This window comes from Hibiscus syriacus, unplaced genomic scaffold (genome assembly GCF_006381635.1).
Source record: "Hibiscus syriacus cultivar Baekdansim isolate YM2019G1 unplaced genomic scaffold, ASM638163v2 tig00112319_pilon, whole genome shotgun sequence".
In the NCBI taxonomy this organism is placed as follows: domain Eukaryota; kingdom Viridiplantae; phylum Streptophyta; class Magnoliopsida; order Malvales; family Malvaceae; genus Hibiscus; species Hibiscus syriacus.
Genome location: NW_024063301.1, coordinates 1,944,021 through 2,016,109, shown reverse-complemented (window position 1 = coordinate 2,016,109; position 72,089 = coordinate 1,944,021). Strand labels below are relative to the sequence as shown.

The following is a 72,089-nucleotide window of genomic DNA, read 5'->3' as shown; positions in this document are numbered from 1 at the left end:
ATGGTCAAACATGTACCAACACCGGTCCACCAAGTGACCATTCTTGCCGCAAAGCTGGCACTGCACCCGAGGCCTCGTACGACCTCGTCCACCAACCCGTCCATCAGAATAAGAAACCGAGCGAGCACCTCTATGATCATTAGAGGTATAACCATCACGCACATAAGAGGATTTGCTTCGAAACTCACATTGAACAAGACTTGCACTCATGGGTAACAACTCATTACCTGCTTCAAATCCAGCAAGCTACGTCTCCCCATCAATCAACATGGAGGAAATTTTATCAAGAGACAGAGAGTCCCCTATGGTGGTTATAACCGCCTCAAAGGATTGATATTCTCGGGGCAAGCATTTCAAAATACTAATAATGTGATCATCCTGAGAGACATTACTGCTACATGATGCTAACGCATCACAATTCTTTGACACGAGTGAGATATGTTTGCATAGAATCGTTACCTTTCTTAAGATACTGCAGTTTATAATGCAAACTCATCACCACGGTGGTAGAGCGATTAGCAAAGAATTGAAGGACGGTGCTCCACACAACCGTCGCTGTCTCTGCGCCAACAAACTGAGGTAGGAGATGAGGAGTGATCGTCGACAGGAGCCACGATGAAAGCGTACTATCTTGAGCGATGAATTCCTCATACAAATCATTCGACACAATGTCACCAGCATCATTGACAGCGGTTTTCAGTGGAGAGAGCATAGATCCGGTCAAAAACTGCTCCAACCAATGACTCCGAACTGTAAGCAAAACTTGTTGCTTCCAAAGCAAGAAGTTCATCTCGCCAAGGATGACATTAACCTTCTTGTTCGTGAAGGTCTTGGTGTTGGTCGCAGAATACTCCATGAAAACCTTCTGACACTAGTGCAACAAAAGATCCAAAGAAAAAAATGAAGAAACCTCAGGTCCTTATGGCAAATGATACCATAATGAATTTACTCAAATATGAAACTTGGAGGAAGAAAGTAGAATAAAGTATTTGTTATTGAATGTAAAAGTGCTCTGCAAGTACAAGGCTATATAGACTATATAAAGCATGCACAACTCGGTCAAACATACTCTTAACAGGCTCAACAACCAATCAACACACAACACATGTAACTTCACTAAAAAAACATATTATCAATTGAAAATACAAAGAAAATATCTAAATTATATATTAATTTAAAATTTTCAGGGGCTACTGACCTCACCCGCCTCCTTCGATCCATCACTGATTATAAAATAAATATACAATTAGTTAGAAATTGGGTTTCTTCTACTTGATTAGAGAATTGTGAAGTATAGAAATACCAGCCAATGACAATGAATATGCTTCAATTAGCAAGAATAAATAGCTTCACGGGGTTGTCAATAACCGCACAAAGGCTTCTATTATGAATGATTATGGTTTGAAGCTTATACCATGCTATTTGCACTTTCTAAAACAGGATCAACAATTATGAATGGATCAATTTTAACATGTACTAAGATTCACAAGAAACAATTCAATATGAACGGATTAAATAGGACGAAATGTCTATTTTAGATGTTTAGGATTATTACAAAATATGTAAAGTAGTAATGAATTATGTAATTGCTTTGTATTTTGTGAGTTTATTTGTGGCATATTCTGTTTTTTGTATTTAAATTATTTTGTTCTACCAAATTTCTTATCAACATGATTTATTTAGGTATATTTGATTGGTTGGTTAAGATGCATCTTTGTTATCTCATATTTTCTTAGGTCGTGGATTCTATACTCACTAGGAGTACTCTCATTCTTTCCCCTAGAGTCCATCTTTCTCCTCCCCTCTAAGTAGGATTAGGATTAGATTTAGAATTTATAAAAAAAACATAATTTTACGAATAAAAAAGAGAGATATTTATTAAGAATAAATTTAAGTCTTAGTGAATAAATCAACCCTCTTATTCCTAAAATTAGGGTTTGTTTGTTTTCAATGTAATTGGTTTTCTGGGGGAAAATTCCTCATTTTCCAGTGTTTGGTTGATGGAAAAATAGATGGTTAATGTAATTCATTTTCCTTGTTAACTAAATTTCCTTTGCATTTTCTAGAAAATGACTTACGATCTGATTTTTCATAAGTCATTTTATGAATTTTTCACTTCGAATCATAAACACTCAAAACATTATTTTTCATATATTTAATATTAATATATTATTTTAGTATCATTTTAATAAAAATATTAGTTATTAAATTCTATTTATTGATAATTTTAATATTATAATATAATATTTTTTATAGTTATAATTATATTATATATAATATTATAAATTTAATTTAATAATATATAATAATTTATTAATAAAATTAATATTATTTATTAATTTCATAAAAATTATATTATTGAATTATTAAACATTTAAAATATAATCCTGAAAATATAATATAATATTATCATTTAAATATTATTATTTTTAATACTTTAATGGTATTATTATTTTAATAAGTAATTAATATAATTAATAATATATGATTCTTATTTTAATAAATAATTAATATAATTTTTAATAATTTTATTTTAATCAAATATAATAATCTTAATATTTTTATTTATACAATTTTAGATATAATATTTTAATAATAATATTGACATAAATAATATTGAAAAATTATTCTAATATTTTAAAAAGTATTATTATTTTGTTAATAAATAATATTATTTATTATATTTTATATTTATAATAAATAATTTCTAAAAAATTACTAAATAGTGAAAATGAATTACACAACATCATTTGAATATCATAAAATAGTTTTTAGAAAATATTGAGGAAACGTAATTCATTTTGTGGAATTCGTGACAAAAGGAGAAGAGTTTGAGAGAAGATGGCAGGTTAATGCACGGCAACTTTAGATTTTTAGTTTTAGGTTAAAATATTAGTTTTAATATTTTATTTATTTTAATTTTTTATATACTTAATTTAAAAAAAATTAAGATCACTGCCACGTGTTAGAATATAAATGAATGGCATTTTTAAGTATTGTTATAGTAAGAAGACTTAAAATAGTAAAGTTAGTAAGATCAGACATTTAGATTGACTGAAAAATAATTTAAACACCTAAATGGAAAAGACGGTATAATTTGAGTAGTTGTTTTTATATTAAGCCTATATATATATATAAAGTATTTGGCTTAATGTAAAAATAAGCACCCAAACTATACCAAAAGTTAACTTTAGGTGCTTAAAAAGTTTTCGTTAAAAATAGGTGTCTAACGATTTTGATGTTACTTTTTTAGACGATTGTCTTCAAATTCGATTGTTAAGTAACACGTGTCAAGCTTATAAAAATTTTAAAAAATTATTTTAAAATATAAAAATAAAAAATATAATTTATTTATTAAAACCCTAAATTTTATTAAAACTCTAAAAATCCCAAAACTCTAAAAATCCTAATTCCATACCCCCTTTATCCAATCGATCACGTCGATGTTGCCTTGGTCATCTCCTTTTGTCATCGGTCACTTCATCTAACAAGATTCCAACGCACGACGGGAGGAATCGTCGCTTGAATCATTGGAGTCATTACTCTTAATCGAAATCAATAAGTATTTGAAATTTCTCATTTTACGCTACAATCGTCGCTTGAAGCATAGGGGTTTGACCAATGGTTATTCATGCAATCGTGCACCGTGGAGATTTTGGTCAATTGACGGCGTTACTGGTAGCCGGTGGTGATAAGGGGATTGAAATTAGGGTTTTTCAAGATTTAAGGATTTTTCATAATTTCAAAAAAAAAGGTTTTTTAAATGACTTTAAGTGTTTTTTAATATATGTTTTTTAAATTTTATATGCTTGACACGTGTCAAGTAACGATCAAATTTAATGATGGTTACGATCTAAGCACCTTAATATGTAGCATTGAAAACGGTAGACAACTATTTTAACGAAAAATTGTTTAGACAACTAAAGTTAAATTTTAGGTATACTTTAGACACTTAAATTATTTTTAGTATTTTAAAAATTTTAATATATTTTTAGACACCTAATTTTAATCTCTATGATAAATTTTAATAAATTTAATAGAACCTTAATACTTATATAGTTTTTTTAAAACTTTAATTTTAATATATGCAGTAGTTAATTGATATAATTAATCACTAATACTACTATTTTCATTTATCACATGTATTTGATGTATGTTTCATTCATGTTATTTAATAATTCTTCTTGTATTGTATATTGTAGATTTAATTAGAAACATTAAGGTTACGTTCTATTATTAGAGAATTAATAAGATATTCCTATAAATAACTGGAGTGTGATCTTTGCTAATTTTTTTGAAATGAAATAACATAATTTTAAAAAAGGCAACGGAACTACGTCGTTTAATTTCGAAGGGATTTAATCAATAATTTATATTTTTCAAATTAATTTCACACCATTTAAATAAATTCATATTTATAAAAGATTATAATTTAAATTAAATTTGAACTCGTAAAATTCATTATTAGAGTAACATATAATCAATTATACACCAAATTTGAGCGTTAAAGGTTGTTAACCATTATTAACCATTCCTGACAGATTTATTTTTGTTTTCGTTCTCTGGTTTCTATAACCCAAACTCGAATATTTTAAAATGAGATTTTCTAAAATTTTCTTTTGAAAAAAAAATGGTTTCATAGGTGTTTGATCCTGTCTAATTTATTTTTAAACTCCTGAGAAGTGAGAAAGAAGATCCATGAAATACACTCCCAACTAAATAAATAAACAAAAGAGAAACTGTTTCATGTGAATTACTGAATTTTATGGCCTAAAAAAAAGTGTCTTTAGAAGCATATAATCATTTACCTAGACAACACAATTTACATTTGCCAAATCCCCCCTCCTTTTCCCAGGACTCTTTGATTCTCAGCAATGTAGCTGCAACACCCTGTAATGCAACTCAACAAAATATTCGAATTGTTTCCAAAAGGAAGATCAATTCGCAAAATAATACACTACACGTTGAAGGTAATTCGCCTACGGAATGATTTTGAACTATAATAGGGAAGTTAGCTTTCCTCGCCATCCAACGTATAAACAGGAATTTGCCACAACTTGGTATTCTTCTTTGGGTCATCGGTTAGGCTGAGATCTGTATCATCTTCCTTGAAAGTCTTGATGAATGTTTTGGCTCCCATCAATACAAGCCTCTCAATTATGAATAACTGGTAATTGTTCTCTATCAAAGGATTCAAAATATGGCTATAATTTGATGAATAAGCTAGTTTGTACCTGAAAGCAGCCAATTAAACCAAAGTAAGCGCAAATGTTCTAAACCAACAAAATCAAGGTAACTTCCAGAGACCAGCACTTAGTTCATTTCCTTAGCTGATTTCACTAAACATTTTGTTGGTTACAGACCAATAGCACCACAATTAAACAGACAACTTGCAGACAATTGAATTAAATCCTACCCCCCAAAATTTCAACCAACAGCAACAAAAATACCTTTTATTAATAGCACTTAAGATGTCCTTGGTAGATTAGGAAAGTGAAAGGATGGAAAAAGGACAGCGGAAAAGTAGAAAAAAATTAAATTTAGTATGCTTGGTAGGAAAATATAGCACAAATTATCATTTTCTATCCTAACGCATAAAATCAAATAATTCCAAATTGGAATAATAAGGAGAGAAGATGAATAGATAATAAACGTTATAAGTGTTCTTTTTTAAGTTTTCATTTTATTTCATTTTATTTTTCTATTCTACCAAGTAACCTTTAAAACCTTGCCCATCAGCCATCAATGGAAATGTGTATATATATATATATACGGATTAGGATCCACTTGTACAAGGTAAAACTATTTTAGTTTTACACAGATTTAGGACCGATGGATGAGTGAAAATGGACAACTGGGATTAACTTCTTGTTTCTTTTTTAAGTGAATATCATCACAATTTTTACCGTTAATCTCAACCATATATTTTCACTCATCAAACGGTCCTAAATATTTTTACATTGTGTAATTGGATCATATCACTATATATATATATATCTTTCCACTTTTCTCCTCGTCCAATTTTCCATCTCTCCCAATTTTTCTTTCCACTAAAAAGTAAGGTGATAAGGTTACTTTTGCCTAAAGAAATAAAGTACTGGCTATTATTTGCAAAAATAGGAAATAACATAGGGTGCAATTATACAAACCATAAAAGTATGAGGCGTTAAACAATAATATCAGAAAAACTTTTGCCACAATGTAATACAGGTCTATCATCCTCCCAGCACTATACCTTGTGATTCATTCAAATGTTAACAAAAGATAAAAAGAAAAAGAAGCCATGTGAACATGCATAAGAAAACATCATTTGACACAAAGTAGGAATTCTTAAAGGAAAAATTTGGCATAATAGATATTCATTTCATAGCTGAACTGAAAATATTAAAGGAGAAATTGAATCTACATCAAAGATGGAGAATGTCATAATGGGTTCTAAATCTTAAACATACCATAGGACAAGAAATGATTTTACCTGACAGAAAGGGGCAAAAAAAATCCAGGTGATCTCTCATTTGAAGCAATAAAAAGTGTTCGACCAGATGGTACCCACTTCTGAATCCTGCGAAGGATAAATTCTGGGCGGGTGTCCCTATCCAAATGAGGATGTAAGCTCCTTTTAACACCATACCTATCCTTCCTTGTTTTTATTTTATCACCTCGGCGAACATGGATAGCATCATAGTCACCGAGGAGACTTTTAATCTGTGGACAGGGAAAAAGTAATTAGCTGTCGGGTTCTTCATATTAAATAGATATTTCCAAAAAGATAAGCAGAACCTATTAAAACAGTTTTGCAGAAATTACTTGTAAAGAGCAATTTCTCTTAAAATGGAGATTTAATCAGATTAGTTATTCAATTTGCTAATCCTAGCTCATTAACAATTCATTTGAAAATTAATAATGCAACTGAAGTTCCTTAGTTCTTTAGGGATTTATTGAACAGGACTTTTTGTAAGAGAAAATACACATCTAAATTCATGATGCTACAAAAAAAAAAAAAAACTAAACCACGTACATTCTCTACCTCAAGCAACCCACAACCTTTCTAAAAAATCCATTAAAAAGGAAACCAAAAGCAAAAGATATATTCAGTAGTATGTGTGAATTTGTTTTAAAGAGTTCAAGGCTCAAAGAGAGAAATAAGAGTTTATCATAGAAATAAGGTGATAGTCGACTGTGGATTTTGGATGAGGATGTGTGAGTTTAAGGTGTTTGTTGTAATGGTGTATATCACCATAGGAGGATATTCCGTGGAGTCTTATGTATTGGGTATTATTATTAATAAACTATGAGGTACTCTTTTCTTCCTTCCAATGTTCGCTAACATACTTCTTAGTATGTGAACGAATACGAAGGGAGTTTTTAATGAGACCTTCAACTTCTACCAAAAAAAAAAAGAGTTCAAGGCTCAAAGAGAGAAATAAGAGTTTATCATAGAGAAAGTAAATGTGAAATGAGAATGAGAGTTGCTAGACAGAATAAGGGAACACAGAATAGACTAAAAACACAAGTCAGCCTTTTAGCGACTGCAGAAGTAGAATATAAAAGAGAAGGAAATTTGTTGGATACCAGCAGCAACTATTAAATGGCTCACTTGGTAAAGATGTAATCCTTAACATTTAGACAAACTGAATGAACAAAGTTTTTATACAAAACCATAAGCTCTAGTAGAAACAGAAATACAAATATAATCCTTAAGCCAAGGTACTTACTAAGAACATAAGTAAAATATTAATCAATATAGAATAATCAAAATATTCATATATCTTATAATATAGATCAAATTCACAATTACACCCCTAAAATAAAATAAAGAAACATGAAAGAATCCTCGATAATTAAATCTTCCACTAGTTTCTTTCTGTCCCTCATCACCAAACTAAATAGGCTACGCGACAAGATACAATTACAAGAAAAGATCAAGCAGAAAAAAGAGATGTAAACTAATTTCTGCAACAACAAATTATTTGACAATATTTTGCATTGAAGATGCTGAAGAATATAGAGAGAGACATCTTGCATAGACAATCATGTGTATACCCTGTATCCACCAGAAATTAATGATGTTTGTATATGAGATATTCATGCATTTGATTAACAAACTCGTTTACAGTTTTCTCTCCATTAAAAAGACAAAAGCACATTCCATTTCCACTAGCCGGTAAATGCTACATGGGTAAGAGATACTTGACTGGTTAATCAATTATTGTTAAATGCCATCTAGAAGATTCTAAAGATAACATGAAAAAGAGGATTAAAGAAAACCTTGTCAGCCGCAATTCTTAACTTTTTTGCTGCCATTGAAGGAAGAAATGAATATGGCAATATAATAGCACTGCGGTTCGTTCGATCCTTGCACTCAGCAAACCTGAGTAATTATGACAGATTAGTGTCACAGAGAACTTTTAACAAATACGATATCTTAATTTATTTGTATAAAACTACTCAAAGTTTGTTTAATGAATACTGATGGATACATATAAGATAATTTTACTTAATCTACACCCGGTTTGCCTCCCCTCCGAGTCACTATGGTGTTGTAGACATAACGAAAAGCGAATTAGGCAATCAATTACATAATATGAAATCAATTTCCATGATGTACCATGACAAAGGGCTTGCAGTTCGGTTAATGAGTAAGAGGTTTGAGTAACGACTATCCTTCTTGAGATCAACCCGTGTGAGTCCTTCAACATGGGCAACCCCTCTAGCTCCCAATTTCATACTTGTTGAAAGAATCAGATGCCATGCATCTGTATTGTCTAAGATTACAGGTACAGTTTCAGATATCATGTCAATATCATATAAAGAATCCATGGCACAAAAGGCTGTAGCCCACCTGCCCAATGAGAAAGGCAAGTTTAGATTGTCCAGTTCTCTACATCATTGTTGAATTTACTAAGGAAAATTGATACTTCACCTTAAAATTTATCTTGTATTAGGATTAAAATCAAAGTAAAACAAAACTTGAAAAAAATAAACACATAAATAACTTCTAAAACAGTTCACGGAAAAGAAAAAACTTCATAAAAGTAACCTTTCCTCTGCAGTTACGTTGTCAACCTTATTGAGGATTCCCTTGTCATTGTGAATTGGATTGATACACATTCTAGAAGGCATGACGAAAGTTCTGCAAAAGGAAACACAACACCAGATGAAATCATAAGAAAGTTGCATCTTTTACATGATGTACTGCTGCATATTATATATGTATATATCATAAAGCAACACAAAAAAATGCAAAGTTTTTGTAAATCAAAACTGAATCCTCATTTTTCTTCATGGTGAAATCAAAATCGACTCTTCAGTCCAATGAACCATAACTTATAGGAGAAAGATTATACTATTGCTTTGCATTAACATAGTCATCTACATCTCAAAGTTGTAAAATCTTGGGAGTGATTTCTAGTTCTTTGAGCCTTGGTCTCAGGTAAAGAAGCTCTATTATTAAAAACCACAAATCCCAAACTTCACAATTACATTACGCGCTATTTAAAATGGATAAGATCTATTTTCTCAAGTAGATGGCATTGCTCCAATTTCTAATTCAACATCCTAAAACGTAAAAATAAAAATAAAAGTGTCTCCATAATTTTCCTCGTTCATTTTACAAGGGGTAGAAGGAAAGATTCTAGCCTAGTGAAATACAGGTAAATTAAGTCAGCGGATAAAACGAAGACGCAAACAAAGCCAACCGATTACCTGTTTAAGAAGATGGCTTCTTCAAGAGCACACCTAAGGCTAGATTCTTGATGACCCAAACCTTCGCATGAATCACAATGCTTGCCGGGGCAATCGATTCGGTTACCCCAGTACAAATACTTGTCATGGAGAGAGTGCTCCCTCGGTTTCCCTTTCAAATGGGTTCTGGAAGAGATGAAGGAGAACGGAGCCGTGGAATTCAAGGAGGACAACAGGAACAGCAATGCAGTGGCGGTAATGAACCCCAAAATTAGGAGACGAAATGGGGATCTCGTTCTGTGTTTAGACTTTAGGGATTTGGGAGTTGCCATGGTCGTAAAAGATGGGAATTTGAGAGTCGGAGAATCTCAATCTCGAAGCTCAGTCTCACTTCCTTAAGCATGAGGCCATCCTTCTGTTTCAGATCTCAGTTTTATGTACGGAGATGCCTTCTTACGCGTTATTAGTGAATTGGCTTAACTAAAAAAACTAAAAAATCTAAACTATATCACTCAAAGCTATACTTCGCTTAAGGGTGCTTAATGACTTAAATAATTCATTAGTTTTCGAATCTACTTCAGTTAAAATTTGATTAATGATTAACTTATGTTGATTTGATTTAAGTTTTAATTTAACTACTAATTTTCTAATAGATAATAATAAATGTATTAAATCACTAACAAATAATTACTACTAATTTATTAAAGTTGTGCCACACAATAAATTTTTTTAATGAATACGGAAAATTGCAGTTAGGCTAGGAAATACTTATGGACTGATTTAGTAATTTTTCCTTTTTTATTCGAATGTATATTTTAGGCTAGGAAAATGGAATGTTTAGGAAATAGCTCTTGTAGTTTACGTATGTTTGTATTTCAAACCAGAATCTATCTTTTTATTTATTTTAATTTGGCCATGCAATTTTAGTTTATTTTAATTTAGTTCCCATGTTTTATTTATTTTTATTCTTTGTAATTGTAGCCCCCTGTAACACCCCAATTTAGGGGCTAAATTTTAGAAATTATAAAGTATTGGATTTAATTGGTATTTTGAAAGAAACGATGGATTAAATTGTAAAATTTTAAAGCTGGCAGACCGTTTTAAGAAGTACAAGAAGTTTAGTGACTAAGCTCATAATTTAGCCATTTTCCTTTATGAGAGAATTATAAGTTCTCTTCCGAGTGTTTTCTGCAGGAAATGCTCCATTTTCCTCCTCCGGTCAACCCACTTTCAACTCCGATCTACTCACCGTCCGACGTCCGATCGACGAACCGAAACCACCATCGTGTTCGTTGTCGACTAAGGAACAAAACCCCTCAAACCTTTCGTCGTGAATCGTCGCCGTTCGTCGTTAATTTCAGTCGGAAGTATCGTCGGTAATAACTCAATTTCAGTTGGTTTTTCATCGATTCACAACGATCTGATGATCCGTTTACGACACCTCCCGCACCATCGTGTTCCTTGCATCGTTCCGAGTCTGCTGGTGTCATCCTTGGTCTCCATCGACGGCGGCGCGTGAGAAGGTGAAGCGATCGAAGTTTTCGATTCGTTGAAATTGAGCACTCCACCGTTCAAAATTGTGAACCGAGCTTTGTAAGTGCCTCGAAATCGCTTAAAATAATTTTTAGGAATTTTTCCATGATTTATAGGCTGCCGAAAGAGGTCCCACGCGTCCCCACGTGCCGCCACTACGCGTGGGGAAGGAAAAAATGACCGGTTTGATCGGTTTTCGAACTGTTTTGACTGGTTCCAACCCGACACGACCCGTTGGCCCGACCCGTTGACCGTTGACCGTTGACCGTAGTTGACCAAAACTTTGACCGGCTTTGACCGGGCATTAAACGACCTTTGACTTTGACCGAGTATACCTATCCAGACGTTTTTCGACGTTCCAAATCCGATTTCTCAGTCCGTTTTTTGAAATTCAGACCGCAAGGCCTCGAAATTTCCAGTCAAACCCGTTGACTTTGTTTTTGACCGAAAATTCTAAATTTTCAAAACATCATATTTTATGCTTTCGGCGTCCTGAATCCGAATCCGAGGTCAGTTTTGCCAAATTCAAACCCGGTAAGCTGTTTTTATCTGATTTATCATCCGATTCGATCCGTTTTTCAGAATTAAGTTCCCTTTTTGATGTAATTTCTGTTGATATGGATCCGAGGAAATATTGGAAGATGATTTCAAGATCGAGGGTGTTCGAATGGAATTTAATGGTCGATCAGTATTGCACGAAAATCAAGATAATACTTTACTACCTCTTTATGCTTTATGGAATATGTTGATATCGATAAATGCATGAATAAGATAATGTTGGTCACTTTTGTGGAGTCGAATAATTTATACACTCGATATGGATGTGGTAGAAATTCTGTAACTGAATACGGATCGAATGACTAATATAAGAGATTGAGGAATTGTTAGAATTAAATTACAAGTTTGTGATTAGTGAATAAGAAATAAACCCTGGATTTGTAACTTATATTTTATATCATCAAAGGTAAAATGTTAAAGGTACTTGGACGGGAAATTATGAGAATACTTCGATAGGATAAAATTACGAAAATACCCTTATATTGTAAGATGATAAGAATTATCCCTGAAAGTTGGTTAATAACTCTGAAAAGACATATTGATTCGGTAAAATTTCATATGTGTATAAGAAATGCTAGTTTTGCTTAGGAAATACGGATAACCCGTTTTTAAACCCAAGAGGGTTTGTACAACATACTAGAAGTAGGTTAAAGAATCATTTCAAGATCAAAGAATGTTCGGGAAAGCAATTAATCATAGGATCTCTAAATTATATTATTTGGTTAAGATTTAATACCGAAATTATCTGGTTAAGAAATTACAAAAATACCCTTGAGAGGTATAATAATCTGAGTTGACCCTGAATGAGAAAGTACTTTGAGGATTCGTACTTAACTCGATTAAGTATGGATTTAATTGTTAAGATCATGTCTGTGTACAGAAAAATTCATGATATTCCGTTTGTTAAATCTAAGAAGGCACTTGACCCGAAAATATCTGAGTTATGAGTAAATACCTGAAGAACAATTTATCGGAGGGTGCTCTTTTATCAGAATTGTTCGAAGGGACTGAAATAGATGATAAATTGGAATTAAATAATAAGACCGGATGGAAGGAAAAGATTGAAATACCGTAGATTTGTAAAATGACCAGAATACCCCTGTAATGGAAATGACCCAAGAATATTACCAAGCTCATGAATAATGGGATATCCTCGAGCTCTGTAATGATTGGAATAAAACTGAACACAAAAATAACCAGAATACCCTTATGACCTAGACTAAGTAGATGTTGGAGTAATTAAGGAATCCAAATAAACATGGGTGTGGTACTGATCTTAAAAGTTATGGATCACATATTAAGCCGAGCAACCAATGCTAGTGTTATATCAGTACCTGAACGACATAGATGTCACTTGAATGTGTGTTTGTATTTTCAAGTTTGGCACGATGATAGTTTGGAAGTATCAGCTCAGCTCAACTCAACTCTAGAACGCATTCAGTAGTAAGGATTTGATATTTGTTAGACAAATCGACCACGAAGACCGAATTTAATTGAAAGGAAGTACAATATGTATCCAAAATTCAGAAACGTCTGAATTACCCTGAAAAACCTCGAAATAATGAGAATGGACATGACTGCTAAATGAATTAGGTAACCTCAATGAATGAGGATTTAGTAAGTGATTTGGATAAGTCTGGAAACTCTGATGAGTTTACATAGTGTACAATTACGATGGTTTATGATTAAAATAATCAAGTACGTCAGCATTACATGATATTGTGGAAACGTTGAAATGAAATAAAGACATTGGAAGATCTATTCAATGATGATTCCGAAAATGATCTCTGGACAATAATTTGTGGTATTAAAAAGTAAATACACTGGAAGAACAATGAATTGATCAATCGACAAGCATTAGTTTTGGGAGCTATTCATCTAAGAGTTGTTTGATAATCTGATCAATCGACATAGACTGTAAATGTCCTGAACCTTCATTTCTTCCTTATCAGCTCAATTCACATTCTGAATAACTGATGATTCTGTTAGTTAATGAACTCTTCCAATAGTGATTCTAAATTCTAACATTCTATCGACATACTGAAGAACTGTATTTCTCTACCTGATACAATACCTCTAAATAATACATGTAAACTCTGGTGTGTTCCCTAATTACATGAATATTTTATTTGAATTCTGTTATGATACTTGACCTGGATTCTGATATGATATTGACATGGATTCTGATCTGATACATGACTTGGATTTTGATATGATACTTGACTTGAATTATGTTTTGATTTTTGATATATCCGTTTACGGACGAAACATGTTTTATTGGGGGTATCGTTGGAGGAAGATTACTTGGAGGCTCCTCGACTTTGTGCTCAGGGCCTTACTTGCAGGCTCCTCGGCTTTGTGCTCAAGGCCATACTATTCGTGATGGGGTTGTATGGTTCTAGGGAACCTACACATTTTGTTCGTGACGGATGGGGGTATATATATATATATGTTTTAAAAAGATCTGAAAAGTTACATGGTTTTTGGGAACACACTAGAAAACCTATTCTAATCTCCTGAACATAAACATCCAAAATATTTCTCTGAACTGAAAGCTCATTGTCCGTTACCACCTGAAATATCAGTAGGATCTCCGCTCAATATAAAGGTCTGTAAATGTATGAATCGTTAAGAAAATATATGTTTATATGTATATGCACGTTCATCAACATCATCTGGTAGTTCTGTATTATTGAGCTTTCCAAAGCTCACTCTGTTACTCATCTTTTCAGGCTAAAAGAATTGTACCAGTGCAGCTATCGACTTCAGTAAGTGAGTTATTCCGGTGCTATTTGTAGAGTACGGTACATGTGATTAGGGGGCATGTAATTGTATTTTGTTTTATATAGAAGTCTGAAAATCTATTTTATTTCTGAATACTGATAAATGATTTTATAAGTTTACGTTTTGATAAAAAGTTTTAAATTTTTCGCTATTTTTACAGTGGGTCGCTCCGATGGCCCTAATGTGATTTCCCGGATCGAATCGGGTTACCCGCATCGGTCTAGGGGTTACACCCCCACTATTAAGCATGCTCATTTTAGTCACTTATATACTTTACTTTATTTTAATTTTGATATGATGGTTTGATTGTTTATGTTTTAGTCCTATTTTTATTTTATTTTAATTTTTGAATGTTGATTGCATGTTAGTTCATTTTAGTCCTTAATTAATTTTGTATGATACCCTCATATGCATCTCTTGACTCGAATCGAAATAAATTGACTAAGGGTAATATTCGTTCATTTTAATAGTAATTTAAAGTGATTGTCTTAACGTATAAGAAAGTTACTTTCGATAATTTTAAAACGAAAGTATATCCCATTTAGTGACACGAATTAAATTGAATTCATTTTAAAATTCGGGGATTGAGAAAAAGACCATGTTCTTTTAATTAAATTCTTCGAGAAAAGACTGTTAGATTGAATCTATGGTATCGTCTCGAGATATTTAATAATTGACCATCCTTATTCTCATTAAATATTGGTAAAATAAATAATTAATTATAATTGTTTGATATATGTTTTTAGTTTGCTTTATTTTTGCATGTGTATTTTCCGGTGGGTTTTAAAAAAAAATAACATTTGAATCGATATTGAGAATAATAATATTTTTTCATTTCGGTTTGAGTAAGAAATGACTACTTTACGGCATAAGAGGTCATTTATTCTCGGTTGGAAATAATTCGATATTACCATTTTCTCTCGAATTAATATTGATTTTTAAGGCAAAATAGTGATATCTCTTCATTTCGATTGGAGTAATAAATGACTATTTTAAGGTATAAGAGGTCATTTATTCTCGATTGAAAATAGTTAGATATTATCGTTTTCTCTTGAAAAATCATTTTGGGTGTTGCTATTTTGAATGAACTTTAGAATGAAATTTTAATATTTCTTTATTTCGATCGGAGTAAGAATCAACTTTAAGGTATGAGAGACCGATACTTCTCAATATGAAATAATTAAATATTATCATGTTTCGTCCAAAATATTTAGAGAATATTATTTTTAGGGGATCTTAAATTAAATTAGACTCAAACTCGTAAATTTCATTGCAAAGACAACTAATTAATCAACTAGGTACCGATTTAGGGCGTTGTGGGGGTGCTAATCCTTCCCCACACGTAATCGACTCCCGAACTCAAATTTTGATAACACATACCACAAGTTTGTTGTTTTAACTAAAATTAATATTTTATTAAAATGACAAATATGATTTTGGATGCCCAATCACACCCTAGTCAAAGATTGGTAGCAACTTCTCGAACCACGTTTTATCATCAACAAGTCATCAAAAATTATTTCAAAACGAGACTCCTTTTTCCCTTTTGGAAAACCATTTCGACAATGACTATTTTGTATTAGCTTAATTAATTCAATGATCATTTTATAATTTTTAAAAGTTTTCTAGTCAAAACGATTATGTGAGTATAGATAAATGACTTTTAATGTACATCCAAAACATTATAGTTGGGTAAAAATAATTCAATGGCAAGTTTCCAAAATCATCAATCGAAAAAAATAATTAAAGAGAGATTTAATGAAGTAAAAGGAATTGATGTAACCTCAATCTGATCGCCTATATGAATAATGAGGGAGCCGGGGATGTATTTGGCGTTGATCCAAAGGCCATCTTTGAAGACTTGCAATCCAGGGACGTCATTGGGCTCTAAAACAGTGATGGCTGAAAGATCAGTGTGGAAAGACACCCCAAGTGTAAGATCAGGGCGAAGACATGGAGGATAATAGTTTATCTTCATCATATACTCAATCTCCTCCCCTCCTGCTCCCTCTTTCAGAACATCTGCTTCAAGCCCTAGCCCCATCGATAGCCATCTGAACAGCTTTTCCACTACCTTCCTCACCTCCTGCGAATACTCCTTGTTCACCTCTCTGAAACCAAATCAAAATTTAAACCAAAAAGAAATCTTGCCTTGAAGTCTGGGTCCGAGCACCACGTGTGTGGAGGATCCATTTTTTTAAAAAACAAGCACACATATATTAAATATAAAAACTTTTATATGGAATGAATATAAATAAAATTTCAAGGTAAACACATTCAATAAAATAAACAGTTAATATAAAGAAAATCATATTTCAAGGTGGATTCGTGTCCATCCTATAGAACAATCCTTGCATCTGTGCAACTGGATATACCTTGCATTCGTCTGCATTTATCAATATAATAAAAACAAAACAAAATGAAATCATGCATAAACGAGTTAATTGCATAACGTGCACCAAACTATGACCATCGTTTTTAAGTGGCCCTTAAACTTTTGAATATGTCAATTTCATCTCTAAACTATGACTCTCATTTTAAATTAGTCCTATAATTTTTTAACATTCTTATTTTATCCTTGAATTATGACTCATTTTAAATTGGTCCTCGAGCTTTTGAATCTTCCAATTTCATCTCAAATTTATTCAAATATGTATTTAGTTTCAATTATAGTTTAATCTAAATTTTATTTCTTTTTAAACATATAATAATATAACTTGGCATAACGATTTTATTAACAAGGGTTGTGATTAGTATATATGTATAGTTTGGAATGAAATTGAAATGTATAAAAATTTTGGGGACTAATTTAGAATGAAAGTCATAATTTGGGGAGGCAATTAAAATATTCAAAAGTATAAAGACTAATTTAGAATGACAATCATAATTTAAGGATGAAATTAAAATATTCAAAATATTCAAAAATCTCCTTCTCTTCCTGTGGTAGATCGAAGAACTCCCTATTGCGGAAGACGATTATCAGATAGAGCAAAATCGCAACTGATAATTTGAGAAAATAAAAATAAAGATAAAAGAGACACAAAATTTACATGAAAAACCCCTAAATAATATAGGGTAAAAACCACGGGCAACGGTAGAAGAATTTCACTATGAGAAAATAGGAATTACAACTTCTCTCGATCTACCTAGGAGAAAACAATGATAATTCTCTCTTGATAAAAAGGAGAAAACAACTCTTAAGAAACTCTCTAAATTCTCTAGTATTGGAAGAAAGCTAGAATGCTTTGGGATGGTTTTGAAGCTAAATGAGCTAGGGTATTTATAGTTGAAGTTTAAGGACTAATCTTGTAAATACCCTAAAAGTACAATGACTAAATGTGTAGTTTTACCATCCATGAATTTAACATTTTCAAGCTTAATAATTTTGACAAAAAATCAGCCGCCTATTATTCAAAGCAGCCGGCTGCTTTTGATTTTTTTAATAATCTCCCACTTGAAGATTTGATTGGAACAATCATATCTTCACACCATTCTTTCTACCTTGTACCATCATGCTGCTTACGTTTTTGACAGGCCATAAGAGGATCGACACCAAGTAAATTTATCAACATTGATCACATTTGTCATGAAATCTGCTATGTTGTCTTTGGTATGGATCTTCTGCATATCTATCATCCCTTCTTCCACCTTTTCACGAATGAAATGGTATTGAACTCGTATGCGCTTTGTCCTTGAATGAAATGTTGGATTCCTTGCTAAATGCAAGGCGCTTTGACTGTCACAAAACAAAGAGACATACTCTTGATTGTGCCCAAGCTCCAATAGCATTTTCAACCAGATTACTTCTTTACTGGCTTGTGTAGCTGCTACATATTCTGCCTCTATTGTGGATGTAGGCACAACTGACTGCAATTTTGAAACCCAGCTTACAGCTCTACCAACAATTTTGAACACATATCATGTAGTAGATTTGCTTTTATCCAAATCCTCTGCATAGTCAGAATCTACATACCCATTGATTAGTAAGTTTGATCCTCCATAATATAATGCAATATTTGAGGTCCCTTTGATATATCTCAGGATCCTCTTTACTATATTCAAATGCTCTTTGACTGGATTCGCCATATACCGACTAACCACTTCCACTGCTTGTGCAATGTCTGGTCTTGTGCATATCATAGCGAACATTAAACTTCCCACTGCTGATGCATACGGTACTCGAGATATCTCCATCCTCTCTTCTTCACAGCTAGGACTCATACTGGAGGATAATTTGAAGTTAATAGGAAGAGGGTTAGAAATTGGCTTACAATCTTGTATGTTGAATCGTGACAAGATCTTCTTCAAGTAATTCTTTTGTGAAAGCCAAATATTCCTATTACTTCTGTCTCGGTGAATTTGCATCCCTAGAATCTTGTTTGTTGATCCCAAGTCCTTCATTTCAAATTCCTTAGCCAGTTGTGTCTTTAATTCTTCAATATGATCTTTGTTGGGTCTTGCAACCAACATATCATCCACATAAAACAGTAATATAACAAAATCGTTATCACCAGACCTCTTGAAATAAGCACAAGGGTATGCGTTAAGTCTGTTGTATCCAAGGCACATAATGAAGGAATCAAATCTCTTATACCAACACCTCGGCGCCTGCTTTAGACCGTACAGAGATTTGTTCAACCTGCAAACCAAGTTTTTCTTTTCTTTTTCTTTAAATCCTTCAGGCTAGAGCATGTAAATCTCTTCTTCAAGATTTCCATGAAGAAAAGCTATTTTAACATATAGCTTCTCTAGATGTAAGTTCAATATAGTACACATTGCCAAAACTACTCGAACTGTTGTTAGTCGAACCACATGAGAAAATATTTAATTGAAATCAATACATTCGTTTTGAGCATATCTTTTGACCACCAGTCTTGCACGATACCTCTCCACTTGATCGTCACCATTTCGCTTGATTTTGAAGACCCATTTGTTACCAATTGGCTTCCTTTCTTGTGGTAGTGGCACAAGGTCCCATGTATTATTTTTATGAAGGGCTTTGATTTCTTCTTGCATCGTCATCATCCATAGTGAAGCATCTGAGCTGTTTATTGTCTCCTGGTATGTTAATGGCTCACCGTCCTCTGTTAAAAGGCAGTATGCAATCTTACCTTCTATAACATAATCTGAGTGCCAATTGGGACGTCTTTTCACACAATCTGATTGACGAGTTATTGGGGCTTCAGAACTCTCTGGTTCTTGTTCATCATGTGCTGATTTTGCTTTAGAAGAATCTCTTTGTTCAACCTCCTTTTCCACATGTATATGTGTAGTCTCTGACTTTTCAGTGCTATCATCTTCTTCTTTTCTTTTTAGTTTATCTTCTACAAAGATAACATCCCTACTGATGATCACTTTGCGGGTAGTGGGATCCCATAAGCGATACCCCTTTACACCATCAACATACCCCAAGAATTTGTATTTCCTGGATTTTGGATCTAACTTTGAAATTTCTTGGGAGTTGTACAACACGTACACAATACTTCCAAATACATGGAGGTTTGAATAATCAACTGGTTTACCAGTCCACATCTCCATTGGTGTCTTCAGCTCTATTGCAGTTGATGGAGCTCGATTCACCAAATAACAGGCGGTATTGACTGCTTCTGCCCAGAATGATTTTTCTAGGCCTGCATCCCTCAACATTGCTCTTGTTCTTTCTAACAAGGTTCTGTTCATTCGCTATGCCACTCCATTTTGTTGAGGAGTGTTCGCCACTGTGAACTGTCTTTTTATGTCTTATTTCCTTCAAAAGTCATCAAATTCTTTGCTTGTGTATTCTCCTCCATTATCTGTTCTGAAACACTTGATCTTATTTCCAGAATCAAGTTCCACCCGTGCTTTGAAGTTTTTGAAAGTTGAAAACACGTCTGACTTCCTTTTAATAGGGTACACCCAACATCTCCTAGAGTAGTCATCAATAAATGAGACAAAGTATTTTGCTCCGCCAAGGGATGTAACTGGTGCTTGCCATGCGTCAGAGTGAACCAATTCTAGAACATTTTTGCCTCTAGAATTTGATGTGTTGAATTTTAACCGGTGCTGCTTACGTGTTATGCAATGCTCACACAAAGGAAGTGTTACCTTTGTTAAGCCTGGAAGTAGCTTTTGCTCCACAAGGACTTTCATTCCTTTTTCTGACATATGTCCAAGTTTCTGATGCCATAGCATTATAGAATCTGAACTATATGAGACAGTAGAAGCTTCTTCTTCTATCAAAGTCTCTCTCTTCAGCATGTACAAGTTTGTTGCTATCTTTTCGCCTTTCAACACCACAAGCGCTCCATGGAACACCTTCATGATTCCTTTCCATGTTTCAATCTTGCTTGCATTATTATCCAACAATCCGTATGATAATAAATTTTTCGTCAGGCCTTTCACGTGCCGCACATCTCGAACAATTTTAATTATTCCATCATGCATCTTCAATTTGATGGTTCCCACACCAATGATCTCTAAGGTATGATCATTGCAACTATACACAGATCCTCTTGAGACAGTTTCATAATGATGGAATCATTTTCTTCTTGAGGTCATGTGATATGTTGCTCGTGAATCAATGAGCCATATATCTGTATATTTCTTTCTACCTTCTACTGTGGTTGACGCTTCACAACATAGAGCATCTCCATCATCTGAAGTGTTTGCGGTATTGCCTTATGGATTGGAGTTTTTATTTAGACTCCAACAATCTTTCTTCAAGTGACCCTCCTTTCCACAATTGTAACACTTTAAATTATTCTTGCTCCTTGACTTCGATCTACCATGTTTGTGACTGCTACTTTGGCCATGTTTTGTTGATCTCCCTCTCATCGTTGTCAATGCTTCTGCTTGTTGCAGATTTACTTATCTGTCTTCCTTGTTCTTGTGCCGATTTTTTTCTTGTAGAACAGCACCTATAACGTCATCAAAGACTAGACTAGTGACATTACTGTTTTTCAAGTTGATGATGAGTTGATCATACGAATCAGGTAGACTTTGAAGTAGAAGTTCAACACGTTATTGTTCTCTTATTGTACACCTTAAAGATGTAAGCTGAGAAAATAACGTGTTCAATGAGTTTAAGTGGTCCGTTACTGAAGTAGATTCTGACATACAGAGAGTGTATAATTTTCTCTTAAGAAAAATTTTATTGTGCAACGATGTGGATTCGTACAGTTTGGTGAGATGATCTCATATCACCTTAGCTGTCTTCTTCTCCTCGATGCTTGACAATACTTCATCTGCTAATGCCAGATGAAAGTTTTCCATAGCATTCCCGTCCATTTCGATCCATTTGTTGTTATCTGTAAAATCTATCGGCCTTTCACTGATAGCTGCTAGACATCCGTCTTTCCTCAGGATAGCCTTCATCTTCAATTTCCGCAATGAGAAATTTCTCCCATTGAATTTTTTAATATCAAATTTCATTTTCATAGCTTCTTTTACGAATAGCTCCCACTATTTCACTATCATGAATAGTTCTCTGGAACCTTCAAAGAATGGGTAATAACTTCTTACTTTCTTATGTTGGAGGATCCACCTTTTTGGTGGCAACCACAAAGACAATAAGCAGATATTACACAATCAAATCTGGCTATGATACCAATTGATGCAGAAGACGGCTATCGGATAGAGCAAAATCGCAACTGATAATTTGAGAAAATAAAAATAAAGATAAATGAGACATAAAATTTACGTGGAAAACCCCTAAATAATATAGGGTAACAACCATAGGCAACGGTAGAAGAATTTCACTATGAGAAAATAGGAATTACAACTTCTCTCGATCTATCAAGGAGAAAACAATGATAATTCTCTCTTGATAAAAAGGAGAAAACAACTCTTAAGAAACTCTCTAAATTCTCTAATATTGGAAGAAAGCTAGAATGCTTTGGGATGGTTTTGAAGCTAAATGAGTTAGGGTATTTATAGTTGAAGCTTAAGGACTAATCTTGTAAATACCCTAAAAGAACAATGACTAAATGTATAGTTTTACCATCCATGAATTCAACATTTTCAAGCTTAATAATTTTGACAAAAAATCAGCCGCCTATTATTCAAAGCAGCCGGCTGCTTTTGATTTTTTTAATATTCTCTGTCGACTAGCTGAAATCTTTGATTTAGATCCAAGGGTATCCCGTGGTTCACCACCTGAAATATTCCCCACTCCCTGCAAGCCTCGGCCATCGAACGGATGATATTTTCTTGGTTCGGTTCGTCGAAATTAATGACCGGGATATCGGGGATCGAACCTTGAAACGTTGTGATCGCAGTCTATTCATCTTTCAGTCGAATAAACTCTACAGGGATGCTATCTTTGGTTGGAGATGATAAAACCAGGGTTTGCACTCGTTCTACTACCTCCATCTTCCTCCCTTTACGAATTGCCTTGGATTAATTGCTCCCCCACGTGTAGCGTATGACTGTTTTTATAGCATACGTCCAAGTAACATCAAAATAATTAAAGTAAAACAGATATACTGACTATGAACTATTAGACGTTACGAAACTCAAGATCAAGTTAAGATATTGCTTCTGGGAAGCCGAAAGTGAGTGGTAATCATGTTTATGCCTAATTCTTATTATAATTATGTGAAGATTCCTCTATTTTTTTAAGCACATTGTTCACCCTTAGAACTACACAATTCGATTAAATCATATGTTATGGTAAATTAAAATTTACAAAAGTTTGTATGAATGAGATTGAATCACATGTTATGATAAACTAGAAGTTTACACGTCTAAAATTTTAATTAGTTGGCATGATTAGTTAGACCATCACAATCAATAATGATGCAAAATTATTGAGATTTACATAAATTTAAAGAACATGAAGTTCTTGTGTTATTTGTTCTCGAAAGAAATTTAGAACATCACTAGTTTAAGTTGAGATTGAATGTCTCACATATTTGATCGAAATATGGACCTATTTATCCATAAAGTGGAAAAAATTAAATGATTTCAATAGATGCATCTACGAGATTAATCACATATATGTTATCAACTCATAACTTATAGTTTGTGAGATTGTTTACTCGATTTGAAAATAAATTAAAAAAATAGATTTTGCAATCAAGGCTACTCAATTAGAAAAGAAAGAAAGAAAAACCATTTAATTTTTCTCATCTAGACTCTTATACATTGTAAAAATGAGCTAAATTTTCGCTCTTAATATCAAACTTAATTATTTATGCCTGAGTTGAGATTTTTATTGGCGATTAAAAGTAATAAAACATTATGTTAAGAACAAAAATTTTGTTAGGCTTACGAAGCACTCAGGTTGGGCATTAAGATGCTTGAACATGGCCCTCAAGCTCGGATATGCACCAAATAGGTTTTAGCGGCGTTTTGTTAGTAAACGCCGCTAAATTTTTAAATATCGCAGCGTTTATAGTAAAAACATCATAAAATGGTAACTTTAGCGGTGTTTTTAAATAAACTCCGCAAAAGCGTTTTTTAAACAAACACCGTAATTTTTCAGTAATTTAGTGGCATTTACTGTTAAAACGCCACAGTAGCATTAGTGGCGTTTTTTTAGAAAAACCTCTACTAACGTAAGTGGCATTTTTAATCAAACACCGCAAAAAGAATTCATATATAGTGGTGTTTTTAATTAAACGCCACAAAATTTCAGTACATTAACGCTACAAGTTTTGAGTCCCATGCCATTTAACCTTTTTTCATCATTTTTTTAGTGCGCTCCTACTTTAACTACATTGCTCCACCCTCGAAAACCCTCCAAACTCCACCACCCTTCATCCATCGTTATCTTCTCTGCCAGTAAATAGGTCGAGCATCTCCTTCTCCCTGCCACTGTTAATTCTTCCTTCTCAACCTCCACTATTTCTCCCCTTTTCCCTCCCATTTTCTCCTCGTACCCTCCCGAAAGCCACATTTCTATTCCCTTCGATTTCTACAAGGTCAGTTAGACACTAACTTATAGTTCTTTTTAAATTTTGTTGATTTTGGAAATTACAATTATCTAAAAGCTATAATTTTCATATGTAGGTTTTAGGAGACGAGACTCATTTTCTAGAAGATGGAATTAAAAGAGCATATGAAGCAAGTGTTTCCAAACCGCCTCAATATGGTTTCAGTCAAGACACCTTAATTAGCCAAAGACAGATTCTTCATATCTTAGGTTCATCAAAGATTTCTCAAAGATAGCACAACCGATATGCAATTTACAATAACGGGATCAAGTATTTTATTTTAATCCGGACTATAAGGAGTCATTCAACATCTTGAAAGAAAAGCTTATATCCGGCCCGATGTGTTGGGACCGTCGGTGCACCCCACGGCGCAGCGAAAATAAAACTCGACGGTCTCACCAGCGATCCAAGTACGTATAACCGAAATCGGGAGGAAAGAATGTGAATACTTACAATGGGTTCCTTGAAAAATAGCAAAGACGGCAACGAGAAGTGGTGATCACGAACGGTTCGAATCGTAAGCCTCTACGAAAACACATCTCGACCTCTACTTAGTTCACCTGATTGAGAGAACAATTTTTCTTTTCCTAAAATCGGTTTTGAGAAAAACGGCTGAAGTAAAACGGCTGCTAGACCTTACCTCCTTAAATATATCAATTACCCTAACATCCTAGGGTTTTTAAAGTTATTCGAATTAATAAATAAAATATTATTTAATTAATTCAAATTAAATATACATTAAGACTTATAATCTGAATTACAATCTTTAATGTTTATTTAAAAACTTATTTAATTATTCTAAATTATATATCAATTAAAAGAGTTGTAATCTAAATTACATTTTTTTAACTCTTACTTACTATATTCAGGATAATTAAAATCATATGTATATCAAATATACATATCTTAACTCTAGATATATTTTAGTAACATACAACATATTGTACATCTTTTCTCATTTCAATCCTAGGGTGTGATCCTGTAGGTTCTTGTAATGTTAGTAGTAATTATTAGAACAATTCTAATATTACATACAATGAGTGACATCTAGCAATATATCATTGTCACCTAAGTTACAAGAAATTATGATTCGACATATCATCTTCGTGATTAACTCTTTTATGTATTACATCCTTTTGTCCTTTATATCTAGAATAGGCACAAGTCTTAGAATAGTCACACTTGTATAGCACATCTATTGTTTCTTGATATCTAGAGTAGACTATAATTAACGAATAATTTGTGATATCACATATCAACTTATTCGAGCATGGCCATGCATTTCTAGTCTCACTCAATCAGGTGGCATGTGATATATTTCCTATTATGTAGGAAGGACAAATCCTATCTTAACCATATACACCCCACTACATATATCGAGATATATTAAATAACAGTATTTATAGTGCAACCAGTTACGGAGCATGTTTAACTGTATCAAAACATACAACAATATATGTTGGGAGGACATTGATCTCAAGTATGAGGATCATACATATAGTCATCACCATGAGCAATGTTATGATCGTTACATAATAATACAAGACATATGCTCATGATGGTTTAATCCAGTACATTGTTCTCTAACAATATATTAATGTATCAATTTTGACATCTCTATGTCAATGACAACTCCTTGTCATCAATCAATAACATGTTAGTCTTAAGTGTATTATTATTGTCCATGCCCATAATAATAGTTGACTATGGATCCATTAATAATGTTATTATATGGACTTTATTATCTTTCAGTTTATGTTAAACACGTACATGTAACTGAAAATAATATTGACAATGCCTTTATTCAATAAAATCAATAAATAAATGTATTATTACAATCATCATATGATTGGTCTTTGTGCATACTCTAACATGATGTACAACTAGCAAATTGGTACTATCATTTTGAGTTTATATGTGAAGCATCGAATACAATAGCTGGCATTGTTCTCGTCAAAAAATTGGCAAAGAGCCTCATGTCATAACCTATGTGTCTCGAGCTTTGGATTCAGCTCAGAGAAATTATTCTATGACTGAAAAAGAATTGTTTGCTATAATTTTTGCTTTAGAAAATTTTAGATCTTATTTGCTTGTCAATAAATTATTGTTTTCTCTGATCATGTGGCCTTGTGATATCTGATGAGAAAAAAGGAGGCGAAGCCCAGACTTATGTGATGTATTTTACTTCTCCAAGAATTTAATTTGGAGATCAATGATAAAAAAGGATGCAATAATTTGGCAGCTGATCACCTGAGTCATATTCCTCTCTCCACATCCAATCCGCCGATTCAAGAAGAATTTCTCGAAGAAAAATTTAATGTTGCCAAAAAAATTTACCCTTTGGTTTGCAGATATGGTCAATTATTTGGCCAAAGGTAAATTACTGTTAGATTTCCCGAGAGTAAAAATTAATTGAATAAAGCGAGAGTCCTGATTTTACATTTAAGATAATCTTTACCTTTGGAAGCACTGTTCGAATCAGGTAATTCGGTGATGCATCGTTGAAGATGAGGTAAATTCGATTTTAAATTTCTGTCATTTTTACTCTTGTAGCGGTCATTTCAAACCAAAGTGGACTGCCCATAGAATTTTAGAGTGTGATTTCTTTTGGCCTAATATCTTTCGTGATGCTTATTTATTCTATAAAACTTGTGAAAGATGTCTACGTGCAAGTAAGCTAGATTGAAAGAACAAAATACCTTTTAATCCAATCTATATCTGTGAAATTTTCAATGTGTGGGGAATCGACTATATGGATCCCTTTACTTCTACATTTGGAAATACTTACATTATCCTTCAGTCAATTATGTTTTCAAATGAGTAGAAGCTAAGGCTACCCGAAATAATGATGCCAGAACCGTAATTAACTTTTGAAGAAATTTTATTTTTTCCACGTTTGACACACCGCGGGCAATAGAATCGATAAAAAAACTCACTTCATCAACTGGATAATTGAATCACTCATGAAAAATTTAGAGTAACTTAAAGAATTTCCATGACCTACCATCCGTAAAAAATGGGCAAGCATAAGTGTCAAATCTTGAAACCAAGGCAGTTCTTAAGAAGATTGTCAAACCGGACTTTAAGGATTGGAGTCTTAAACTAGTCGATATATTATGAGAATACCGAACTGCTTACAAAAGGTCCCATTAGAATGTCTCTATATTGTATTGTCTTCGATGTTTAATTGAAGCATCGAGCATATTGGGTGGTCAAACAATTCAACATGGAGATGGAAACAATCGACGAAGCATGAAAGTTGCATATACAAGAGCTTAAAGAAATCCGTATAAACACATACGAAAGTGCTCGAATATTCAAAGAAAAACCACAATCGTAGAATTTCTTTTAAATCATTTTCTTTCGGACAAAAGGCTTTGTTATTTAACTCTAAGCTTAAACTTTTTGCAAGAAAGCTAAGATTGAAGTGGCTCGAACCTTTCATGATAATTCAAATATTCCCTCATGGTGAGATTGAAATTGAAGACGAATCAGGAGCTCGATTTAAAGTTAACAGTTAAAGACTAAAGCCTTATTAATAAAACGCTCCGGTTGGTTTAATCGAAGAAATTGAATTAGAAGAACCTATAATTTGAAATCAGGTCATCGAGCTAATGACGTTAAAAATAACGTTTTATGGGAGGCACCCCATATTTAATAAAATTTGTTTAAGTTTGTTTTCTATTTTCTATTTTTATTTGTTATTTTCATTTAAAGTTTTTCTTATTTTAAATTTTAAATTTTGTAGATACCCATCATTCCTTATTAAGTTTAGATGAAGCCGAGCATAATTTTTGGCTCGAACAAAGCTTAAATTACCCCTAGGAAGGAAGGGAATCGCACGGCTGTAGCAAGCCACCATCCCACCTCTCGTGTGCACCATTTTACTAATTATATTCCCTTATTTTTCTTTGTGGAGCCCATATGCCCTTATCCCATGACATGTTTCAAAATCTGAAACCCTTATTCACGGGCTTAAAGTCAAATTCTTTTCCCATTCCTTTAATATTTAACGTGCAAACAAACCAAAACCCTTATTCATCTTTTCCACTTTCTCCCAGCCGCTCGACTCCATCTTTTCCCCTTCTTTGTTTTCTTTGCACATCTCACGGCCATAAAACCACCAAACCGTTCAACCTTTGCTTATCGATCGTCAGTCCCAAGTACCACTCGACGTCGTTCAATCGTAGTTCGTCTCTTCTCTCCATCATGGTTCGCACAAGAAACCAATCTAATGCGCCTTCCCAACAGTTGATCACTCTCGGATGCGGACACTGCCGCTTTGCGGCACCGACATTCGTTCAACTATTGAGCGACTCTGATTCTTTGTCGCAACCACCCGTTCCTCCACCTCGTCATGGTGGCTGATGCATGCAACAATTGTGCGCACCGTCACCTGAATTGATTCATGTGACTCCCTTCTTTTGTCACCCTTTTTCAGGAGAAAGGTAAATTGTTCCAAAGAAAAAACATTGTTCGAACAATTTGCGAACAACGATAGAAAACAATAGGAAAATATCTGTTATGCTTTGAACAATGCAGAAAAAGAAAAAATAGATTTGAAAAAAGGTGATAAATAAAGTGTTGATTTCTTGTTTACTTTCTTTTACTTCCTTTGTATAAATCTATGGAATGAACTTACCTTTGTCTTGAATTTTAACCCAATTTTTGACCTTTTTCCTTATCTGAACCTTAACCCCATTACAACCCTTATCAAAGATCCCTTGACTTTTACATCATGTTCATTTTTAATAGTGGAGATTAGATTTAGTTACAAATCTATGGTAATGTTTTAATTAGTTTCGACTTGAACGATTCTTTTACCTGAAAAAACTTTAAGCGCCATTGCGAGGTATTGAGTTTTGCTTCATTTAAGTTAATGGATAATTGGAATGTCATGCTTTGCTTACACTTTATTTTATGTATTTTTCTTAATTGTTCCTTGATTTCGTTATTTGCTATGGTCTTGAATCATTTGGATGACTTCGAAATAATGTGAAATAAAAGTTGGCAAATTGAGATTTTGATATATTGATTGAGAAATGCTTAAGGAGAATCATTGAATAAGTGAGGTGGAATTTGATGAGTATCTTACGGTCTGTTTGGAACGGGGAAAACATTTTACGGAAAATGTTTTCCCCGTTTTCAGGTGTTTGGTTCGCTTAAAACTCTCAGTCAACGTAAAATATTTTACGGTCAAGGGAAAACTCAGGCAAATCCACTGTATTTCATCTTACCGTTTCTAAAAGGGTAAGTTGTTTTCCAAGCTTCTCTTGCTCCACACAGATAAGACCAAGATTGATTTCTCCCGTCGCTTGCTCCACACTGGCGACCGTTTGAAGTCCTTCACACCGGCGAGGCGCGCAGATTTCATTTCTCAAGTATGTATCATTTCTTCATCTCCCTTTTCTTTTTCCTTATTTCACTTCTGCGATTTCTGATTTCGTTTATAGTTTCTGTGAAATTTCAATCTGGGTTTGTTTATAGTTTCTTCGATTTCTGATTTTGTTTATAGTTTCTGTGAAATTTCAATCTGGGTTTGTTTAATCTCAACTGAGAAATCATCATTTACCTTTACTTTTTGGTTCTCAATCTACTTATCAGAAGCTATGAAACTTTAATTTATAGTGTTTTTTTTTTGTTGTTGGTCGGTTGGGTGGATGCCATCAACTCAACCCATCTACTATTGTGTCTACAATGGACACAAGAATTGTTCTGTTTTGTTCCGTGGTGTTTTAAGCCTTTGTGATGTTTGTATTCTCTCTATACAAAGCCCTTCATGAATAAAGTTATTGTGAAATGAGAAGACTACCCCTCCCCAAACAATTGTATCATATCAACCTTCTAGGACCAGTGAATCTAAATTGAATATTTTCTATTTCTCTAAAACTTTTCAAACTAAATAACAGACTGAACAAGCTATCTAGAAATGGAACTTTAAGATCATTACTTGTTTTCCCAAAAACAATGTCAAGGATAAAACAATGAAAAGTATATTTATGGTAATCTCAACCTCAAGTGGAAACTCTAGTTTTTTAGTGCAACAAACATTGTAGAATTTTCATTTGGATATGTCAAAACTATGCATAAGAAACGTTCCATATCCAGATTACAAAAGAGCTTATTTCATTGGTTTATCCTAAACATCTTAAAATATGCAACAATCAATCTTGTATATAAAGGGTGCACTAACTTGGTATAACGCTTCATCTGCAATCCAGTTGCCAATTCCTGAGATTTAACTTTGTAAATGTTAACAAGATAATTAAAAGCTTTTACTTTTAGTTGGAAAAATAGATAGAAACAACAGTAGCGCATCAAAGTAGATACTAACATTAGTGACTCTTGTAGATAATTTTAAAACTTTCCAATCACCATTATCAACTACCTCAAGAATAATGTGAGATAATCTTTCCATAACTACCTCAAGTATTTATTTTACAGTTCAAGTATTCATAAATTATTACGATCATTTCTTTGTAGATGGAACATAATTCTATTCATAAAACCATAGTGGGAGTTGCTGCTTCAGCATTGGTTTTTGGGGCTCTTTGGATTCACAGAATAAAATCTAGAAAGCAAATAAGTCGTCAATGTCAGGTGAATCGAGATGATGAAAGAGAAAATTACATCAATAGTATTTTATATACAGGTGATCAGAATTGTATCGACATAATACGAATGCAACCACTTTCGTTCTTTAATTTGTGTGACATCCTTACTAGGAACAATTTTTTACAGTCGACAAGATCGATGAATGTTAAGGAGCAAGTTATCATATTTTTACATATAATTGGTCATAATGTAAGATTTCGAGTGATTGGATCAAGATATTATAGATCAATTGAGACAATTCACCGTTACTTTAGGATTGTGTTGAGGGCTATTATGAAGTTATATAAATTAGCTATTAGGTTACCCGATGAGTCAACTCCTCCTGAAATAATAAACAATTCAAGGTTTTACCCATACTTTAAAGATTGTGTGGGAGCATTAGATGGAACTCATATTCGTGCATCTGTTCCACCTAACATTCAAGGAAGGTTTCGTAGTCGTAAAGGGGGAACGACACAGAATGTATTAGCTGCCATTAAGTTTGACCTGAAATTTTTGTATGTTCTAGCTGGTTGGGAAGGCAGTGCACATGATTCTCGTATTTTAACTGATGCACTTACACGCCCAAGAGGATTTAGTATTCCAGAAGGTAATAATTAGCTTTAATAATAAAAATTAATTAATTTCAACGCATAATATATTAAGTAATAATAACAGTTTGTTAAATTGTAGGTAAATATTATCTTGCTGATGCTGGATATGGCATCCGAAATGGAATTATCTCTCCATATCGTGGTGTTCGATATCATTTAAAAGAGTTCAGTAATCATCGTCCAGAAAATGCGAAGGAACTTTTTAATCTTCGTCATTCATCATTGCGAACAACTGTTGAGCGAGTGTTTGGAATTTTAAAGAAACGTTTTCGTGTGTTAGATGCTGAACCATTTTGGGATTTTCAAACACAGATAGACATAGTCTTGGCTTGTACTATCATTCATAACCATATAATGGGAGTTGATCCTAATGATATAATTAATGAAGGAATGTATGAGGAACCTGAGCCTTATTCGATAACATCAATGCTTACACAACGAGAAGAGAGAGAAGAAGCTAGAGAATGGGCTAGTAAAAGAGATGAAATTGCAGAAGCTATGTGGATTGATTATATAAATATAAATATGTAATTAGTTGATATTTATTCCAAGTATTTGTATGTTACATATGATGGATATTGTTGTTTTTAGTTTGTTGGAAATTGAACTTGCTACTGTTTTATTGAAGTTAAATTTTATGGGCGTTGACAATTTTATTTTTAGGTTGTTGGTTTAAGTTTGTTAGACTATGAAATAAATAATGTTATGTTCCAGTTATGTTTGAAATTTATATATTATTGTAAGTTTTAAAATTTGCGTTCCATCATTTATTGTTACCTTAGTATATTTTGGGATGGCATCATTACGTAGGAACTGAAAATATATGCATGTATGCGACTTCTGGTTAACATTTAGCGTATTTAATTGTATCTATTGGGTTAGATTTTGTACTTGTCAATCCTTGCTCTCATAGTCGACACTTTTGGGCAAAGACATAACATTGAAGTTAAATTTTATGGATGTTGACAATTTTATTTTTAGGTTGTTGGTTTAAGTTTGTTATACTATGAAATAGATAATGTTATGTTTTCAGTTATGTTTGAAATTTAATCATTATTATTGTAAGTTTTAAAATTTTGTGTTCCATTGTCTAATTGCTTTCAATTTATATGATTATTAGCAATGAGCACATCAAAAAATTTTAGGTGGACAAAACCAATGGAACGTCATTTCCTGGAAATACTTGCAGAGGAGGCACAAAAAGGTAATAAGCCATCTAATACCTTCAAATCAGTTTCTATAAAGCGAGTTGCAACATCTATTTCTGAAAAATTTGGAGTCCAATGTGACGCTAAACACGTGGAAAATCATTTGAGGACTGTCAAAAACACATGGAAAACTATATGTACAATTCGTGAAAACAGTGGATTAGGATGGGACGACAACATGAAAATGATAACCTGTGACGGAGTGACATATGACGCTATAGTGACGGTAATTTCTATATACTATTTTTACTTGAGAGTTAAATTATACTTGTTATTCTAATTGTGTATAATATTTAACAGGCACACCCGAAATATGGTCAATTTTTGAACAAAAAAATTGATTCTTATGATGAGATGGCTCTTGTTGTCGGTCAAGATATGGCAACAGGGAGTTTTGCTAGAACTTTTGCCAATATAGACTTGGATGATATTAATGAAGGATCAATACCATTAAATTTCGACACTCAACATGTCGATGAGGAAATAGCAAACATATCTTCATCTGGTACATCAAAACGTAAAAGGAAGAATGTCCAAGAAAACGTCGAGCATGATCATATTCAGTTTGTAGGTGAGAAACTTGGTGAGATTGCTGAAACACTCAAAAAATTTACCGAGGATAGGACACCATATCTTTACGAAGAAGTTATGTCAATGGAGAAAGAAGGATTTGGTGACGACTTTCTTTGTGAGGTCTTCGATTTTCTAGCCAAGAATGAGCTTGAGGCCAAAGCTTTCTTGGCTAAAAAAACAAAGCATAGGAAAATTTGGCTTCAGAAGTTTACCCAAGATTAAGATGTAAACTTTAAATGTGGTGTATAATAATTTATGACTTGGACAACATTTTAACTCTAATGTATTGTAGTATAGACTTCAGTATTTGTATTGTTGGATTGATGTGTTGTAGCACTAATTATGAATTAGACTATGTATTATTACGGTTGTATATTATTGTTGTTTTAATTTGATAATATTATTATTAGTACAATGTTATGTATTATTGTTGTTTTAATTTGGTGTACTATTAATTAAACATTCTTAGGATTTATAAACTTTTATAATATATTTTTAATCAATTATTAATATTTTTTAAAATACATATTTTTATAAAATATAATTATATATAAAAAAGCAACTTTTAAAAAATAATAAATAATAAAACATATTCAATATGTATAGTTTCTTCATTAAAAACAAATTCTGAAAACAGTTTTCAGGAAAATTAACCAAACAGTGTAAAACATTTTACAATGAACCATCCAAACACTGGAAAATGTTTTCTGGAAAATGTTTTATATTTCTGTAAAACATTTTCCAGATTTCATTTTCCGTACAATGTTTTCAGTGAAACAAACAGACCCTTAATTAATTACAATTTTATCATTAATTGCTCCTTGTTGATTGATTTATGTTTCTAATTTGGGTATTTGTATTCATTTTTTTGTGCAAGATGTTGGATTCCAGAAAAAATGTTAAAAGGATAAATTTATGTAATTTTTATTTTCTAGAGTCAAGGTTGGATTAGTGGGAATGACTTGGGGCATGACAACATATGGTGTGGCATCAACGTGGCACTCAGTCAGTAACGTTTAAAAGGTCCAATCAACATTCTAGAAGGCGGAAGGGCGGATCAACGAAAATTTGAATCTAAATTGGGATTATCTTTTAGGAATTATCTTTTTGTTTTTAGTATTTAGTTTAAAACAATTTCAAGAATTATCTTCTATCATTTTCTATGTCATTTTTAGGGTTTAGGAGACTATAAATACCCCATTGGGGTATGCCTGAGAACATATCTCGAATTAGTTTGTTCTTTATTTTCTTTAGTTATATCAAAGTTTTTCTTTTATTTCATTTAGTTTCTTTTACTTTTCTAGCTTTCTTTATTTTATTTTAAAAATGGTAAGTATAATTTCTATAATGCTTAACTAAGATTTCAATAAGCCAAATGTTGAAGCAATGACTCAATTTCGATCGTGAGAATTAAAAATCACTTAATATTATTCGAGTTACATTCTCAATTTTCTACTAAATTGGATTGGTTATCGGTTTTTCCTTTAAAATCAAAATGCTTTCATTTCAAAAAGAGCTCGTTGACTTTATTGTTGTTCCAATTTATAGTTGGGAGGAAGGATCAACTTGTAGCACGTTCAACTTTTTGTGAACACACTTAGCGAGAGTATGCTAAGGAAAATTGAGATCATATTCGATTTTCATTGAGACAACATAGTTTGAGTCAGGTTTTTCCAAATCTTTAAACTAAGTTAGCACTGACGACAATAGTCGTAGTTAGTCTATAAAAGGACTGAAAATCAAAGATAGATTTTGAATTGTCAATTTACTAGAGAGAAAAATAAGTTACAGGGGTTGGGCCCTATAAACTATAACAGGCATGAATCCGAAGTGAAAATCTTATTCAATGATCAATGGGAATTGAGGCAAAGTGAAAGCTTGAGGCTGCTTTTACCGTATAATTTTCATCTTAATTATTTTCTTTAGATTAAATCTTTTCTTTCTTTACAATCATTCAAACAAATCCCCCATTTACTTTCTTTAATTTTTGCCCAAAACCATAATCAAAGGCCTCTTATATCAGCAATTTCTTTAGTCCCTACGGATCGATTCTTACTCCCCCTACTACTATTTCTATTTCTTTTATTGAGATTAAGGAATTATTTGACAATAAAATGATGATTGTCATCTACCAATTCCACCAAGGAAGGGGGACCAGGCTCTGTTGGTTCCGAAAAAGACCCATGAACGATGTTGTAATTATCATGCAAAATACCTCCAACGCCACCCGCTTTCCAATCTCTATTTACTGCTCCATCAACGTTGATTTTAAAAAACCCCTCAGGGGAGGAGTCCATGAGGATGAAGGAGATAACTAATTCCTTGAGATTGTATAGGTATCCACTAAGGATGGATCACTAATAAGAGAGTTCATCATAATAGAAACTTTAGGATTCTTTACCATAAACCATGCCGCTAATTTAAATGTTGCTAGAAAGAACATATGTGTTGTATCGAGCACCCTATTTTCAAAAAAAATAGCATCCCTACACTTCCAAATCATCCATAAAATGACCCTAGGGATAAAACTCCAAATAAATGAATGGGGAACCAGATCTCCCCATGCTACTAAAAAAGCTAATACGTCCATGTGTAGGAACGAGGACACTTTTAAAATCTGCATAAAATTATTCCATAAATTCCAAGCAACTCTACATGAAATGAATAAGTGAGATGTATTTCCAATTCAAGACTACACAGAGGACACAAAGGGTCTGTATCCCCATGAACACCTTTCTTAATAAGCTATCCTTGCAGCCAACTTACTGTGAATTACTTGCCACATAAAGGTCTCCACCCTAGGTGGAACGAACCCCTGCCAAAGATATTTTTCCAGAATTGATCCACTTCCCGTGAGATTGAAAACAGACTAATACATGACTTCACCAAGTAGGATCCCTCCCTATTCCCTTTCCAAATTATGTAATCGCTCATATTTTCACCATATCTGAAATTTGTACACTTATTTTCGTCCATATTTTGTTATTTTATATATATATATATATTATAGTTTGCAAATGGTCTTTAAAAATACATATATAATATATAGTTTTTAAAATCATTTTGAAAACTTATATAATATATAGTTTTTGAAATCATTTTTTAAAAACTCATATAATATATAGTTTTGAAAACATTTATATATCATATAATTTTTTAAAAAACATGTTGAAAATATATAATATATTTCTAAAACATTTTTGAAAACTATATAATATATAATTTTGAAAACATTTTTTAAAATATATAATATATAGATTTTAAAATATTTTTGAAAAAATATATATATTATATAGTTCTTTAGAAATAGTTTTTTTATATATAATATAATATATTATTTTTATTTTTATTATTTCTTTTTTTGTTTTTTTGTTTTATTATTATTAACGTTTTTTATTTTGTTTGTAGGTTCAACAAGGGTCCAATGAAACGGTCCAGTAGGTGCCCAATTGGGTTTGGGCCTGACCCAGCCCGGTATAGCTTAGGGTTTGCAAAACCCTAGTCATGCAAGTCAACATAGCACAATCAAAGATATAAAGAGTCAGGTGCGAGTCGGCCAGCTGGGAAAATCGAGACTGCACCATCCCGAGAATCCCGGCCACGTGAACGTCGAGGGGAACCGACCTCGTTATCATCGGAAACAACCTTCACCGAGGGGGTTATAAATACCCCGGTGAGGCCATGCAAGAGGGGACATCGACCAACAAACACACAGAACCCACAGTAAACCAAGGCATCGAGAGACGAAACCACTAAAACTACATAGGAACATAGCCAAAAAGCAGTACCAGAACCTCACGAACGAACAGTAAACCGAGAACAACCATCAAACACAACAGAGAGATACCAAACGAGCCATAACCAAATACAACCAAAGGTCGAAGCCCCACAGCAAAATAAGTAAAAAAAATCAATGCAAAAACGAGGATATCGTCGAAGGAAGAGGCGTCAGGAAGCCGAGAAGACTCATCGGTAAAGGTAAGGGCTGAAGCTTTCTCCCTTAGATCTACGACAACTCGGCTCGATTCAAGATAATCTGGCCACTGATTCGTGTTTATGGGATCGAGGGGGCATTTAGAGGTGTTTTGGTTCTTCCCAGCCGTCGGAGGTGGCATCTGCACGGCAGGGTTAAGCCACCGGATGGTGGCCGGATATCGCCCATGGGAGAGAGTTGAGAGGATGAGGGGTATTATTTTGAGGAAATGGGTATAATGAGATGGAATAAGTCATTTTTTGGGCGACCCGACCTGCATTTCGACCTGACCCGGTCATGGGATCCGCGTGTTTTTAATGGTAAAAGGGGTAATCTCACTTTTGGTCCCCTTATTTTTGAAAGGCTTAATTTACCCCAGAATTTCAATTTCGGCCCGAAATGTTTTAGAATTTGTCACTCGATTTTCCTTTTATTTACAATTTAGTCCTTTTCTAAGGTTAAATTGACATTTTATTTATTTAATGTTATATTATCTCATTTTATATTATTCTTTAATATATATACATATATTCTTTTTTTATTTTTTATTAGTTTTGTTTTTTCAGTTTTTTATGTTAGTTTTTAAAAATATTTAATTATATATATATATATTCCTATTATCATCATATATACATATATTTTTTTATTATTTATTTATTTATTTATTTATATTTTTTAGATATTATACTTTATTATATATATATATTGCAATTTGTTTTTTTTAGTTGTACCATTTTGTTTATTTAGGTTTAGTCGTTTATTTTTATTTATTTTGTTTTTTCCCTTTGTTTTCTTTTTCATTTTGTTTAATATTTTCATATTTATGCATTTTCTATCTTAATTCGATCACGCATTTCACTACAAATCTAACAGTTCTATCTTTTTATGGTTCAATTTCAAACCAATCAAAGGTAAACAATTCGAATCGGATTTTTAAATTTCAATTTAATTTTTTTCAATTTTCTTAATTAAAGACAACCGACGAATTAATTGGTACCGAAAGGGCAGTTCAAGGGTGCTAATCATTTCTTAACCGTAACCGACTCCCGAACCCGACACGTTTCTGGTAAAACATATATCGGGTAAGATGGTGTCCGATCCACCTAAATGTTTTTAAAGTGATCAGTGGTGACTCTAACCCAAATCATTTCAAGTTGAATCCCAATTATGGGCTCACCCGAAAGGCGGTCGCGACAGCTTGGCGACTCTACTGGGGACTAGGTAAGTGAGTTAGGCCAGAATTAATTTTCAGTTGTATTTTTATGCGAAAGTAGTAAATTTAAATTTTAATTTATTCATTCGATTCCAATTATTTACCTTTGATTATTTTTCAAATAAATAGTTGTGCTGCCATTTTTTTTTCAATGATTTCAGATTTTTGAAAAAGTTTCTATCTCTGGCTCTATACCCGAGCTCCAAACCCTTTTTAAGTGGGGGGTGAAAGTGACGCCTTCGTGGGAATTTATTCTCCGTATGGGCCTAGCAAGTAACCTTCGGGATTCATATACCTTATGCTTTCATGTGAATTTATTCTCCGTATGGGCATAAGGGAATGTTTCCTCTCGAGTTTAACTTAGTCCACATAAGCTTGTAATGAGCTTAGGACTAAGGGTCTGGTAAGCCCAAGGGGGAACCATCAAGGAGAACTCGAGTACCTTTTTAGAACCTAAACCGGAAGATTACAGGGAATTAAAGCCCACCCCAAAACCTTATTTCAAACCCTAAGCTAATTTGAGTTCATTTCCTGCCTTATTTTATGTCCAAAGCATGTGAACTAGAAATATATGTGGTTAGGACTTGTTCAAAATAAACTTGTGGGATAGAGATCATGTTCAGGTAGGAATTAAAGCATGTGGGGTAAATATCTTGTGGGGTAGAATTTTTATTTTCATGATTATTGTTTACCTCACTAACTCTTTTCATTTTTGTTCTCTTTTATTTTATTTTACATCTTTTGCATCATTCATTCGAAAGGGGTGTTGATCCACCAAAAACGTGTGACAGGGTATTCAATCGGTGACAGAAAAAAGATGGAAGACGAATCAACTTGTCAGAGGCTGTTCAAGAACTATACCATCAAAATGTTTTTTGTCTCTTAAAGACGTAAGACTTTTGTCCCCAATAAGAATTATTTATAACAACAGACACATTTTTTGGATCAATGCCTCAGACATTTCATGCATCATGCATTTAGACATATTTTGCATTTTGTTATTTTCTGTGCATTCACATTAACTAATGGAAGAATGTCTCATCAAAATGAGCAAATATTGGACACTCCGCCTCAAGCGTTGGACACACCCTATCCGCATAACACCCGTTTGAAAAAGAAGAAAATGGAAGCCAAATTACTCAGATCGAGGAGAACATGTTGAAGCTCTAGAGAGAGTTGGAAGACAAGATAAACCGGAGCAGTCGAAATACTCTGGATACAATAACAAATAACCAAGAGTTATTGGTTGATCAGATTGTTGCCAAGTTTGTTGGCCTACAACATACCAGTACGCCTAGGACAGGTTCACAGGAAGGGGTAACTATACTACCTACCCCGCAAGTGGTTGTCACACCTGGAATCTTACCCAAACTTCAAGGGGACTTATATGCCGTAAAAGCAAAGACTCCATCTACTATAAAGATACAAACCGTTGTATTTAACCCTAAGAACAATCCAGGTTATTACCATGTACCGAATTTGGACGAAGAGGACAAAGAAAAGAAGATGGAGGAAAAAATCAAACAATTGGAGGACCAGATGAAGGCAGTCAAAGGAGACCATGATTACCATGGAGTCGATGCCGTGGAACTCAGTCTAGTCCCAGACTTAGTTCTTCCTCCGAAATTCAAGTCCCCGGAATTCGAGAAGTTTGACGGGAATAGTTGCCCATCCGCTCACATCACCATGTTCTGCCAAAAAATGACAGGATATGGAGGAAACGACCAACTCCTGATCCATTACTTCCAGGAGAGTCTATCAGGCTCAACCATCCGATGGTACAACTAGCTAAGCCGATCATATATCAAGACCTGGAAGGACCTGGCCAAGTCATTTTTAGAACAATACAAGCACGTCAATGACATGAGGCCAGATCGAGTTATGCTACAAAGCATGGAAAAGAAGCATAACAAGAGTTTCAGGCAATACAAACAAAAATGGAGGGATTTGGCTATATAAGTTCATCCGCCCTTAGATGAAAAGGAAACCCAGAAGCTTTTTGTACGGACCCTGAAGGCTCCATACATCAGACACCTGGTTGCAATCACAACAGGAAGCTTCTCGGACTTAGTTATGGCCGGAGAAATGATCAAGTTGGCCATAAATCAAGGCAAGATAAAGGATGGAGAGGCCGGTAAGAAACCTCCTATAAAGGAAAGAGATGGGGAGATTAACAACGTTAACACCTACCACCCTAATAAAGGTATTACAACTCCAAACCAAAATTAAATGCAGTTGTACCGTCAGGTACTTCTAAACAATATTCCAGAGAACCTAGGAGGGAAAAGGAACATTTCGACCATATTCTCATGACCTACAAAGAGCTTTATCAGCAACTTCTTGATACCCACATAGTGTCACCATATCCGATAGAATCCATGAGCCCCCATACCCCAAGTGGTATGATGAGAATGCTCATTGTGAATATTACGGTGGTGTCCCAAGGCACATTATTGAGAACTGTTACATAATCAAGAGAGTCATACAGAAGATGCGTAACCAGAACTGGATCAACTTCAACAACTTGGGGGCATCCAAGTGAGGAAAACCATTTCATCATTTGAGGTATTCTGTTTGAATTTGTTTTTTAAGTTTTTCTCAAGTTTTTGTAAGGACTTTTAAATAAATTTATGTTACTTTAAAGATGTTAAGCAATGAATCACAATTGCAAACTTGCAATTCTTTGAATATCAACTGAATTAAAAAAACTCTGTAAATGATTATGAGTTATATATCTTTGACAAGTTAACATGATCAAAAACTGATAAAACAATGACTTTTGACCTTACCCAGAAAATGCGCTCAAACACCGTACCCTTCTCTTGCAAATAACCAATGTAGCCTTCTCCCTTCATAAGGCTTGGTATTTAGATGTGCATAGGTGCGGACAACATGGGGCATCGTTTGCATATGACAAATGCTATACTTTTTGTTTAAGACGTTCAGTGATGATAATGATCTTCACAGATGGAATAGTCGAGTAAGCAAATCTAATTTAGGTTAGTTGTTTGAAAATTGAGCTCTAAAGATAAGATTTATTAACTTTAAAAAACACCTAGACTATAACAGGTTCTTCTTGACAAACTTACGAAATTGGATCCGTATACCCAGATTATAATATTATATATATAAATAAAGCTTGAAATATCCCTCTAGAGCAATTGGTTAAACGCCCTGGCTTTATGGATAAAATTCAACTAGCCTCATAAAGGTGATTATAATATTTATACAATAAAGCTTGAGTTGTCCCTCTAAGACAATTGGTTAAATGCCCCGACTTTATGGATAAGATTCAGCTAACATGATAAAGGTGTTGCTTAACTGGCTTGTACGAAATGGAAAACTCCGTAAGGTAATGGCTAATCATTTCAGGCTTGATTTCAACCTTGTTAAATGTCTTTTCATTGTACACACCAACTATGCTTCCAATCATTTCGGGTACAATTATCATGTTCCGTAGATGGGTTCTCACTTGTTCTGGTTTCTCACCTGCTGGGGCCTCCCTTTTCGCCTTCTGGAGTTTCCTAATTAAAGCCATCGACTCTCTCTTGAGACCCCTTTGGAACCTTCTACGAGCACGAGCAGGGAAGAGCTTGACAAGCTCATCGGTGGACATATTCTAGGGTAATTTTTTTAAAAAATATTTTTAATTAATTCGATTAATTAATATTTTCAAACACAATTAATCAATAACCAAACTTTAAAAAAATTAGCTGTTAACCAATATAAATCTAATTAACCGAAAAATTAATCAAAATAAATTTTGTTTCAAACAATTAATTTGACTAAAATCGAATAGTAAACTCTTCTAATTTTGGCATTTAGTTTTTTTAATTGAATATTAAATTATTATCCCTTCCCTTTTTATTTATTAAATAATATTTTTAAAAATAATTTTTAGTTAGAGGAGAAAAAATTTAAATAAAATTTTACTCTTAATAAATTTTAAACTCACAATCTAAAAAGAGGTTTTAAGTTAAGCATTTGCTATTGTTAACAATTTAGTAAATAATTAACAGAAATGGTTTTTTTAAATAACAATACAACCGATAGAGCCCGAATGGAATTGACCCAACAACCGATAGTAGGTCGGGTACCCGAATCCATGCTATCCCCAAACAAAATATGGTTGTCATTGTCCCTTTGGGCCATTCAATTGCTCTGCTTTTTTTTTAGCTTTTCGATTTCTTCCATTGCCCAAGCTCTAACTGCACTCTCTCTCTCTCTCTCTCTCTCTCTCTCTCTCAAGTCTGCTACCAAACTGCAAAGTCAGAACATTCACAGAGATTCAAGGTTTGTGTTTCAGTTTAATTTCATTTTCGTTTCCTTTAATTTCTTTTACTCAATTGAATTTCTGGGTTTAATTCTGATGCCCTGTCCAGCATAAGTATTCTTTAGAACATTTTTCCATCATAAGATAAAAGTGGATCTCGGATTTTTTTTGGTAACTTGTTTTTAGCAATGGAATTTATTGAGCTGACTAGTGATCACTGATCACCTTTGAATGCCAAATCTCATGGCTTAACCATTTTCATTTACATATCAAAACAACATTTGTTATTAGCAAGTAGCGACCTACTCATGTTTCTAAAACGCAAGATTTTATGCAAGGATGTCGAACTTATAAAATTTTAAGGGTAAATGTACCTATAAAAATTTAGATGATGAAAAAAATACATTTTCAATAGAAAATACAAAGAAAATATCTAAAATATATAGGAATTTAAAATTTTTAGGCGGTCCATCCCTTCTCCTTCTGAGTGTTGTGAATTTTGAGCACACACTAAAGTTGTCTTGCTTGTCGGAATTGGTGATTTGAAATTAACCGCAGAAAACATTTGATGTGTTATTCTTTGACACACTGATTTTATAGTTTCTATGTTTGCAGTTGATGGCCTGTCAAGTGGGAAGAATCTATATGCAGACAGGTTTATCAATATTGGAGAATGATGTCCTTGAAAGTTCATATCCTACTCTTGCACCTTGTGCAATCCAGAGGTGGAGCAGTGAGCCTAGTTTAAGTGGACAAGCTTCAAAGATTGGTTTAAGGTCTTTAAAGTTCCCCAGAAAGAGGTAACTTCGAGCTTTATTAAAATTTTGAGCTTCTGAAGGCATTCTATTCTCAAAAGGGACGACCATGAATGATTCTGGAAATGATACTATATAGCAAGATTTTTCCCACTGTGACTTTATGTTACTGTTAACAATAAGCTGATGTCTGGTTGTTTGCTAGTTAATAGATGCTCTTTTAAACAACTTGTGTTTTTTTTGCTCACCTTAAAACAGTTCTTCAACAAAAAGATATGGTTGGAAAATACCATTTGCCTTGGACACTGGTGGGGTTCCTGGAAATGGTGACAGCCCTGATCTCGGTGGTACTCGACTGGGCAGGATAGTGAGTGCAGGTGGCAGACAGCTACTAGAAAAGTTGAACTCGACAAGGAAGAACTTTCCCATGAAGGTATTTCTCCTCCTATTCGGATTCTATACTGCAAATGCATTGGCAACTATTCTTGGACAAACAGGTGATTGGGACGTATTAGTTGCCGGGATTGTTGTTGCTGCTATCGAGGGGATCGGTATGCTTATGTACAGAAAGCCCCCTTCTTTAAGAACTGGAAGATTGCAGTCATTTGTGGTAATGGTTAACTATTGGAAAGCTGGGGTGTGCCTAGGTCTTTTTGTTGATGCTTTTAAGTTAGGTAGTTAACATGAACTTGTTGTTTTGGGTTGGAGTCTTCTTTTTCAATGTACTTTGCATGTCTTATGGCAGCTCTGGCTCTGTTGATAGATTTTCAACTAGGTGAGAAATGCTTCGTAACTTTTGACGTCGTATTTTGCTAGTAAAATTTCCCAGTTGGGCGAAGAAGCTCCGCTGTTCATCCCAGCTTCATCATCCCTCTTTCGCCCTTTCTCCGTTTCTTGTTTCCCTTGAAGCAGATTTTGACGATTGTGATCAAGTTGCCCTTTCTGCATTTCCTGTTTCCCTTGAAGGAAACTTTGACGATTGTTACTATGGGTGAGTATTCAATCGAGTATAATAAAAAATTTCAAGTTATTCAAGTTGATGAGTCATATTTTATGATTCGAACTTAACATAATTTTTTTAATTAAGTTGAGTGTTTGAAATTTGATTCAAATTATTCGAGTTTCTAAGCAAATTTAATTATAGTTATTAATAATATTATGGTACGAATTGGTTTGGATTTTTTTACTTTCTCTAATCATATTATTTTCACATTGTTACACTATCATATTTTTAAAATAATTTAATATATCAAATACAATATAAAATTATAAAATATATTTAAACTATCATATTTTAAAAAGGTATTTTGAGGATAAAGTATTGAGAGAGTATAAAGAGTCAATGAATTAATGTGAAAAAATAATTTGTAAACAAATGTAGTCAAAATATCAAATTGAGTAAATACAACGTTAAATGATTAAATTAAAAAGAAAGTACATTTTTAGTAAAAAAAGAAGTAGGAATTGAAGTTGCACATGTATTATATAGGAGCATGTGGTTCAAATTTGGCAAAAAAAAAAACAAACTTAAAATGAAGAATAAATTGAAGAAATAAGAAAATCACGAAAAAATGAGGGACTAAATTGAAAAATAAATAGCTTTTTATCAAAAAAAAAAATTGAAAGTAGATATGTATTCTATGATAGTTTAGGAGCATGAAGTTCAAATTTGGTGAAAATTGAACTTGAAATGAAGGAGTTGAAAGAAATAGAAAATTGGGGACTAATTGTAAAACTGTTAAACTACTCAACCAAAATTTTGATTTTTCGAGTGACTTGAAAATTTCAAATTTTGATTAGAGTCAAACTCAGAGATCGACTCAATAATTCAAGTTGACTCGAATAAATCAAAATTAAAAAAAAATTAATTTTAGAGTCGAATCGAATTTTATTTACTCCTAATTGTTCATTTTTAGAGAGATGTTCTATTGTCTGTTGAGTTCTGATACACATTCATGTGCAGGCAATATGAATTTTGGAACATTTTCAACGAAGACGTTGAAGTTATATATGCTTTAACCTTTAATTTTAGTTTTAAAAGGCGTAAGATGTACCGAGACATAAAAAGTTGTTAGGACCCAACCCAAGCGCATGACGAAGGCGTGCCTTTTATAGGCAAGATACATCTTTTGAGCTAAAATACTTATAAATCAATTCTAAAATATATTCACATCCATTATCCATTAATTTACTACTAAAGTACTTAATCTCCTCCTTGTGTTTACTTTGCTCCCTCCTCAAAACTCATTCCTACATTTGTAGAACTTAAATTTCAAAATATTTCACCACAATATTAGTTACACTGTTACTGACTAGCTTTATTTTTTAAAGTCGCATAAACACTTTAGGATCATTAAATATGATCGAGTTTTTTGTTTGGAGAACGGTCCAGAATCGCATTTCAGAACGCGACGAGCTCTTAAAACGTGGTGTCAGTAAGTTGGACTCGGGCCATTGCATCTTTTGTAAAGATTATCTAGAAACGTCCTCTCATTTATTCTGCCAATGTGTGGTTGTGTGGAAAGTTCGACAATCCTGGTGTTGCTGTTGGAATATTAAACTAGTGTGTCCTAGCTCCTTAGACGCCTTGTTGTTGATGTGGGATTCTTTGCCAATTAAATTGTCCCTAAAACCTCTTTGGAGATTGGCCTTCTTGGGTATTGTATGGACCATCTGGCTATCCCAAAACGAAGCTATCTTCAACAATAAGCTATGGAATGCAGCACAACTGTTTGATCTTGCCTTGACTAGAATTGGGTTTTGGTGCAAAAGCAATTGGCTGGAATCCTTAGTATCTATTAATGAGTTCATCAGGTGCCCTGCGAATATGCCATTCAAAGAAAGACTAAGTTGGCGTCCAGCAATTGCTTCGAGGTCTTCTCCTTGAGCGGGCGAGCTAAAATTCAATGTGGATGCGACAGTGAAGGATTGCTTTGGTTTTACCGAAACCGGGGGCCTGCTCCGAGACCATAATGGTGACTCTTATTCACTTTTCTAGACCTGTTGGGTTGTCCAACCTGGCGGGGGAAGAACTTTTGGCTATTCTCGAAGCCTGTGAGTTATTTGGTGCTTCTAGATGAGTCAACTCTTGCTTACTCATTGAGTCTGATTGTGCTGCAACTGTTAATTGGATTGTAAATCCCACTTCTATCCCATCAGTTCATGTTAATGTTGTACGTGAAATTGCTGAGTATTGCAATGAAAACAAATGGATGGTCAAGTTTGTTTATAGAGAACGAAATATGGAAGCACATTGGCTTGCTCAAGAAGGTCTAAGTAAAGAACATCCATTCGTATGGATGATTAACGTGTGAAAGACTGTCGGCTACTGTTTGTTGCTGTTTGGTTAACATTTGATAAGTCTTCTCGAAAAGGCGCAGGTAGACAGATTTTTGAAGACTCGTTAGTAGTTGTTCCTCGGACGCAGGTAAGGTTGGGTGCCTTAATTTGTCACCACGTTTGCTGCATTTGGATCCGACTGGCACCCGCTTATTAGCTCAATGCCTGTCACCACGATGTTACAAATGGATCTTGCTGGTAACCACCTTTTGGCTTAGTGTTCATGTGTCTAAACGTGCTTTGCTGGAAGGTTATAGTGCTTTACCTTGGAATTGGCTATTGCCTAGAACTTGGTTTTGGAGTAGCTTTGGATGATGGTGTTTGATATTCAATGTGTTTTCTTAAGGATGAGCCTTGATTATTCTCCTTGATTGTTTACATCTATGTTTATGTTGTGGTTTGGGGTACTCTTTTTCTTCTATTAGGATTAAAGAGGTTTTGAATGAGCCATCGTCCATTACCGATGCTTGTATGGTTTGTTATTCTCAATAACTTACAAATATCTATTAAAAAAAAATCAATATACTTATCTAATATATATAGGATTTGTATACTTATAAGAGTTTGAAGATTATAGAATTAAGATGATTCAATATTTGTTTAAATCAAAATAATTTCACTTTTAAGTATAAATTAAATTATTCTTAGAATTATTCTTTTTTACTTTTATAACTTAAAAGATAAATTAAAAAAAGAATTTATTTAATTAAATTAAATAGTATCTAAAAATGAATGGTTTTAATTATTATAATTAATATTAATTAGGGTAAATTATACTATTGACCCTATGTAGTCATTTTACTTTTATTATTAATCTTTCAATTTTGTCAATCAGACCACCTAATTATTTAATTGTTATCAATCAAGCCACTTGTCGTTAACCATTGACGGAAAATGCTAACGTAATAGTTAACAAAATTGGCATAATTCAACATGACAAAATACTTATATATTCTATTAATTTAATTTAATAAATTTAATCATCTATTCATATTACGACATGTGTCGCAACATAAATGAAGGGTATTTTTTAAATTTTAATTATTTTATTTTCCACTAAACACCATCATATTAGATTGAAAATTAGTATTAGAGGAAAGATTCACGCAAAAACGGTGGGTGGGGTTCGTACTGATATTTTATGGGAAAATCATCAACACTCAAAACACTGGGCTAGACTAGGGATGGAAAACGGATACAGTTTCGTGGATTCCTTATCGTATCCGTTTGAATAGGAGCGGGGATGGTTATAATTTTAACGGGTAGTGGGCGGGTGTGGATTTATAAAGTGGTACCCGTAGTGGGTGGTGGGCGGGTAATGGGTTTGAGACATTACCCGCCCCGCATCCGCCCGCCCAGCTAAATATCTATTAAATTTTGGACCATTATAAATTTAAGTGTAATTTTAGAGACTAATTTATAAATTTTAATATTGTATAATATATAACATATAATTTAACCAAATATTAAGGATATTTAGTCTTTAATCTGGTCTTTAATTAGAGAAATATTCGGCTCTTTGATTAAACCCATAATCCCACTAACCACGTCACTTTCCATGTTCTTTAGCCCATACTGCCCATCCAAACACAAATTAGCCGTACTATATGCATTAACATCAAAAACAGTAGTTTCCATGTTCTTTAGCCCCTCAAAACCCATATTAGGCGCACTATGAGCATTAACATCGAAAGTAACTCAACAATCTAGCTCTGCGACTACATGCTCCCTACAATCTGTCTCCATAACATTCGTAGAGCCACTCCTCTGACAAATTGAAGCATGCGTTGCTACCCCATCACGAACTGTCTGGGAACCAACTCCAACATCACATTAGTTTACTGTCAGGCGGGTCTAGATGGGTATGTCGCTAGTGAGTAGTGGGTGTGAGGATGTATTTGAAAATGTACCCGCGTGGGCGGGTGTGAATTTGAAAATTTGTACCCATCATGGGTGGTGGGTGGGTGGTGGATTGAAAAATATTAGATGGGTATGAGGATGGGGGATGGGGTATCCGCACCCGACCCGCCCGTTTGCCATCCCTAGACTAGACTACAACCCTGATTGGTCCGACAGCAACATATGGAATATAAAATAATGTAAAAAATGGTAGAAGAAAAGAAAGTTAATAAAAGAAGTAATAATTTTAATTTTTTAATAATCTCATATATATATATATATATATATATATATATATATATATAATTTTTATTTTCAGTAATAATTTTAATTTTTTACTAATAATTATATATATATATATATATATTAATTTATTTTTATTGAAAATGTATGAAATTATTTGATAAAATTAAAAAATAATTTATATCTACAATCATCTAATTAAATATTTTTAACTTAATTTTAAATAATTTGATATATTTGTTAGTAATATATATATCAACAGGGATTGATTCAAGTGGTAAGCGCATTAATATCGCTTAAGTAAAGTCTCAATTTTGAGTCTTTGTGTATGCAGAAAATCCCTGTTGAGAGACTCACCCATTAAATACAGGTGTGCGAAGCGGGTCGGTTCAGATTAGTCAAGGTGAAACCTTAGAATCGAGAAGACAACCAATATATATATATATATATATGGGATTATTAAAAAAATTAAAATTATTACTTCTTTTCTTAACTTTCTTTTTTTCTCTGCAATTTTGTACACTATTTTATATTTTATATGTTGCATTCCAATACCAATTAAGGGTTATAACCTAGTGGTTTGAGTGTTAAAGTTTATCTTCTAAGATGTAGGTTCAAATCCCACCCACCCTTTTTGCGAAAAAAATAATTAAATTTAAAAAAATACCCTCCATTCATGTTGTGACATGTGTCGTAATATGATTAAATTATTAAAATTATTAAATTTAATTAAAATTAGGATTAAATTAATAGAATACATAAGTATTGAGGACTAAATGTAGAATTACGTTAATTTTGTTAACTATCACATCATTATTTCCGTTAACTCTTAGCAAGTGGTTTGATTAACAAAAATTAAATAGTTAGGCGGTCTGATTGATAAAATTGAAAGATCGGTGGTAAAAGTAAATGATAAGTGATCAATGATATAATTTACCCTATTAATTAATATGTTTTAAATAAAAATATAATAAGAATGCAATTATATTGTATTAAAAAATTATAAAAAATTTTAGTTAGAGTTTCTTTATCGGGAGCTGATACATGCATCACAAGGCTCACATCAAAGGAAGAAGTAATAACTCTTTCAAATGATCCACTCGTCCAAGCATTGGAAAAGAAGATCAGAACAGAAGCAGACTTACGGTGACTTTTTGAATGGGATCCTGATCTTATTTAGTCAAGATATCTTCTGAAGATACGACCGTCTGTCTCTTATCTTTCCAACGGTACTTGAATCGCATCAATCCGATATCAGGAACTCAAGATATGGCTATTTTGCTGAATACGGTGCATGTAGAAAATCCTATACTGGATTAATACGAGATTTTGTAAATATTACGAATTTTCAATATTTTTATTGATTATTTGTAATATAACTTAATATAGGATGATGCATTATCTTTTAGGATTAGATTTATTATTTTATTAGGAATTAAGGTTGGGTTAAAAATATTATCTTTAGTTATTATTATTTTATTAGGAATTAGAGTTAAGATATGTTTAGTTTATTATTATTTTATTCATTAGTTATTTAGGACCTTTAGAACTCAGCCCCTATATAAAGGAGGCTTCATTAAACTTTGTAATTCAAGATTTCTTTGATTAATAATAGAACGAGAGTTCGTTTTTGCAAGTGCTGATTGTCTTGTGCCTTCGAAGCTTCTTCTCCTTGAGTTCTTTCAAGTTCTTGCGAGGGAGATTAATCTTCACACTCCAATTTGCCTTTTCATCGCGACAAGGAGGGTTGGTTAGAGCCATATTATCGTTTTTGCCTTTTCATTGCGACTAGGAGGGCTCGATAGGACATTATCCATCGATTTTCCACATATCCATCCACGTCATCAATCATCTTTACCGTTCACCTTCATAAGGGAGATCTTTTGATTTCTTGGTTATCTTATTTTATTTGCAATTCCTTTATCTTTTCTTTATCTTGTTTTAATCTTATTTCTTATCTTGTTTCCAGCACCAAAAAGAAACCCTAAAGAACCCTATCTATTGCCACCACCTTCCCCATTCATCCCTTATTGTTCTTCATCGAGTCTAGATCTTTTCTAGGTTTGATTCTTCATCAAGAGCAACGTTCATTAACCCGCCACTGCTTCCTTATCAATTGGTATCAGATTTGGGCCGATTCTTGGAAAGAAGCAAGCAATCTTGCTTGTTCTTGCACACAAAACCGTCAAGGTATCCCAACGGAGCTAGTCCAGAAAAGATTCATCGTTTCAGGTTCTTTTTATTTAATTTTAATTTAGATTCAAATCTTTCTTGTTAGTTTGCTATTTTTTCCACAAAAAAAAACCAAAAAAAGACAAAAAAAAAACAAAAAGCCAAAATTTCAAAAAATTGCAAACGAAGGTATTTAGGGCTGATTTTCTCCAGATATCATATTCATCCTAATATAAATCTCCAGTCCGAAATTCACCCAAATCGGAGTTCATTAGAGCCTTCAAATACATTCTTCAACTTTCATCGGCAGATTCGGTCTAGGATCTTGTCAAATTTCTTGAAAATTCTACAGGAGGAATTTCATGGTGAAAATTTCCAGATTGCAACTTCTTATATTGAAGATCATTCACACAAAAAAATCAGAATTTTTGGAGATCAAGAACAACTTCAAACAAAGCGATCAAGAAAAACAGATTGTTTGAGGACTCACCGTTCAACAGAGTCTATTGGATACTACTGAAAGGTATTTGCTTCTGAAATTTTACAGGTGGTTTCTTGACGCATTTAAAGACATTCAAGAATTTTTCCAGAATTTTTGGACACCGTTAACCCCCTCAAAAACGTTTCTCAAGTTGATCCAGCGTTTTCTAGGTTTTCTGGTTTGGTCCCTTTTTTCTTTGACTCTTAGTGCTTTAGGTTCTTTTGTTTTTCCCTATTATTGTTCTTTTGAATTATCTAACACATTATCTTCCTTGTGTTAGTATGACTAAAGAGTTTGCATACTTCTTCCTTCTTTGCATTCTCGTTCTCTTGGAGTCTAACCTTTGTTTGGCCTCTTAGAGCTTTTAGGTTTTTTCTTATCGCCTTTGCTAGTAATCAAACTCCAATACGAAATGTGGAAGACTACTTGGTGAAGTGAGTTTTAAAGAGTACAAGATCGGCTTACTTGCCTCTCGTTGTGTTACTTTCTTGGAGTGACTTGTGAGGTTTCTTGCTTTGTTGAATTTGCTTTCTTTTATTTTTATTTTACTTTAAAATTTTCTTTCAAATGTTATGATTTCAGGATGTGTGACAATAACAACAAGACACTTACGGCTATCTTAGCCGCACTTGCACGACTCACGACTCAAGTTGAAAGATTTGATGAACTTACCAATACCATGAGAGAATGACAAGAACCACAACTGGATCTACCAAACTAGAATCCAAGACTAAACAATGCTAAACTTTTGGTACCCATGCGAGAACAACCACGTTTCCAAGCACCCGAACTCTTTGCAAAACCAAAGTTCATGATCCCGTCTTTCAAAGGAGACAACGATCCGGACAGGTACATCGATTGGGAAGGAAAAGTTGATCTCATGTTCGCATACCATGACTGCCCCCAAACTAAACAAGTTCACCTCATCACCATACAATTTGAAGGATATGCTCGTACTTGGTGGATGCAAACAAGGAAAAAGATCCATAACTTCCAAATTCCAACAATCACTTCTTGGACCGACCTCAAACAAACCATGAGGAACCGATTCCTACCGACACATTATACACGAGAAGTTAAACAACGACTACACCGACTTCGACAAGGTAGAAGTTCAGTTGAAGATTACTACAAGGAGATGCAGTCCTTACTCAATAGGGCTAACATAACCAAAAAAGAAGAATTCACCATGTCAAGATTCGTCGTCGGCTTAAACTCAAACATCACTGATCTTCTTGATCTACAAGGGTACGAAAACCTTGAAGATACACTAAAGAAAGCAATGACAATCGAAGCACAAATCCAAAGGAGATCTCGAATCAGTGAACATTACCAAGGTATTTCATCCTCTTACCAAGGTAATCCTTCAAATCCTTCCTCATTTTCTACTCCATCTTCTCTGAAAAAGTCAAGAGATGACAAACCTGACAAGGAGAAAGAACGACCAGCAAAGAATGATACACTTCCAGTCCCTAATGATCAAATAATAATTTGTGAGGAGACGGGGAAAGCAAAAAAAGAAAAAGTTGAGAAAGAGGCAAAAGCAAAAGAGATCACTAGTTATAAAAGCCAAAAGAATAATGACCCATGGGAGGTGAGTGAACCTAAATGTGAGAAGAAAAGAGTGACTCAAAATCTATGTGTGAGCATAAAAGAATTGAGAGAGAACCTTCTTTACAAACAACCTTGCATCCTTGTTCGCTTTAGGGAATCAATTGTTTCGATTTCTAATATTAACAAGGATTTGCCTAGTGTGTTTTCATCTCTTTTACAGGATTTTCGAGAAGTGTTAGGTGATCTACCTAACGAACTACCACTGAAAAGAGAAAAACAATGCCAAACCAATCTAATTCAAGGTTCTATCATACCTCGTCAAACATACAATCTCGAAGAAACCAAAGAGTTAGATTTGTTACAAAAAGGCTACATCCAGGAAAGCCTTAGTCGTGACGCCATCTTAATGAAGAAACATGATTTGAATAACTCTACAGGCTTTATAGTTTGTGCACAGGAAATCCATGTAAATGATGAAATAGTAAAAGCAACACGAGACTAGCCCACACCATCTTCTATAGCCAAGAGTTGTCGAATAATATTAGGTGACCCTCCTGACGGGTTACCACCTGAAAGCCCTAATCACTATGCCATATCAATGCAGAGTCACGATTTACGGGAGTCCAAAGGTAAGTATTTTATTACTCATTTTAATGACATTGTAACATACTTCTTCTCCTCTCTTACAAGGAAAGGCTCGTGAAGTTGTCATCCATACTAAACACAACTCCTTTAAGTGCGTAATAAACCGAGGTAAGCATAACACATTAGACGATGCACTACCATGAAGGTATACTCTTAAGCATGCTACTATTCCAAGAATTGAACATATAAGAGATGTATATCACGATAACTCGGATATTTCTGATATTTCTACCCATACTTTTAAAAGTGCTTTTAATGAGTTTTATCTTGTATATGAGTTTCCTTGCCAGCTAAACATGTTCTACAATCCACAAATCTCCTAACAAGAATTCTTAATTCATGAACCACACTTAGGAGACTTAAGGGATTACTTTAACAAACCAATTACATGGTTTTTAAACACTCATTCTCACCACACACGAATAAAACCATGGAGAAATTATCTGAAGCAATCATACAGAAAGCAAACAGTGGTCGACACCATGTTGAATTTCAACCTAAACATCAGATTACAAGACTTGTATGCAAAAGAGGATTTCAAGACTACAAGAAATCAATTCCTACAAAGAAGAAACCTCGACTGAAACGCATAAAGACACATCACATTGATCCTGGTAAATGTTTCACAAGTTTTCCTTTCAACACATCTAAGTCTTTTTCTCTTGGATTTTCAGATTCGAGGTCGAATCCTTTTAAGGACTGTGGGAATGATACATGCACCAGAGTCCAAAATACAGGCTTCTTTGGAAAAATGTTTCTACTCGAACCTATTAGAAGAACAAAGTCTCGAAGATTCAAATCATATTTATTCGGTAAGTATAATGTGAATGAATCATTAAACGATTCTAATGTTGCTCCCTTTAATGTTTTAGATTCGAGGTCGAATCTTTTTGAAGAAAGGGAGGATGATACATGCATCACAAGGCTCACATAAAAGGAAGAAGTAATAACTCTTCCAAATGATCCACTCGTCCAAGCATTGGAAAAGAAGATCAGAACAGAAGCAGACTTACGATGACTTTTTTAATGGGATCCTGATCTTATTTAGTCAAGATGTCTTCTGACTATACGACCTTCTGTCTCTTATCTGTCCAACGGTTCTTGATTTGCATCAATCCGATATCAGGAACTCAAGATATGGCTATTTTACTGAAGACGGTGCATGCAGAAAATCCTATACGGGATTAATACGAGATTTTGTAAATATTACGAATTTTCAATATTTTTATTGATTATTTGTAATATAACTTAATATAGGATGATGCATTATCTTTTAGGATTATATTTATTATTTTATTAGGAATTAAGGTTAGGTTAAAAATATTATCTTTAGTTATTATTATTTTATTAGGAATTAGAGTTAAGATATGTTTAGTTTATTATTATTTTATTCATTAGTTATTTAGGACCTTTAGAACTCAGCCCCTATATAAAGGAGGCTTCATTAAACTTTGTAATTCAAGATTTATTTGATTAATAATACAACGAGATTTCGTTTTTGCAAGTGCTGATTGCCTTGTGCCTTCGAAGCTTCTTCTCCTTGAGTTCTTTCAAGTTCTTGCGAGGGAGATTAATCTTCACACTCCAATTTGCCTTTTCATCGCGACTAGGAGGGTTGGTTAGAGCCATATTATCGTGTTTGCCTTTTCATTGCGACTAGGATGGCTCGATAGGACATTATCCATCGATTTTCCACATATCCATCCACGTCATCAATCATCTTTACCGTTCACCTTCATAAGGGAGATCTTTTGATTTCTTGGTTATCTTATTTTATTTGCAATTCCTTTATCTTTTCTTTATCTTGTTTTAATATTATTTCTTATCTTGTTTCCAGCACCAAAAAGAAACCCTAAAAAACCCTATCTATTGCCGCCACCTTCCCCATTCATCCCTTATTGTTCTTCATCGAGTCTAGATCTTTTCTAGGTTTGATTCTTCAACAAGAGCAACGTTCATTAACCCGCCACCGCTTCCTTATCAGGAGCGTTGGATATATTAAACTGGTAGATAATTTTTTACTAAAATATAAATGTTTAAATTTTATTAAAATACTCAAACAATAGAAATATATTTTTTTATTAAAATTCCTCTTCCCAAACGATAAATTTCTTTTTTTATATTATAACCCCTACACCAAGTGGCATCCCTAACCCCAAACGATAACCCCTTTTTATATTAAAATCCTCTCATCACCAAGCGACAAAAATCCTTCCTAAAAGCGGGAAAAGAGAGCACTTTGCGCCATTGCCAAAAAAACAAAAATGCCTGAAGCGCATGCCTGAGGGGGCTTTTGATTATGTGCTACGCCAACCTCTCCAAAAGAAAATTCCTCTCCATCCAACTGTTCCCGATGACTGAGGAGTGCCTAGACGCGCTTTTTAAAACTAAGCCTTTAAAGGGACGGTTCTCTGAGGATAAGAGGACTTTGGTGTTGGATTTCAAACCCATGTTTTTCCTTTAAGTTGATGCATGCATTGTCTTGCTATCACTTGGTAAAATGATGGGCACAAATTGATAGGAAAATTAAGTAAACTTTGTGAGTGTAGATATTTATATCAAACAACCATTTTCCTTGAGTAAAATTTACTAAAAGTAATATATAAGATTGGGCCTTTTGGAATTGAACTTTAGGAGTGAGTATTCAGTTGAGTCGAGTAAAAAAATTCGAGTTAGTTAAGTTTTTTTTTGTTAATAGAGAAAAGAAAAGAAATGATGAATTAATTTAAGCCCTCTTCACCCGCCTGCATGCAAGCATGAGTATCATCTGGTTCTATATCAGTCAGGAGAGTAGAAATGATTTATTTGTTAAAAGTCAGAGTTCTTTCGGTGCTTTAAATGCACTGAATAGAATAGGTCAAAAAGGGGGGGTAAAAAATGGGGGACCCCAAATGGTGCATTTATTTTTGTTGAAAAAATGGTAAATGGCATAATTGCATTTAGTCATTGCACTTTAGCATATTTACAAGATTAGCCCTTAAGCTTCAACTATAAATACCCTAACCCATTTAGCTTCAAAAATCATCCCAAATTATTTCTTTCTTCCAATACTAGAGAGTTTTCTTGTGAGTTGAGTGTTTTGTAAACACCTGTAAATTTTCTCTCTTCAGTAAAAGATCTACAGCAGTCCGGAGACGTAGGCATAATTGGCTGAACTCCGTTATCAATTTCGGGTATTATTTTTACGCTTTTATTTCGCATTCTCACTAATCTGGTTATAGAAAAATTACTCATACTCGGTTTATTTCCCAACAACTGGTATAAGAGCTTTTGGTTGTAAATTTTGTCAATTTTTTACGAGGTTACTATTTATTATTATTTATGTGAATAGTGAATTTTGTGAATAGTAAAAAAAATTATCGGCGATACAAATTTGTCGACGGAGGTGTTTTAATACACGATGGTTCGTAAGAATTGTCAGAAACGATCCAAAAGAAGCCAGATTCGAGTGGGAGCGATGGCTGCAGACGAAGGAAAGGTGAAAATTGAGAAGTTCGATGGCGCGGACTTTGGATTTTGGAAGATGCAGATTGAAGATTTTCTGTACCATAAAAATCTATATCAAACTCTCTCAGGAAAGCAACCAGAGGGAATAAAGAATGAAGACTGGGCTCTTCTCGACAGACAAGCCCTCGGAGTTATCCGACTGACGTTATCCCAAAATATTGCTTTCAACATAACAAAGGAAAATACCACGGCGGGTCTTATAGTGGCTCTCTCCAGTATGTATGAGAAGTCATCGGCCTCAAACAAAGTTCTTTTGATGAGGCGATTATTCAATTTGATGAGGAAATTGAATTCGATGATGAAGTCGAGCTTTAATTCTCTTATCATCTCTACCAGACAGTTGGAATGCTACTGTTACAGCAGTTAACAGCTCGTCGGGAAATAGCAAATTAAAATTCGATGATGTTCGAGATCTGGTATTGAGTGAAGAAATTCGACGGAGAGAATCAGGTGAAGTATCAAGCTCCTCAGCCTTACACACGGAGTCTAGAGGGATAACTTCATAAAGAAATTCAAATCGTGGCAGATCGAAATCCAGAAGGGGAAAATCAAGAACGGGAGAGAAAGATTTTATCTGTTATAATTGTGACAGGAATGGTCACTTTAAAAGAGATTGTCGAGCACCGACGAAAGATACTGGCACACAGGAATCTGCCAACATCACAGAGGAGACAGGTGATGCCATGATTCTAAGCGTCAATAGTCCAATTGAATCATGGATCTTAGATTCAGGGCATCTTTCCACTCCACCCCAAGCAAAGAAATCACAGAGAACTATGTCAGTGGTATTTTGGGAAGGTTTATCTAGCAGATGATGAAACCTTGAAGATCGTTAGAAAATGAGATATCCAATTAAAGTTGCCAAACCAGACCACCTTGAAGCTGAAAAGAGTGAGACATATTCCTGGCCTCAAAAGAAATTTGATTTCTGTAGGACATATTGATGAAGAAGGATATAGTACAACCTTTTTAGGTTGTGAATGAAAGATTACCAAAGGAGCACTCATCATTGCTCATGGTAAGAAGACAAGTACTCTCTATGTAACCTCAAATTTAGAGAATATCATTTCAGTAGGAAATGCTGATGGAAAATCAAACCTATGGCACCAAAGGCTTGGCCATATGAGCGAGAAAGGGATGAAGACACTTTTGTCAAAAGGGAAGCTACCGGATCTAAAGAGTGTAGATGTCGGACTATGCGAGGATTGCATCTTTGGCAAACATAAGAAAGTCAGTTTTACAAAGATTGACAAGACACCGAAGGCAGAAAAGTTAGAGTTGGTTCATACTGATGTATGGGGACCATCTCCAGTTCCATCTCTTACAGGCTCACTATATTATGTCACCTTCATCGATGATTCTACAAGGAATGTGTGGGTTTATTTTCTGAAGAATAAATCAGAAGTCTTTGATATCTTCAGAAAATAGAAGGCAATGGTGGGAAATGAAACTGGTTTGAAAGTCAAGCGGTTGAAGTCTGATATTGGAGGAGAGTACAAAAATAGTAGATTCAGAGATTTCTGCGCAAATAATGGGATCAATATGGAGACAACAGTTCCCATGACACCGCAGTAGAATGACATAGCAGAGCGCATGAACAGAACTCTGAATGAACGTGCCAGAAGCATGAGGATACATGCCGACTTGCCCAAATAGCTATGGGCTGAAACTATCAACACTACAGCTTACCTGATCAACTGTGGGCCCTCAATTCCTTTGGATGGCGGAATACCAAAGGAAGTTTGGAGCATAAAAGAAATAAACCTTGCACACTTCAGAGTGTTTGGTTGTATTTCTTATTTACACATAAATTCTGCTGAAAGTAGTAAACTTGATGCCAAGTCCAACAAATGTGTCTTTGTTGGTTATGGTAGTGATGAGTTCGGTTACCGATTTTGGGACTACAAAAATTAGAAGATCATCAGAAGAAGAGATGTTATTTTCAATGAGAATATGATATACAAAGACAGGTCAATCATAGAATCAAGTAGTTCCAATACCGAAGCTGAAACAAAGAAATTTGCTGAGTTTGAGGAGATTTCTGGAAATGTGTTCAGATCAGTCCTGAAGCAGTTCAAGAAGAACCAGACACACCAGAACTAAGACGCTCCTCCAGAATTCCTAAACCAACCCAGCGTAATTCACCTTTTTGCACTACTTGTTGCTGACTGATAATGGTGAACCAGAGTTCTATGATGAAGCAATGCAGGTGGAGGATTCAGTCAAGTGATAGTCTTCCATGAAAGATGAGATGGACTCGCTTATGTCAAATCAGACGTGGGAATTAGCTGAATTACCACCAGGCAAGAAAGCACTCCATAACAAGTGGATTTACAGGATCAAAGAAGAGCACAATGGGAGAAAACGCTATAAAGCAAGATTGGTTGTCAAAGGCTTTTAGCAAAAAGAAGGTATTGACTACAATGAAATTTTATCTTCTGTCGTAAAATTGTCTACAATCAGAATGATGTTGAAAATTATAGCTGCAGAGAATTTACATCTTGAGCTATTAGATGTAAAGACAACTTTCCTTCATGGTGATTTGGAGGAAGAAATATATATGAGGCAGCCAGAAGGCTTCATAGAGGAAGGCAAGAAAAACCTGGTATGCAGGCTGAAAAAGAGCTTGTATGGTTTAAAACAAGCTCCTAGACAGTGATACAAGAAGTTTGATAGTTTCGTGAGTAGCAGTGGTTTTACCATATGCCAAACAGATCACTGTTGATACATCAAGAGGTTCGACAATAACTTCATTATTTTATTATTGTACGTTGATGACATGCTCATTGCAGGTTTAGACATGCAAGAGATTATAAACTTGAAGAAAACATTATCGAAGCAGTTTGCTACAAAAGATCTGGGCGCTACAAAGCAGATTCTTGGGATGAGGATTAAGAGAATCACAAAGTCGAGGACTTTGATGTTATCACAGGTTGAGTACATCAACAAAGTACTCTCCAGGTTCAACATGCAAGATACTAAACCAGTAAGTACACCTTTAGGTGTTCATTTTAGACTCTCCAAAGAACAATCACCAAAGATGGAGGAAGAACTGTACACATGGTGAAGGTGTCGTATGCCTCAGTAATTAGAAGTCTGATGTATGCCATGGTTTGTACTAGACCAGATATTGCTCATGCAGTGGGAGCTGTTAGCAGATACATGAATAATCCGGGTAAGGTACACTGGGAAGTAGTCAAATGGTTCCTTAGATATCTGCGGGGTACTACAAACAAAGAACTTTGTTTCAAAGGTGGAGATACGATACTGACATGCTATGTAGATGCTGACTTAGCCGGAAATGTTGACATCATAAGAAGCACTACAGGGTATGTCTATACTCTAGGAGGAACTGCAGTGAGTTGGGTTTCTCAATTACAAAAGATAGTTGCTCTATCCACAGCTGAAGCAGAATATGTCGCTATTACGGAAGCTAGCAAGGAGATGGTTTGGCTCTAAAGTTTCTTGGAAGAGTTAGGCAAGAAATAAGAAAACAATGTCTTGTATTGTGATAGTCAAAGTGTTATCCATCTAGCAAAGAATCCATCTTTTCGTTCCAGGACGAAGCACATACAATTGCGATATCATTTTATCCTGTCTCTTATGGAAGATGGGATTTTGAAACTTGAAAAGATTAGTGGAGCTCAAAATCCGGCAGACATGTTAACAAAGACGGTGACTACGGACAAACTGAAGTTACGTTCAGCTTCAGTTGGCATGCTAGAATAACAAGACCAGAAATGTTACTGCATTGATCGAGGTGTGAAGAAAGATTAAAATAAATCTTCAAGTGGGAGATTGTTAAAAGTCAGAGTTCTTTCGGTGCTTTAAATGCACCGAATAGAATGGGTCAAAAGGGGGGCAAAAAATGGGGGGCACCGAATGGTGCATTTATTTTTGTTGAAAAAAATTGTAAATGGCATAATTGCATTTAGTCATTGCACTTTAGGGTATTTACAAGATTAGTTCTTAAGCTTCAACTATAAATACCCTAACCCATTTAGCTTTAAAATCATCACAAATCATTTCTTTCTCCCAATACTAGAGAGTTTCTTGTGAGTTGTGAGTGTTTTGTAAACACCTGTAAATTTTCTCTCTTCAGTAAAAGATTTTCAGCAGTCCGGAGACGTAGGCATAATTGGCTGAACTCCATTATCAATTTCGGGTATTATTTTTCCGCTTTTATTTTGCATCCTCACTAATCTGGTTATAGGGAAATTACTCGTACTCGGTTTATTTTCCAACATTCTTTAGGGATCTAGAAACATGTGTAGATTAAAGGGTCAATTTCAAGCCAATCTTATCATTTCATTAGCAATTTTATTTGCTTCACGGGATGCAAACAAAGATTGTATACACCAAATTTTAAAAAGTCAGTTTGTGACCATCGATGATTGACCATGTGAGTCCATGCTATGACCAATGGCAGCAAGGGCCTCTTTACTATCCATTTCTATAACAATTCGTCGTAACCTCATTCTCCATGCCATGAACAATCCCACGTAGATGGCCCATAGTTCCTCATCAATGATAGAACAAACTCCAAGAACTTGGAAAAATCCCATAATCCAACTTTCTTTGCGACCCCGAAAAATACCACAGCAAGTTGCAAAGCATTTAACGTGTGACGGGCACCATCTGTATTGAACTTGATCCAACCAATAGATGATGGGATCTAAGTAATATTGCGATTGATAGGCTGTTCTCGGCTGGTCCTCAATGTCGTGTGTATAATCCTATTGCAGACAGCTTTCGATGTGAAACACAAACTGAGGTTAAGAGCACTATCAAACGCAACATCCAGATAAAATAATAATCCATTTCTCCGTGTCCACAAACACCGCAATATCGATTCAAAGAGAATATCCCAATCAGCTTCATCAATTGGAAAATAGTTCGACAGACCAAGATTTTTTTCAAGCCAATAGATCGGTATATAGATAAATTCATTAAAAAAAATAATCACAGCGTCAAGTTGGCGATTCTTATTTCATAACTCAAACTTTATTTAATTTTTTTTCAAGTTGAGTCGTTCAAGTTTCTATTTAAATTTAATTATAAATATTTATAATGTTATGATACTATTTGATTCTAATTTAAATAGTTTTCTATAAACATATACAATATACATATATATTTCTTCATATCTTTTTCATATACGATATACATATATCATGTAGTGTTGATGGACTCAATTCGAACTTAAAAATCAATCCACTAATTATTAAAAATTTTGAGTTATTCGAGTTCTATTTTATTACTCAACTCGAATTTTATTTTTTAATCGAGTCGATTTTATAAAATTACGAACCGAGTCAAAATTTTCTAACATTGAGTTAAATAAAAAAAATTCGGCTTTTTTGAGTTGAATCGAATTTTACTCATCCTAACTAAATGTATAATTAATCTATTGCACATGATTATAGCTAAGTGGAACCAACTCTTTTTGGAATAGGAGATAAACCTCAAGGAAATATGCATATCAATAGCAAAACTAGAAGTTCAACAATTCGACTCATTGTAACAAGCAAGATAGGAAAACTCAATCATAAAACCGATTACATATTAATCACCAGATCTCATTAGTAAATTAACAGAAAGTTTGTTATCAACCACATTCGTCTTCTCTAGCATATTTACATAATATTCATAATATCATATAACAAGCATTAGTGAAGTTTAAATCGTGCTAGCAAGACTTGAGCTAACCATCAGGCTTTCAGAGAGCTCGAGAGATCTTCGCGGAGGCGGTGGCACCGGCCCTTAAGGCTGGTTGCTGGCCGCCAATCCTTTTCTTTCTTTTGTTATTTTCCTTTTATTAAGGTTGTTTTTAAGCAGCAAGGTCGGTGGTGGTGGTGGTCACTGCCTCGCGATAGAGGTTGTTTTCGTCTTCGAAAGTGGATGACCATACGTGTAACAACCCGACTATTTACAAAATAATATTAATTGAAATTGGAGGTAAATTGTGAAAATGGGTGAAATTAAGTGACTAAAGTATAATTTATGAAAACTTGTTTGCCATTTTCGAAGTAAAGGAAATTCAGGGACCAAGCCTTGAATTTCCCCTAAAAGTGTCGGCAGGTTTGGTTATAACTTAACGTGTTTTCTGATTTCAATCAGAAAACACAAAAGCTTTTCTTAAACTTTCACTCCTCCCGCACCTCGACTTTCAAGTCCGATTCCGACGCCGTTCGACATCCGATCGTCAAATTGAAACCACCATCGTGTTCGTTATCAAGTCAGGAACAATCCCCTTAAATTAATTGAAGCGAAACGCTGCTAAACGTCGAGAATTTCAAGTCAAAGCATCGACGTTTTTTTTAGCTCTATCGTCGAGAAAATCTCAAATTCACCGCCGATCGTTGCTCAGTTTACGACAGCTCCTGCACCATCGTGTTCCTTGTGTCATTTCGAGTTCACCGGTGTCAACCTTGTCCGCCGTCGACGGCGGCGCGTGAGGAGGTGTTGCAGTCAAAGATTCGGCCGATTTGAAATTGAGCTCTCCGCCGTTCAAAAATTTGAACCGATCGTTGTAAGTATCTCGAAATCGCTCAAAATAAATTTTAGAAATTTTTTCGGGATTTTTAGGGCCCCGGAGGACGCCTCACGCGCCACATGCGCCGCCGTAGGGAGAGTGACTGCTGGAAACAGGTTCTGATCGGTTTTGACCGGTTCGAACTGGTTTGACCGGTCTGACCCGACCGACCCGACCCGACCGTTGACCCGACCCGACCCGACCTGACCGTTGACCGTTGACTTTCTTTGACCAAAACTTAAAATGGCTTTGACCGAGCATTAAACGACCGTTAATCTTTTCCAAGTATATCTATCCTGATAGTTTTCGACGTGCCGAATTCGTTTCCGCTGTCCGTTTCATCAAATTCGAACCCGAAGGCCTCCAAATCGACGGTCAAAGTGGTTGACTTTGACTTTGACCAAGAATCTGAATTTTCGAAAAGTCATACTTTATGTTTTTCGACGTCCTGATTCCGATTCCGCAATCCGTTTGGCCAAATTCAGACTCGAAATACCCCAAATTGATAGTCAAACCCGAAAAATGCTTATATACTTAAGAAGTCTAGTTTTGAACAATTAAATAGGATTTGGGACTGATAGATTATTATTGTTTGAAGGTACAAGAGACTCTCCGGATCGTTCGACAGCACGACCCAGCTCTTCTAGATCAGTTAAACCACGTGTGCCATTATTCACGCATTCGAAAACTGTAGCAGAGCGTGGTGAAACCAGCAATCAGTAGATTTTCTATTTGAACCTATTGTCGAGGTGTGTTCCCTACTTATTACTGAACTGTTTTATTGGTTTTAATATGTGGTACACCGAATTCATTGGTTATTGTTTTATGGATGCACCAATTTTATGTGACAATTTATGGAATATGGCTGCTATCTAATTTTTGTTTTGAAATGGTATATGATTACCATGTTTTTGGATTTATGGAATTTATGTCACGGTGCAATTGAATTTTGGAATTGCATTACGATGGAATAGCTCTGATCAAGCTAAATGGGCCTGATATGACTCTTGAGGGCCCCAAGATGTTTCATTAGGTCGGCTTTCCTTTGCTGTGTGCTTAGGGTAAGCTATATGGACTTATTGACTTGGGCTTAAGGATACAAGCTTCAGAGCCTATCCTTAAGTCGGCTTTCTTTTTGCTATGTGCATAAAGTAAGCTATATGGAAAATAATTTTGGGGACTACTGATGGTGTACCAAAAAAGGGTTTAAACTATGATTTTCAAAAGTTAAACTCTTTTACGAATTTGTGAGATTACTGGACTATGATTTGTACCTATTGTGATTTTATGGAAATGTTGGGACACACTGAGCCTAGCTCACCTTTTGAAAATGTTTTCCCCCTTTCAGATACTGTTGGTTAGATACCTCGATTTGAGCACTTGGAGGATCAACATATCTCTTGAAGTAAATCAGATTGTAATGTTTTTATCTTGTAAGTTGACTATATTTTGGTGACATGGACCTTATTTTAAATATCGGATTTTATAATGATGACTCTTTTGCTATTACTGCTCGGTTTATTGTGATTTTGAATTTGAAGACATGTTTTAAATTAAATTATTATTTATTGGTACTATATTTACGAGTTGGATTTTGATAGTATAATTTGTTTATAATTTCATGTTATTTATAATGTGATTTTATATTGATGGAATAACGGTTTCGGAAAATGTCTTTAATAATCATAATGTGATCCACTAGACTTAGTCGAAACGTATAGGTCGGGTCTAGGGGGTTACAATACGAAGAGAATTGTTCCTTGGTGTTGCATTTAGATGTTGTTCCCTGGCCACTCCTGTGTTTTGTGTATTAATTTGTTTGTTCTTTGATGGCTATCCGGACGGTGGTGGAGCGACGAATACAACAGTGTCGATGATGTGATGTGTCCTAGGTGGCAGGAGGTTTCTGCTGCTGTTGCTGGTTTCGAGTTCCTTTTGTGGAAATGAGGTGGCTGTTTGTATTAGTCCTTTTCGACGTTCTCTTAGTGTCGATTGAAGGGTGGTTTTGTCCTGGTATGAGATTGTTGGCAGCTTATGTATTTTGGGAGTTATTTTATTTAAAATTTTAGCAGTGTTGAGAGGTTCGTGATTACATTAATGGTTCCTTGGTCGATGGTGGAGAGTGGCATGCGGTCGCCGATGTAATGGTGGATGCTTCTGGTTTCGTAGAGGCATGTGCAGATGTTACTGGTCCCGAAAAAGTTGGTATGGGGGATGTGCAGTTTTAGGCGTTGAGTCAGAGGTATATTATCGATAGTGTAATGTGGGCAGCAATTTTGGCACATGCGGATGTCTTAGTGGATTTATCGCAGCTTGTGTAGAGGGGTTTTCGTTATCCCCATTTTTCTAATCGTTTTGGGCTGATGGAGATTTATAGTTATGTTAAATCATTACTGGTTGCCCCAACATCTTTTCAATTATTCCAGGCTGCAGGTTGTGCCTTTTGATGAGGTGGTATCTATCCAAGCTTTGGAGAGCGCTTCCACGAATTCAACATATTCAAAAGGTAGAAGTCGAAAGAGTAAGGCCGGAGTGTGTTGCTTTATCCTAGAGTTTTGATGATAGATAGTGAAAGCTATGGTGGGGATATTTCCGGGCGTCTTTTTTTTGGGTTGTGTGTTTGAAGCTGAAGCAACTTTAGCAATTGGTGATGTCCTGCATGTGGATTTTTCAGTTTTTAGAGAGTAGGTGCTTGAGAGATTGTTATCGTTTCAGCTATCGGGTAGGGGTTTGGACTAATTTCTATTGGTCGGTGTTTGATCTCTTATGATCAAGTTTTATTCGAAGTCTGGTGCTTTATATCTTTAGTGGTGGTTGTTTGTGTGGCTTTGCTGGAAGGTGATTGTGTCGAGCTTTTAGTATTAGCTTGGAAATCTAGGGTTTTCGACTGAAGTTGTTTGACTTTCTTCTTCTTGTTGCTCAAATTTTTAGTCGTTATTTTCTTTGGTCCTGCGTATTACTCATCATGCAATGTTTGTTGTTAGCCGTTTTTTTAGTCCAGTGACTTCCTGTTATCCTTGGTATGTGTTCGATTCTGTTAGTTGTGTGATTTGAGAGACTTAAAACTTCGTCCATGCCAGTTGATATGGGGCTTATGGTAGTTCTTGAAGTATTATCGATTCTTGGAATTATGATTTTGTTCGTGCACGTGACTATGCTATCTAATACAATATGGGAGCTATCTATTTTGGAAGGCCTTACTTGGCATTGGTTATTCAGGTTGCTTTTTCTGGTTTGTCCAGATGTTGTTTCTTTGCTTTGGATTAGGCGTCTGTGCCTTTGTTCTGGTTCTAGTCCTCTACTTTTCCGTTGGTTTGTATTTGGTGTGTTTGTGTGTGTGGTCTGTGTTAAGTAAGATTTTTTCGTGTATTTCATCCTTACCATCTTAAGGTTCACTCTTTTTCCTCCAACTAGGCTTAGGGAGGTTTTTAATGAGGTCCTTGAGGTGGTGTACTTTGTAATACCCTATAATACAAAGTACCCTCTTTAAAACAAATAGCAAAACTACCTGAGATTCAGAAGGTTAGAACTGGATCCAGCTTCATCACTGTTCAAACCATCTATTTTCCTTTGGGATTCAAATTTATTCACGCCATCGGTCATTCACTTGATCCTTTTTGAGAGGCCTCCTCAATTTGATTGAATCTTACAAGTGAAGCATATCGCTTTCTTTCAACTTGACGTTGTTGATTTAGGTTTTTTATGTTGTCTTCATTCTATATCACTCCAAATTAAATTTGATCACTTCCCTAAATATCAATCTCTTGATGATTTTTATCTGCTAGATTATGAAGGATCGACTCCCGAGAAAAAATTATCAATCCCATAAAATAAAATTCGATAAAGAATAGTAAAATTGTATTCAATTCATTAAAGAGCTAAAATGTCTCCTAAGTCTTAGAATAATCATTAAACTTTTGAATAGATTCAAATTAGTCTGGAACATGATTTCTTAATTAAAACTTATTTTTAAGTTGGATTTACTTGGGATTAGTTTTTTCACCCTATAGTAACACCAATTACATAATGAGATCTTCAATTTTATTTTTCTTTTTGAAAAAAATGCATCTTTTGAAATATGTATATTTTAGTCCCTAAATTTTGTATGTACAGTTAAGTGACTAATTGAAGTTTGTTTTTACTATAAATTTAACCACTACTACTTAATATCTGATACATTTTAATAAATGATTTTGTTCCGGAAATTTATGCCAATTTCTTGCATCAGTTGTATTTAAATTTTAATAAATTTTAAATTTTAATGACCATTTTTCCTTGAATGTTTAGTTTGCTAACTCGAGTGTATCGAAGGCATGATTCGAATGTATTTAATCACGTAAGGTATATAATATGTACGTTGCTTGTATAGATATGACTGTTTATTTTTCGTGTTTTTCACTTAATATGCATGATTATGAAGTCGTATGTAATCGAGTCGCTTTGGAGTATAATATGTTATTCGGAATACTCAAGTCATTTATCGTGATCGAGTATAGGGTGTTACACCTATTAGTTATGCTTTATGCATTAATGATGTTATAATAATAATCAGTGATTTGGTGATTCAATGATGTGTGGCCTATGAGTATTGATTTGATTTGTGAACTTGAGTAGTGTTGATTAATTTACGATCATATGTAGCGATCGATGAGTTATATTCGATCTGATATTATTATTATTCGATTTGCAATCATATTATGACGAGAAATTATTTGAATATCCCATTCTATTGAGTATATGTATAATTCTGTTGATTCATTATACAATCATAACACTCATATATTGATATATACAATGTGTGAATAATCTGAGTATTAAAGTAATGGTACCATTCATATGCCATATTTGTAAGAGAGTTGTTACGATAAAGTTAGTAATTGATGTAAACCATTGCTCAAGAATAATCAGTTGATAAATTTGATGCTTAAGTTACGTAAATGTTTATGTCATGCCTCTATGCTTATGTTTGAACAACATACTTTGGTTTATGAATTCTATGAAGTATAGTATATTATATGTCTACTACTAACATCCCAAAACTTAAACATAAGGGTTCAAAAATTTTATTACTCTTTTTATAACAAAATGTGTATGTAATTTTTATTTATTTTACTTTCCTTAATATTTTAAATTATATTAAATAATTTATCCAAAATAATGGGTATGCACTTGGCTCCTCATCTGCCTCTGACTACTAAACTTGTATAGCTCAACGGGTTAGTAGACATTGTTCATGTCCGAGGAGTGTTATAAGTTTGGATTTGTTGGATTAAAATCCATAATTACAGGCACATATTTATAATGTATATTGTTATCATAAGATATGACATAAATTAAGTAACCAATTATGTTATAAAGTCGTAAGGTATTAGAAGTGTCATGGAAATAAAAGTGTAGATACTATTAAAGTTGTATTTAAAATTTGACGAGTGACAAAGTTATAAGTACATACAATAATTGATTCTTAAATCAGCTATATAAAGGGGTTATTATCTACTGCCAGTCCTCATCTGCTAACACATTTTTTTAGAGCTGAGACTGCTTCAGAAGTTTGGAAAACAATTAATAAGTTTTTCATTAGTCATTCTATAACCACAGTGATGAACATGCATTATAAACCCCGGTCAATTTGGAAGGGAGAACATACTATGAGAACATTTGTTTCTCAAATCAAGAAAGTGTACGATACTCTTGCTTCTTGTGGTAGTCCCGTACCTAATGTTGAGCATATTGCCTCTATTCTGAAGGGTTTATCTTTAGAATACAAGCCATTTGTTGTTGTTATAAAAACAAGTAGAGAAGTATTTTTTATTGATGGTGTGGTTACGATTTTGATCGATGTCGAAGCTCAATAGGAGCTATACTGACAGTCCTTTAGTTCACCATTGAGTCTAAATCTGGCACACTCCTCTAAGAGTCTTAGAATCACTAAGAAGAAAAATAGTGAGGGTTCTCAATGTTCATATCATCAACAAAACAACTAAGGAGGCAGGGGACATTGACGGAGTCGAGTGTAGTGCCAACCATGTAGACAAGTGGGACACTTAGGTTATCGCTGCTATTATAGCTTCGATCAAAATTTTGTTGGTGTTCATGTGCATAAGTTGAAGCCCGAGGAAGAATTTTCTGCTAATGTCTGCTTTTATGGTGTGAATGACAATGGTTGTTCATTTTCTTGTACAAGGAATAATACACTCTTGAGTCAAACTGCTTATCAAGCTAACATTTCCAGAGCATTATCTAGCTTCAACAATCTGTAGGCTCGCTTAGTTTTATACATACAAGGATAATGGTATGTCGACTCAAGTGCCTTTCATCATGTCACCACTGAGGAAGCAAGTGTGCAGAATTGTGTTGATAATTTGGGACCATGTAAGCTTTTTGTTGGCAACGGTGCTAGTTTAAATGCCAATAAGGTTGTCTTTCATCAATTCATAATGATTCTCGAGTTATGGTTCTAAACAATTTATTACTTGTTCCACAAGTAACTAATATTTAACTCTCGACGTCAGTTTTCTAAAGACAACCCTTTTTAGTTTCAATTTCATACCCGACGTTGTGTTATTCATTATAAAGAAATGAGAGAGGTGTTGTTGCAAGGTATAGAAGATGAAGGGTTATATACTTTTGATACAACTCATGTCAATAATTGTAATAAGGTTGAGGTAATTGCCGTTCATAAGGAAAATAATACATATGATGTATTACATAGAAGACTAGGACACCCAGCTTATGAAGTTTTGCAAAATGTTCTTAAATTCTGTAATATTTAATTGAGTAGAAGTGGAAGTAAAAGAATATTTGTGATGTTTGTTGTGTTGGGAAAATTCACAAATTGTCATTTTCACGTTTAAATATTGTTTATTATTCAAGAATGGAGATATGAGAGCAGAACATTAAGCACGGAGGTAGGAACAATAAGAATGGCGCCGAATGGACGACGTTCATTAATAACCTCAACAAATGGGTATCTAAAGGAGCTTTTAGAGAGGTTTTCAACCACTATGGTAAGGTGACCCAAATGTTCTGGTAAAGTACAAAGAAAGTCTCGTAGTGGGGGTTACGATTATGTGGGTTGAGGGTGCGGGGGCGCAAGTCCCGCGGTACGGTACATGGTTAATTTTGCAAATATGTACCAAAGTTTATTTATTATAAAAGGAGATGTAACCTAAACCTATGAGCCATTGAATTGAATAAAAATTCTAGCGCCGCCTAGGGCACCGAGGACGTAAGTACATTGCTGAACCTCGTTAAAATTCTTATGTTCTTTCTGTTTTCTTTACTCGGTTATTCAACAATTGGTATCAGATGTTAGGAGCCAAATTCAAAGTTGCGAAATTTGATGGTCAGAGTAACTTTGAATTATGGAAAACAAGGGTGAAGGATCTGTTGGCGCAACAAGGGAAGAATTACAGTAGGGAGCGACAAGAACCATACGATTATGTTTGGCGGATGAGGTCATGTATCACGTCATTCATCTGTTGTTTCAGTTGAAATTTGGAAGAAGTTAGAAAGTCATTTTATGTCCAAATTCTTAACGACTAAACTGTATCTAAAGCAGCGGCTGTATGGGCTGAAGATACAGGATGATCATGATTTGGCGCAACACATGAATTTCTTCAATCAAATCGTTTCTGATTTGGTTCAGCTTGATGTGAAAATTGAGGATGAAGACAAAGCGATGATTATGTTGTGTTCGTTGCCTCCCTCTTACGAATACATGGTGACTACTCTTACAAATGGAAAAGAGACTATCAAAGTTGAGGAGATTACTACAGCCTTGTTGGCTCACAACCAGTGGAAGTAGAATGTAGGGGAAAACTCTCAAGCTGATAGCTTATATGTCAAGGGTAATCGATACCGTGGATGGAAGCCAGAGAAGGCAGGGTCTAGGAAGTGGAATTTCAGATCCAAATCTAGGGATAAAAAGATAATTCACTGTTACAAATGCAAGGAGGTGGGACTTATGAAGCGAGACTGTCCGAAGTTGAAAAAAGACTGATGAGAAGCGTAATGACTCATCGGAGTCTATGAAAGT

The 72,089-nt window shown here is 34.2% G+C and overlaps 6 protein-coding genes across 6 annotated transcripts; 3 read left to right on the top strand and 3 right to left on the bottom strand.

Annotated features, from left to right (window-relative positions):
- Positions 1 to 4,827: 4,827 nt before the first annotated feature.
- LOC120177775 lies at positions 4,828 to 10,133 on the bottom strand. The gene is made up of 6 exons (XM_039183793.1): positions 9,706 to 10,133; positions 9,041 to 9,133; positions 8,609 to 8,842; positions 8,269 to 8,371; positions 6,476 to 6,705; positions 4,828 to 5,234 (listed from the first exon to the last, which is right to left on the bottom strand). Exons 1-6 carry the CDS (start codon positions 10,014 to 10,016, stop codon positions 5,012 to 5,014), a joined length of 1,194 nt encoding a protein of 397 aa, XP_039039724.1. The 5' UTR covers positions 10,017 to 10,133; the 3' UTR covers positions 4,828 to 5,011.
- Positions 10,134 to 16,285: 6,152 nt separating this feature from the next.
- On the bottom strand, positions 16,286 to 22,743 carry LOC120177803 (flavonol synthase/flavanone 3-hydroxylase-like). Its single transcript, XM_039183816.1, has 3 exons — positions 22,645 to 22,743; positions 16,935 to 16,945; positions 16,286 to 16,670 (listed from the first exon to the last, which is right to left on the bottom strand). Exons 1-3 carry the CDS (start codon positions 22,726 to 22,728, stop codon positions 16,286 to 16,288), a joined length of 480 nt encoding a protein of 159 aa, XP_039039747.1. The 5' UTR covers positions 22,729 to 22,743.
- Positions 22,744 to 30,905: 8,162 nt separating this feature from the next.
- Positions 30,906 to 32,212, top strand: LOC120177802 (protein ALP1-like). The gene is made up of 2 exons (XM_039183815.1): positions 30,906 to 31,677; positions 31,761 to 32,212. The coding sequence occupies exons 1-2, from the start codon at positions 30,957 to 30,959 to the stop codon at positions 32,210 to 32,212; spliced, it is 1,173 nt and encodes a 390-aa protein (XP_039039746.1). The 5' UTR covers positions 30,906 to 30,956.
- A 568-nt stretch (positions 32,213 to 32,780) lies between these two features.
- On the top strand, positions 32,781 to 33,684 carry LOC120177800 (L10-interacting MYB domain-containing protein-like). Its single transcript, XM_039183813.1, has 2 exons — positions 32,781 to 33,115; positions 33,190 to 33,684. The coding sequence occupies exons 1-2, from the start codon at positions 32,804 to 32,806 to the stop codon at positions 33,682 to 33,684; spliced, it is 807 nt and encodes a 268-aa protein (XP_039039744.1). The 5' UTR covers positions 32,781 to 32,803.
- Positions 33,685 to 41,940: 8,256 nt separating this feature from the next.
- LOC120177799 (40S ribosomal protein S15-like) lies at positions 41,941 to 42,264 on the bottom strand. Its single transcript, XM_039183812.1, has one exon. The coding sequence runs from the start codon at positions 42,262 to 42,264 to the stop codon at positions 41,941 to 41,943; it is 324 nt and encodes a 107-aa protein (XP_039039743.1).
- Positions 42,265 to 42,843: 579 nt separating this feature from the next.
- Positions 42,844 to 44,484, top strand: LOC120177764 (ycf20-like protein). Its single transcript, XM_039183786.1, has 3 exons — positions 42,844 to 42,941; positions 43,537 to 43,697; positions 43,935 to 44,484. The coding sequence occupies exons 2-3, from the start codon at positions 43,540 to 43,542 to the stop codon at positions 44,356 to 44,358; spliced, it is 582 nt and encodes a 193-aa protein (XP_039039717.1). The 5' UTR covers positions 42,844 to 42,941; positions 43,537 to 43,539; the 3' UTR covers positions 44,359 to 44,484.
- The last annotated feature ends 27,605 nt before the right edge of the window (positions 44,485 to 72,089 follow it).

Excerpts from the sequence above, each read along its gene's own strand:
- LOC120177799 (XM_039183812.1), bottom strand. The coding sequence starts at position 42,264 with ATGTCCACCGATGAGCTTGTCAAGCTCTTCCCTGCTCGTGCTCGTAGA.
- LOC120177764 (XM_039183786.1), top strand. The coding sequence starts at position 43,540 with ATGGCCTGTCAAGTGGGAAGAATCTATATGCAGACAGGTTTATCAATA. Across the intron at positions 43,698-43,934 it reads GCTTCAAAGATTGGTTTAAG|TTCTTCAACAAAAAGATATG; the intron begins GTCTTTAAAGTT and ends ACCTTAAAACAG.
- LOC120177800 (XM_039183813.1), top strand. The coding sequence starts at position 32,804 with ATGAGCACATCAAAAAATTTTAGGTGGACAAAACCAATGGAACGTCAT. Across the intron at positions 33,116-33,189 it reads CATATGACGCTATAGTGACG|GCACACCCGAAATATGGTCA; the intron begins GTAATTTCTATA and ends AATATTTAACAG.
- LOC120177775 (XM_039183793.1), bottom strand. The coding sequence starts at position 10,016 with ATGGCAACTCCCAAATCCCTAAAGTCTAAACACAGAACGAGATCCCCA. Across the intron at positions 9,134-9,705 it reads GAAGCCATCTTCTTAAACAG|AACTTTCGTCATGCCTTCTA; the intron begins GTAATCGGTTGG and ends TTCCTTTTGCAG. Across the intron at positions 8,843-9,040 it reads AACGTAACTGCAGAGGAAAG|GTGGGCTACAGCCTTTTGTG; the intron begins GTTACTTTTATG and ends CTCATTGGGCAG.
- LOC120177802 (XM_039183815.1), top strand. The coding sequence starts at position 30,957 with ATGGAACATAATTCTATTCATAAAACCATAGTGGGAGTTGCTGCTTCA. Across the intron at positions 31,678-31,760 it reads AGGATTTAGTATTCCAGAAG|GTAAATATTATCTTGCTGAT; the intron begins GTAATAATTAGC and ends GTTAAATTGTAG.
- LOC120177803 (XM_039183816.1), bottom strand. The coding sequence starts at position 22,728 with ATGGCCGAGGCTTGCAGGGAGTGGGGAATATTTCAGGTGGTGAACCAC.